This window comes from Procambarus clarkii, chromosome 60, assembly GCF_040958095.1.
Source record: "Procambarus clarkii isolate CNS0578487 chromosome 60, FALCON_Pclarkii_2.0, whole genome shotgun sequence".
In the NCBI taxonomy this organism is placed as follows: Eukaryota; Metazoa; Arthropoda; class Malacostraca; order Decapoda; family Cambaridae; genus Procambarus; species Procambarus clarkii.
In genome coordinates, this window is record NC_091209.1 from 6,184,240 (window position 1) to 6,251,739 (window position 67,500).

General features: G+C 41.2%; 3 protein-coding genes and 1 non-coding gene across 8 annotated transcripts in view; all 4 read left to right on the forward strand.

Annotated features, from left to right (window-relative positions):
* Positions 1-12,081, forward strand: part of LOC123766927 (Ig-like and fibronectin type-III domain-containing protein 1) — a 155,681-nt gene extending 143,600 nt beyond the window's left edge. For all 3 annotated transcript variants that reach the window (XM_069307413.1, XM_069307414.1, XM_069307415.1), the window contains 3 exons: positions 938-1,137; positions 3,758-3,942; positions 5,047-12,081. In XM_069307413.1, the coding sequence (XP_069163514.1) occupies positions 938-1,137; positions 3,758-3,942; positions 5,047-5,331 (670 nt within the window). In that variant the 3' untranslated portion in view covers positions 5,332-12,081. The remainder of the gene's footprint in view (positions 1-937; positions 1,138-3,757; positions 3,943-5,046) is intronic.
* Positions 12,082-17,536: 5,455 nt separating this feature from the next.
* TRNAG-UCC (transfer RNA glycine (anticodon UCC)) lies at positions 17,537-17,608 on the forward strand. Its single transcript has one exon. It is a non-coding gene; the product is annotated as a tRNA-Gly (tRNA).
* A 9,995-nt stretch (positions 17,609-27,603) lies between these two features.
* Positions 27,604-45,229, forward strand: LOC138353833 (trichohyalin-like). Its single transcript, XM_069307250.1, has 2 exons — positions 27,604-27,771; positions 43,010-45,229. The coding sequence occupies exons 1-2, from the start codon at positions 27,604-27,606 to the stop codon at positions 45,227-45,229; spliced, it is 2,388 nt and encodes a 795-aa protein (XP_069163351.1).
* Positions 45,230-62,106: 16,877 nt separating this feature from the next.
* LOC138353962 (UDP-glycosyltransferase UGT5-like) overlaps positions 62,107-67,500 on the forward strand; it is a 41,296-nt gene continuing 35,902 nt past the window's right edge. For all 3 annotated transcript variants that reach the window (XR_011223316.1, XM_069307417.1, XM_069307416.1), the window contains exons 1-3: positions 62,107-62,177; positions 62,524-62,721; positions 67,000-67,123. Coding sequence is in view for 2 of the 3 variants with exons in the window: in XM_069307417.1 (XP_069163518.1) it covers positions 62,545-62,721; positions 67,000-67,123 (301 nt within the window). In the remaining variant the exon portion in view is untranslated. The remainder of the gene's footprint in view (positions 62,178-62,523; positions 62,722-66,999; positions 67,124-67,500) is intronic.

A 67,500-nucleotide genomic window follows, 5' to 3' on the forward strand; every position in this document is an offset into this window, starting at 1 on the left:
TCGTCCTTTCACCTTCGAGAAGGAAATATTCATGTGGATTTAGAGACTTGAGTGACAAGATTATCTGTGAATCCTTGCTACTTCTTTCACCAGGGTTTTGGGTCCCCATAATTAAACCAGAGGTGGTACTCAGTGCAATATAGTCAAAATCTGTACTATTTGGATACTTTCCTCAAAGTTCAATCACGAAAACTGCACACGCGTCAGAAATGTCTTGCAGACGATGAGTCACAATTACGTGGCTGAAGATATAGTCACCAGACCACACATCGCAAGATGAATAGACGACGACGTTTCGGTCCGTCCTGGACCATTCTCAAGTCGACTTGATAACGGTCCAGGACGGACCGAAACGTCGTCGTGTCTTCACCTTCTAATGTGTGGTCTGGATATCTTAGAACTGTTTTCCTTGACTTGGTCATAAACCATGTTGTTAGTAATCTTGGAACAAGTCTGTGTACAAAATATCACCCGCTCGGCCAGGCACAAACAATATTTTTCACGCTGTGTATAACAAGTGAAAAGTTGGAGTGAATATATTATTCAGTCAGTATAAAAAAAAGGAACATAAATGAAAAATAATTCAGAGATGTGTATTTCCTGTCGCGGTTCATACCAATAATCTATTTTATTGGTAGAAAACCTCTTTACTCAGGCCAATAAAGCATGACCAATGTTTTTACTAATTGCTATGAGAGTATAATAAAAAAAAATAGATATTGAATTTGTATGAGAGCAAAACCATTATACGAAAACCTATCCACACAAAAATACTTTTAAATGATACAAGAAACAATTCGACACAGCATTTCACTATGCGGTTACCCATAGGATAATGGGAACCCCAGAAACGCAGGTTCGATCCCTTTGCATAGGCTCACTATTTCGCCATAGATGCTTCATGGTCGAGTATTAACGATTACATTTTAATCAACAGAGTATTCTGGCGTCCGATGGGCCAGCGGGCAGCCCTTAAGAACGACACGTCCATCACGGAGCTAATGATTGAGGGCCTTAAGTCCGACATCACCTACGAGATCGCTGTCAAGGCCGGCAACCACCGGGGCACGTCCATCCTCACCCCCACAGTCACCTTTACCAAACACCAAAGCTACGTCAGCTCTACCTCGACTCAAGGTATGACAGGATCTGACAGTGTCAGCACCTCGACACAAGGTATGACAGGATCTGACAGTGTCAGCTCCACCTCGACACAAGGTATGACAGGATCTGACAGTGTCAGCACCTCGACACAAGGTATGACAGGATCTGACAGTGTCAGCTCCACCTCGACACAAGGTATGACAGGATCTGACAGTGTCAGCTCCACCTCGACACAAGGTATGACAGGTTCTTACAGTGTCAGCTCCACCTCGACACAAGGTATGACAGGACCTGACAGTGTCAGCTCCACCTCGACACAAGGTATGACAGGATCTGACAGTGTCAGCTCCACCTCGACACAAGGTATGACAGGTTCTGACAGTGTCAGCTCCACCTCGGCACAAGGTATGACAGGTTCTGACAGTGTCAGCTCCACCTCGACACAAGGTATGACAGGATCTGACAGTGTCAGCTCCACCTCGACACAAGGTATGACAGGTTCTGACAGTGTCAGCTGCACCTCGACACAAGGTATGACAGGATCTGACAGTGTCAGCTGCACCTCGACACAAGGTATGACAGGATCTGACAGTGTCAGCTGCACCTCGACACACGGTATGACAGGTTCTGACAGTGTCAGCTGCACCTCGACACACGGTATGACAGGATCTGACAGTGTCAGCTCCACCTCGACACAAGGTATGACAGGTTCTGACAGTGTCAGCTGCACCTCGACACAAGGTATGACAGGATCTGACAGTGTCAGCTCCACCTCGACACAAGGTATGACAGGATCTGACAGTGTCAGCTCCACCTCGACACAAGGTATGACAGGTTCTGACAGTGTCAGCTCCACCTCGACACAAGGTATGACAGGATCTGACAGTGTCAGCTCCACCTCGACACAAGGTATGACAGGTTCTGACAGTGTCAGCTCCACCTCGACACAAGGTATGACAGGATCTGACAGTGTCAGCTGCACCTCGACACACGGTATGACAGGATCTGACAGTGTCAGCTGCACCTCGACACAAGGTATGACAGGTTCTGACAGTGTCAGCTCCACCTCGACACAAGGTATGGCAGGTTCTGACAGTGTCAGCTCCACCTCGACACAAGGTATGACAGGATCTGACAGGGTCAGCTCCACCTCGACACAAGGTATGACAGGTTCTGACAGTGTCAGCTCCACCTCGACACAAGGTATGACAGGACCTGACAGGGTCAGCTCCACCTCGACACAAGGTATGACAGGATCTGACAGTGTCAGCTCCACCTCGACACAAGGTATGACAGGACCTGACAGTGTCAGCTCCACATATATTACAAATATCGTCAACTAGTACAGGTATGTATGTGTATATTGTGTATATACATACATACATACTAGGGTGGGATTTACCCGGCGTTGTCCGGGTCTGTCTCCCATTTCTCCATGTATTTATCGATCCAACCTTCTATCCATCTATCTGTTCACTTCCCCATCCATCTATTTAACCATGTATTCATATATCCATTTGCCCATCATCTATCCTATCTATCCATCCATCTTCTCCCCCGTGACCTCATCCCTCAAGCCTTGTCCATTCCCACCACCCGTCCTCCCTTCTCACTCCCCCCCCCCCTCCCTTTCTCAGAAAATGTATGGGGTTTCAGCCCCCTTCCCCTAATCCCCCCCACCACACCCCCCTCCACCCATGCGTCTCTCTCTTATACAATATTACTAATAGCATTATATGAACAAGCGTCCTTATTCCATTATAATATTAAATAACTCCCATTCATAATATAATAGTTCCCCCCTTTCGAATTTCAGAATATAATTCATATGTTTTATGGCCTTAGTTTAAGAAGCAGGAAATTTATATTAGTATAATTGTGTATATTTATATTAGAAAAAGAAATCTGGAATTTATTTCAAAATATTTAGTTGTGTAACCGGCGGGTAGTGACAAAACTGGTCGTGGGGGTCTGAATGTGACCCCGGCACGCTGTTCTCTCTTCACTTGTGGAGACCCTCAACCAGGCTGAAGGTAACCCTGCCCAACCTATGGTCGATCCCAGACCCCCGGATCATTAGTTCTGTCAATTTGGGCTAGGCCCAAGCGTCTGGCAGCCAAATTTGAACAAGGAGAGAGAGAGAGAGAGAGAGAGAGAGAGAGAGAGAGAGAGAGAGAGAGAGAGAGAGAGAGAGAGAGGGGGGGGGGATTCTCTTTTAAATGTATTGATATAATGTACACTTTATATTTACAAAGTCAACCTTTCATTACAGAACACTTTTTTTTCTTTCAATATATCTCTGGTGAGTGTGGAGGTGGGGTTCATATCTCTGTGGTGGTGATGGCGGTCATGTCTCTGTGGTGAGTGTGGTGGTGGGGTTCATGTCTCTGTGGTGAGTGTGGTGGTGGCGGTCATGTCTCTGTGGTGAGTGTGGTGGTGGGGTTCATGTCTCTGTGGTGAGTGTGGTGGTGATGGTCATGTCTCTTTCTGTTGACTGTGATGGCTGTGGTAGTCATACCTCTGTGTTGACAGTGATCATTTTGATAGTGGCCATCTCTCTCTCTCTCTGGTGACTGCAGACGCGATCATATCTTCCTGTGAGGTGTGGCACAGTGCTGGTGTTTAACACAATATTGTATCTCTTCCCCCACAGGAGCAACAGGAGTGGCAATGGCTGTGGTCACGATAGTGGTGATCGTGTTGGTATGTGTCATAGTGGTTCTGGCTGTCTTCTGGGCCCGCAAGCGCAATCTCCTTGGAGGAAAGTCGTCAAATAATGGTGGCATTTCCTTCGAGAATCCGTCGTATATTCGCGAGCAAAATGGTGACACAGTTCAGGTGGGTCTTCGAGGGGTACTTTTTTGGGTAATTGTATGTGAATCTTTATTTTTATGTGTTTTATGGTGATTCTCGGGTGGTTTGTGTTTTGTGTATACAAGGAGATTCATTCCGTGTTTATAGATTGCTTTCACGGAGTCTTGTGGCTTCTTATGTATGCCTCGGGCTGTTGACATTCGCTCCTCGTTTCCTCTCTCTCTCACACACACACACACACACACACACACACACACACACACACACACACACACACACACACACACACACACACACACACACACACACACACACACACACAGACACACACACTCCCGCTTCCTCACACACACAGACACACACACTCCCGCTTCCTCACACACACTCCTCGCTTCTTCACACACTCAATCACTATGCCTCCTTCTTCCCGACCGTCTCCCAACCCAAAATTTGCCTTGAATACACACACCCAAATCCATTCGTTCAACATGGCCAAACCATCTCCATATGGATTTTTCAGTTTACCGACTTTTACACTCCACAACTCCGACGTTTTCATTCCTTACTCCGTAAGTTCTCCATACAGCAGACATGCTTTATTGTCTCTTATTACTTCACGTTCATGGCCCATAATTGTCTGACAACAGCAGCAGGTTCGAGTCTGCACCACAGCTCCTTCATGCAGACTTGTGATTGCATCTATTGCTATCAATATATTTCCAACTAGACACGTTCCTTCCTTGAGTAAGCCTTGACCTAATTTATTTGTATAAATTCCCCTTTTATCAGAGTTCTCAGGTATTTACACTGGTCGACCAATCAGAGTTCCCAGGTAGTTACACTGGTCGACCAATCACAGTTCCCAGGTGAACAAATCCACAAGGGCCGTGACGAGGATTCGAACCTGCGTCCGGGAGCATCCCAGACACTGCCTTAATCGACTGAGCTACGACATGGTTAAAAGGAATCCTCGTCACGGCCCTTGTGGATTTGTTCATTTGATGCATCACGTTATTGTGATCTCTGTGTGTGAGAGTTCACAGGTATTTTACAATTTACCATAATTGTGTATCTTGGGTGGAATTGTGACGAAAGTTCTAAGATTTTGTTAATGTTTTCCTCGTACAGATCGCTGAGACTCCTAATGGCAGTATGAACGGCAACATTACTTCAGGGATGAACGGTGGGATGAACGGTGGGATGAACGGCGGGATGAACGGTGGGATGAACGGCGGGATGAACGGAGGTATCAACGGAGGTATCAACGGAGGTATCAACGGAGGTATCAGCATGGGAATATCACCTATCGACGTGAACGGTGGTGTCTGGAACACCCAAAATGTGTCGCCCTCCACCCCAGGATTCGAAGAGGACCTCCCAAGTAACGGTGGCTATAAGCGGTTCAGCAGCTAGTGACACCTCGTCCTCCACCCAGTAACACCTCGTCCTCCACCCAGTGTAACACCTCACCCTCCACACAGTAACACCTCGTACTCTACCCAGTGTAACACCTCGTCCTCCACCCAGTAACACCTCGTCCTCCACACAGTGTAACACCTCACCCTCCACACAGTAACACCTCGTACTCTACCCAGTGTAACACCTCGTCCTCCACCCAGTAACACCTCGTCCTCTACACAGTGTAACACCTCACCCTCCACACAGTAACACCTCACCCTCCACACAGTAACACCTCACCCTCCACACAGTAACACCTCACCGTCCACACAATGACACCTCACCCTCCACACAGTAACACCTCACCCTCCACACAATGACACCTCACCCTCCACTCAGTAACACCTCACCCTCCACTCAGTAACACCTCACCCTCCACTCAGTAACACCTCACCCTCCACTCAGTAACACCTCACCCTCCACTCAGTAACACCTCACCCTCCACTCAGTAACACCTCACCCTCCACTCAGTAACACCTCACCCTCCACACAGTAACACCTCACCCTCCACTCAGTAACACCTCACCCTCCACTCAGTAACACCTCACCCTCCACTCAGTAACACCTCACCCTCCACTCAGTAACACCTCACCCTCCACTCAGTAACACCTCACCCTCCACTCAGTAACACCTCACCCTCCACTCAGTAACACCTCACCCTCCGCACAATGGCACCTCACCCTCCACCCAGCGACAACCCCAAGTTGGTCCATTTCTTGGGACCACAGCTTTAAATACGAATATATTTTGAGACTATTGATAGAGTAGTGTTCTGGTAATGAGATCAAGTTCTCTTACCTTCACATTCCAAACAGGAAGCCAGCGTCTTGTTATGAATCAGTGGCACTAGAATACTTCTCCCTCACTCTTGAACTGCTCACCGATTTAAAAGTAGTGCATCGCTGTGTGTTATGCACTCAGGAGGTAATCGTAGAGTGGAAGCGGAACAGTGGAGGCGTTGGTACACCATAGAAACTGGCGTGCCTAACAGGCAGAGATTGTCAACACAATCATCTCTGCCTGTGTGCATTGTAATGTGTGTGTGTGTATTACAAAACAGTAACATTAGCAAGGAACACAAAGACATATGCAATTATATGGGGGGATTGATGAGTTTATAGTCGTAACTAGTTATAATGGTGGAGGAGCCGAGAGAGTGATGACTGTGGATGGTATTAAGAGTACCACAGAGGGAGTCTCGGTCCCTATCAAGGCACTCTCACCACAGCTGTACCACCACGCTAGTGACGGATCCGTCTTCACCACGGAGGGATCCGTCTTTAACACGGGGGATCCGTCTTGACCACGGAGGGATCCATCTTGACCACGGGGGATCCGTCTTGAACACGGGGGATCCATCTTGACCACGGAGGGATCCATCTTGACCACGGGGGATCCGTCTTGACCACGGGGGATCCGTCTTGACCACGGAGGGATCCGTCTTGAACACGGGGGATCCGTCTTGACCACGGAGGGATCCATCTTGACCACGGGGGATCCGTCTTGACCACGGAGGGATCCGTCTTGAACACGGGGGATCCGTCTTGACCACGGAGGGATCCATCTTGACCACGGGGGATCCGTCTTGACCACGGAGGGATCCGTCTTGAACACGGGGGATCCGTCTTGACCACGGAGGGATCCGTCTTGACCACGGGGGATCCGTCTTGACCACGGAGGGATCCGTCTTGAACACGGGGGATCCGTCTTGACCACGGAGGGATCCGTCTTGAACACGGGGGATCCGTCTTGACCACGGAGGGATCCGTCTTGAACACGGGGGATCCGTCTTGACCACGGAGGGATCCGTCTTGAACACGGGGGATCCGTCTTGACCACGGAGGGATCCGTCTTGAACACGGGGGATCCGTCTTGACCACGGAGGATCCATCTTCACCACGGGGGGACAGTCACTTTCGTTTGTGCTTGTTTCAAGTAAAAAATATGGTCAGGATGTATTATACAGGTGTCTGCTTCACCGCGTAATGGGCACAATGCGAGTTTGAAGATACCGTCGCATAAATGTGTAATTTGAATGCTCTCTTGTGTGCCTGTGTGTGTGTGTGTGAATGTTCAGTTTCAATTTCTATTTCAATAGGCCTGGGTACTGTGTGATATTTCACCGAGAATGTAAATCCAGTTAAAAATCGACTCGACCGTGAAACAGGTAAAGCATGAAGTGCAGTCAACAGGCCCTCATAACTCAGACAGTGACAGGAACTGGAGCAAGAGGAGATGATTTTGTAGGAGATAACTACAGTATTAATATAGTTGGTCGATTTTTAACTTGTGAGTGTCTTCCGCTACCCACTGAGACGCCTCATCTTCACACTAGACCAACAATACTTGACTCTACCAAACAACTCAAATCAGAAAGAAAAAAAAAATGAACTTAGATCATCAAATCGGGAGAAAATATGATAAAAGAATATTATTCTTTGGTTTATCCATTTTATTCATACTGTCCAATCAATGACGAACTAAAATGTAAAACGGAATGTTTCGATGTAACTAATTAATCAGAGCGTTCCGAGTTATTGGTTATCTTGGATACAAGATAACTAATAATGATAACTTTATGGGGGAAATACTAGTGATTCTGCTAGAAAATTTAAGTGAACTATAATGATGAAAATATAAAAAAACTTATAAAAAATACATACAAAAATAACTGTAATAGCTCTTGTGTTTTTAACATAGATTCACGTTCTTTCTTCAAAAGAAAATGTAGTCTTTAATGGATGAAACATCATTGTTTTGTGTGAAGTTTGTGTGTCATCTGAGCTGAGGCCAGGAGGCTCACACCATGCCAGCCTCCGTAAGGCTGACACCAGAGCCAGCCTCCGTAAGGCTGACACCAGAGCCAGCCTCCGTAAGGCTGACACCAGAGCCAGCCTCCGTAAGGCTGACACCATGCCAGCCTCCGTAAGGCTGACACCACAGCCAGCCTCCGTAAGGCTGACACCATGCCAGCCTCCGTAAGGCTGACACCACAGCCAGCCTCCGTAAGGCTGACACCAGAGCCAGCCTCCGTAAGGCTGACACCATGCCAGCCTCCGTAAGGCTGACACCATGCCAGCCTCCGTAAGGCTGACACCAGAGCCAGCCTCCGTAAGGCTGACACCATGCCAGCCTCCGTAAGGCTGACACCACAGCCAGCCTCCGTAAGGCTGACACCAGAGCCAGCCTCCGTAAGGCTGACACCATGCCAGCCTCCGTAAGGCTGACACCACAGCCAGCCTCCGTAAGGCTGACACCACAGCCAGCCTCCGTAAGGCTGACACCAGAGCCAGCCTCCGTAAGGCTGACACCATGCCAGCCTCCGTAAGGCTGACACCACAGCCAGCCTCCGTAAGGCTGACACCAGAGCCAGCCTCCGTAAGGCTGACACCATGCCAGCCTCCGGAAAGCTGACACCATGCCAGCCTCCGTAAGGCTGACACCATGCCAGCCTCCGTAAGGCTGACACCAGAGCCAGCCTCCGTAAGGCTGACACCAGAGCTGACTCCAAAAGCCGTTTAGAGGAGACTAAGGAGACTAACTATAGCTAACGAGCAGTTTCACAGCATCTCTTTGCCAGTTTATTATAATCGTTCACCAATGTTAATTGTTTAGCGAGAACAAATGCTAGCGCACGTCATGCCAAGCGTTGAGTGGAAGATGCAGGGAAGCAAGATCATTTTTTTTATTAGCAATAATAACATATCATTCCATAATTGATCATATCATGATTGACACATCCATAGACGATAGTGGTACACATGTGAGCAGCAGCTCTTGTCGAGTAAAGCACATGTAATATTCCTGTTTTGCGATTGTATACGCATTGTATACATTGCGTAGGCGGCGCAATGTATACATTGCGCCGCCTACGCAATGTATACTTCTTGGTTTTGTAAAACTTGTAAGTGTTGAGGTTGAAAATGGTCCAGGGTAAAGTACCAGCATCAAGTGAGCCAAGTAGGTACGGGGGGGGGGGGGAGAATTCAGCAGATGTTAAATTGTCCAAATGATTAAAGTACCTTTCGAGTTAATTCTGCTTGGCGTAGTGTTGATAAACACAGAGATATGCAGAATAAGTTCACAAAATCAAATAATAGAATGAGTTTGGGTGGATAAAAATAGGAGCTGTCTTGTATAGGCCAATAGGAGCTGCCTGGAATGAGAGAATAGGAGCTGCCTCGTATGGACCAATAGGAGCTGCCTCGTATGGACCAATAGGAGCTGCCTCGTATGGACCAATAGGAGCTGCCTCGTATGGACCAATAGGAGCTGCCTCGTATGGACCAATAGGCCTTCTATAGTTTCCTTTACCTTCTTGTTTTTATATGAAAACAAATGATATCTTTATTTAAAACTGCGACATGAAAGCATCAGTTAAAATCAATGTAAAAACTTTGTTTAATCTTTCTTGAGAGTGCACAGGTCAACTTGTTGACAACGACTGTCATTCAGAATATTTCATAGTTTCTTAAGCCAGCTTTTGTATTACTGGAATGAATTGTATTTCTTAGAATCATTACATTTTCATCAATTCATATTTTGTATTGAACTTTGACAACGTAGTACAAGTATTTATCCAGGCTGGATAAAGTGATGAACTGATTATGTTTCCAGCAAATGTTCATCATATTGGCAAGTGTTCACAACAGTATAGGGACCAATGTTCAGGGCGCTGGAGCCTGGGTCTGAAATCATCCTACTAACTATATGACAGGAGTCTGGAGTGATTTAATTAGCCTGGTCCTAAGATAGCGTCTAGAATCATTCTACCTGTTCAAGAGGTACAACAGACGAGAGGTTTAGTGAACCATCTCACTGAGGATATAAACGGTACAACAGACGAGAGGTTTAGTGAACCATCTCCCTGAGGATATAAACGATACAACAGACGAGAGGTTTAGTGAACCATCTCCCTGAGGATATACACGGTACAACAGACGAGAGGTTTAGTGAACCATCTCCCTGAGGATATAAACGGTACAACAGACGAGAGGTTTAGTGAACCATCTCCCTAAGGACATACACGGTGACGAATGTTCTTAGCGAAGTTTAGATTGGTTGTAAAAGTATAGAAAAAATGAATAAGTTGGACAGGACGACCTGAGGAAATAGTAGGAGTGTGATAAAGGCCACGACAGTGAATTACCCCGAGAGGCAAGGTTTAGGGGGGTGACTAGGACAAGACTGCACACGAAAGGCAACAATAACCCCGTTGATCGAGGCAGGTTTGTGTTCGTTTTTATTGTGCTATGGAACTTTTTGTGGGCATTAGGGCTATTTTTCGGACATTTATAGCAGACAAAAATGAATTCGATATTTATATCCTACATTTGTGTTTCAAATGATTTAGTGAGTGTTGAGGATCCTGTATTTACTCGTGTTCAAGATAAGTCCAATTTTTTTTTGTTTAATTGGAGTTCCAATTTCCTGTTGCTGTCTATCTCAGGAATGATCTGGGACAATATCCACCAATTACCAATTATTTTTTTCGTAAAACAGATTCGCTAAATTGTGTCCATTTGAAATTATTCTTCTCAAAATATATTTTGTATAGCTTCCATTTATCACAAGGGACATATAGTATACCTTCATATATATACTATTTTGTCCTCGTTAATATACATCGTTATACCGTCACCAAAAGCAAAAGACGTGTCACTTATCTTCACTATTTTCTAACAATTGCTGCTGGTGGAGTGAATCACAATAAACAAAGAATCATCATACGGTTTACAAGGCAATCAAAGAATTATGTTCTATCAACAAAATCATTGCTTAATCATTTTGATCATTTATTGTGTTCTGCGGGTCGAGGCAGGACAGATATGGTGTTCAGGTAGGCTGGAGGAGGGAAGATATGGTGTTCACTTGGTTCAGTCTGTGTAGATATGGTAGACGTCTGAATAGTTATAGAATGAGAGGAGAAACATTGCAGAATTTGAACACAATGAATATATTCTTTTAAGTGAATCAAACGTCCAGAGGTTTCATTCATTATATATATATATATATATATATATATATATATATATATATATGTATATATATATAATATAGCAGCATTTCTTTCAAGTGGATAATCGGAGACTCGAACCCGGGCCTCAAAAGTAGGAGAACTGTTGTCGTACTAACTAGGCCATGGATGTGGGACAAGGATAACGGGGTGTAGACCCTCCAGATACTATAGTGGTGCTCCAGGGAAGGTAGTATAAGGTCTCTGTTGGGTTCCAGTTAGGTGTTTCTGAGAGCTTTCCTTAGTGTGAGCCTCCATGGTGTGGTTGGTAGGACATCAGTCTAAACCATTTTTCATGGTCGACGTTTGAGACCCAAGTGAATGAAACGTTATCACCTACGGTGTTGGGGTTTGCATTTGATATTACAATATATTGAGAAGAGTATACGGAAAATGGAACACGTACTCTAAAGACAGCAACGGTAAACTAAAATGGAGTTAACTGATAGTGAACATTGAACATGCATGGAACACCTTCACTCACAATCAAAACAGATATTATGACCCGCTTAATAACTTTTGGAGATGTATATATATATAGATAGAGGTAAATATGTGATATTTTTATAACCTCTGATAAGAGATTTGATAGCATCAAGACACTGCTATTTTAGCATAGCTGGATATGATTGCGTTATGTTTATACATAGCACTGTAAATAAATAACAAAAATACAAGTAAAAAGTACATTTTTCTCTTTTATTATCCAGCTTGCAAGCTGCCAAATGTACTCCATTCTTGCACTGCAACAAGTGTCGTCACTTACAAGATTATAAGTATTACCAATTGCTTGCACCATGGGGGCCGAGCCCCTTAAAAAGGGGGGCAATGGTGTCGACCCCGACCCCACCCATGACACGTCTATCTCTAGCATATATGTCACATAAGAACCATGACTCAACCTGGGCTCGAACTTCCGTGGCCCAAAATCACCACCTGGCTAATACATAGTACCGTAACCACTATACCAACGATCGATGGTGAAGTGGTTATGGTACTCTATATCCCGGGCTGCGAGAGTTCGAACCCTGCTCGGATCCCCAAGCCATAAGTGATTTATGGCTTGGGGACCACTCAAACTTTACATTATAATGCCCTCTTAAAATAAATCCTCAAAATCTATAATATGTAGGGGATGGTGGAAGACAATATGTGAGTGTACACGGATGCCCCCACAAGGCTGCCCCCAGATGCTACATGTTTTCTTCTTCGAGGCCGAGGGTCCCTACACATGCACCCAGAGGTGGTATCCCCTGTAAAGAGAGGAAATGCTCGCTGCATCCATGGTTCCTGTCCGCCATCTGAGGAGCAGCTGGAAGAACTCGACAACCTGTAAGTACTTTCGTATTTAATAATACATCTTCAGAAAAATGGATTTACAGTTCAGTGGGTGTGGGTATAGGCAGGAAAGAGGCGAGTGAATCCAAGTTTAGTGAGGCTAGCCTTAGACATCTGCTCTCCAACCTTAGCATTTCCTTCTCTGGACACAAATATACAGAAATTCTATCTTTTGTGATCCTTATCCAGATTTTTGGAACTCAAAAAGTTACCGAGAATCAGAGTGTCAACACAAGCGACACTCAGATAAAAAGATAAAGTAATTATCAAAAGGTCCCAAGCCAAGGAGACTATGTAGCAGATAAACAATAAATAAGATAAATACCATGCAAAACATCACATTTGTCATACAAAAGGCTGAGAAATGTTGAGCAAAAGAAGAAGAACAAAAATGGGGAAAAATGTGTGATAGGATGACAAGTGTGACACAAGTGTGACACAAGTGTGACACAAGTGTGACACAAGTGTGACACAAATGTGACACAAGTGTGACACAAATGTGACACAAATGTGATACAAGTGTGACACAGGTGTGACAGACAAATGTGACACAAGTGTGACACAAATGTGACACAAGTGTGACACAAATGTGACACAAGTGTGACACAAATGTGACACAAATGTGATACAAGTGTGACAGACAAGTGTGACACAAGTGTGACACAAGTGTGACAGACAAATGTGACACAAGTGTGACACAAATGTGACACAAGTGTGACACAAATGTGACACAAGTGTGACACAAGTGTGACAGACAAATGTGACACAAGTGTGACACAAATGTGACACAAGTGTGACACAAGCGTCAAAACCTACAAGCATTTTTACAAATAATCTGATTTTCCCAACAAAACTTGAAAACTTAAATGATGAGACATACTAATATCGCCCCTTTATTAGCACAATATATCCTTGTCTTATACTTTGGAAAATATAGTATATTACATAATTGCTTTTACAGAAGCTTGCAATCATTAATCAGCTACACAGTTTGAGTTGCATAATGCAGGGAATTAACTTGATCTCCTTTTAACTGTCTAAACAACACTAATTGTTTTATTAATACGCTATCTCACGATTTATATAACTATCCATTGATATATATCATTTTCAATATACACTTCATTATCAATTTATATATTTCACGTGAAATAATTTGTTCAAACTCGTATTTAAAAAAAAAGTGCATAGTAATCAGTCTTTTTTTTTACTGTACTTTTGTGAAATAGAAGTTAACTGCCTGGATAGCTTCCTAACTTTCTCTCATTAGAAACCCCCGGTAACTTTAACTCTCTCCCGACTTTCACTTGATGAGAGGGAAAACTTTCTTTCTTTCTAGCTTCGCTAATAACTTTTGTTACCCCTTTATATCCTATCAATTTTTAGGCTCTCAAAACAAAATTGTTTTACCGCAGTTATTAGTTGATTTTTCGTCCTCCACTAAGTATACATTGTATTTACATGCATAAATTTATATATATTCCCTCATCAAAACAACTTGAGCATCACTCAAAAACTGAAAAAAGTGGAAAAAATATATAAAATGCAATAAAAATTCTTATAATCCAGCAAATGCTGTATATTTAGAACGTAATTTAAAAAAAAAACTGTTTGTTGCTGTTCCAAAATTCAACTTTTTTTAATCCTGATTACAACAGAATATTTAGTCTTACAGGAATTTACTGTTAGACGAACAAAGATATTCTGTTTAATTACTTAATCTAAAGTATATCTGAACTAATTTGAATTTCGCACTTAGTACCTTAGGATAGATTGATGGATAAATACATGGATAGACGGGTAAATTATTATTATAATTGGTTAGATGGATAGAGAGATGCACAAATTGATAAATGGATAGATTTATAGATGGAATGACGGATAGATAGGTGACGGACCCGGGCAATCAATCCTCCCTCCCCAAATTTTTGTTTTATAAGACAGATAGACACAGTTGATGTATTGATGGATACATGGATTGAGGTGGGTGGATAGATGGAGTTACGGAAAGATGAGTAGTTTGATGGATACATAGATGGACAGACATAGATGAAGAGATCGACAAATGAATAGGATAATATATTGATAGATGATTAAATGGATGAATAGATAGTTGAATAGATGGAGGGATAGGTGGGTGGATAGATGGATGGACGGATAAGTGTACAAATTGGATACACTCATACACCCCAGCAACGCCCCGCTCCCCCTCCCCCCCCCACTATTTCGGAAATTCCCCACAACATTACTAACTTCTAAAATAATATACAGAAAAAATAATATTACTGCTGTTTAGTATTTACCTAAAATTAAAATAACATTTTAGTTATTCAAAGAAAACTGGATTTGTAGCAATTTCCTTTAGAAAACGGGAGATATATTTGCCAAAAATACAAATAATTAATCAATAAATACTTAATTCAACAATCTCAAGGACTGGAAGTAACAAATTACTATTCAATAAATTACTAGCTGTTAGTAACATTAGAATGAGCTTCTGCTGTCATTTATTAATAAACCGAAAGAGAACCATATGTAAGGCGGCGTACCCCAGGGAGGCGGCGCCAGTATGGCCTCAGCCGTCACAGAGAGCGCACGTGTGTATATTTTATCTGTGTCAGTTGAAGCACATTTTTGGTACTAAAAATACTAAATAACCTAAATTGACGGACGGATTGAACTACGACAAGAACAAGAGGTAAGTGCTTACTTACCTGTCTATATATAGATTGTATTGGCCAATATATAAGACATTATAGGTTTAGATGGATAATGGCACATGATTTCCAGCCCAAAATGAGTTTAGTTTGATAATACTAGTAAACCCAGTCATTCATTTACCATATTTTAGTGGTTCATAGCTACCTGCTTACCTGGTTGATGGGGTTCTGGGAGTTCTTCTACTCCCCAAGCCCGGCCCGAGGCCAGGCTCGACTTGTGAGAGTTTGGTCCACCAGGCTGTTGCTTGGAGCGGCCCGCAGGCCCACATACCCACCACAGCCCGGTTGGTCCGGCACTCCTTGGAGGAATAAATCTAGTTTCCTCTTGAAAATGTCCACGGTTGTTCCGGCAATATTTCTTATGCTTGCTGGGAGGACGTTGAACAACCGCGGACCTCTGATGTTTATACAGTGTTCTCTGATTGTGCCTATGGCACCTCTGCTCTTCATTGGTTCTATTCTGTATTTTCTTCCATATCGTTCACTCCAGTACGTTGTTATTTTACTGTGTAGATTTGGGACCTGGTCCTCCAGGTCCCAAATCTACCATTTTCTGGATAGAGCTCCAGAGTCTCCCTGGAGCTATTGGACTGATATTAGCTAATTTTTTTTTTTTTTTTTTTTTTTGAGATATATACAAGAGTTGTTACATTCTTGTAGAGCCACTAGTACGCGTAGCGTTTCGGGCAAGTCCTTAATCCTATGGTCCCTGGAATACGATCCCCTGCCGCGAAGAATCGTTTTTTCATCCAAGTACACATTTTACTGTTGCGTTAAACAGAGGCTACAGTTAAGGAATTGCGCCCAGTAAATCCTCCCCGGCCAGGATACGAACCCATGTATTAATATGGGGCTTCAGTCATACGGAGTTATCATGCCTCCCGGGGACCACTAACCAGAACATGATCCCCTCAGACAGGCGAAGGGGAATTAGTACTGTATTGTAGTTAGAAAAAAACATTGTATTCAGTACAAAATGCATTTGCATGCTAATATTTATACAGTGGTGTATAAGGCTGTAGCTAGAGTGTATGTGTTTGACAGGCGGCAGGCGGGGAAGACTGTAAATGAATTGTCATTATTAATATTATTACTATTGAGGTGCCTGTGACAGGCCCACTCACGTGGTCAGCACCGGGGTCATCATTAATGAGATTCACGAAGCAGTTACGCAAGCACTTACGAACGTGTCCATCTTTCCTCCGTGTTTGACGGCTTTGGTTACATTTGTTGAACAGTTTACAAGCAACAAAACTTGCCAATCAACTGTTGTTATTGTTATAAACAGCCTCCTGGTGCTTCGGAGCTCATTAACTGTTTAATAATTGTAAACAAAGCCGCCAAAGACTGAGGAAAGATGGACAGGTTCGTAAGTACTTGCGTAACTGCTTCGTGAATCTGGCCCCAGATAGATTTATAGATGGGCGTCTAAGGTTGTATCTTAGTTATGTCTAAGGCTGTAATTATTCATACTAACAATATCCATTAACCGTTTTTAAATACAGTTCAGTAAAAATAATTATGTTAACCGTTTAAATACGGCATAACAACCATATTTTAATAATTATAAATAATTAAATGTGTAGTGGAAGGTTATCAGTGATTTTAAATAAAAACCTATACAATCCGCTTGATAAAATAATTAATCAACCATTAAAATAATTACAGTCCTTTCAATAATAAATAAATTAAGTAAAATAATCACTTGTAGCGGGAGCCGGTCGGCCGAGCGGACAGCACGCTGGACTTGTGATCCTGTGGTCCCGGGTTCGATCCCGGGCGCCGGCGAGGAACAATGGGCAGAGTTTCTTTCACCCTATGCCCCTGTTACCTAGCAGTAAAATAGGTACCTGGGTGTTAGTCAGCTGTCACGGGCTGCTTCCTGGGGGGTGGAGGCCTGGTCGAGGACCGGGCCGCGGGGACACTAAAACCCCGAAATCATCTCAAGATAACCTCAAGAAGATAACCTCCCCCCCACCCCCTCAGCATCTTGTTCAATAAACAACTGAAATAAGCATTGGGAGCTGAACTTGTTTAGTGTAACAACGGCACGGATTGTAACTTACTTTCAACGAGGTGGTTGAAGGCGATGGTGGTATAGTGGTGAGCATAGCTGCCTTCCAAGCAGTTGACCCGGGTTCGATTCCCGGCCATCGCAACGGGTACTTTTACCTGATCAATCAGGCTGTGACTCATACGTCAGGCTGCGAGCAGCCAACCAACAGCCTGGTTGGCCAGTCTAGCAACCAGGAGGCCTGGTCGACGACCGGACCGTGGGGACGCTAAGCCCCGGAATCACCTCAAGGTAACCTCAAGGTAAGGTGTTTCTAATTACTTTCCTTACGAATAATCCTCCAACATTGGATGTAATCCAAGCAATATGGTACCCCTGGTTGGGTACTGGATCGGTAGGATCATCAAGCAGGCATTGATGATCCTGTTGCCTGTTGATCATCAATGAATACCAGAAAATAAAAGCCTTACCAGTTCAAGTGTATTCTCAGGTGTTATTAGGTTAAGGTATGTTGGTGTCAACTCGAGGCATCTCATACGGTCGTAATTGACATGTAAGTTATGTTGATAATCACCTTTGGGCATCACTGTGGGTTGGTGCGTTCATTACGCGGGTATTGGCCAGCTGATCGTTGATATAATTCCAGGAATAATTTATATTTCATTTAAATCAACACACTAAAGACTTATATTGGTGATGATCACATGAATAAGGAACTGAATTAAGTATATATTATACAAGAATTACGTCGATTCCTGCTATTTAAGGGGAATCCGTCCATTAGGTTATAAAAGCCTCGTATCCTCATATATTCTATTTTCTGAGCATCACTAATTACTGTTTTTCATTAACCAAGTTAGTAGCATAAATAGTTCAGTGGAAGAAATTGTCCACAACATATGTATTTGTACACACGTATTTCCACATATATGTATCATGTACATATAGAATTCCTTACTAGTCAGTATACAGTACTACTATCTAATAGCTAAGGACGTACGAATTCTGACTATTGATGATCGTCACACAATTGGTACTGTCTAATTAGGGGGATGGGTTGTATATTTGCATGTGTTTTTGTTATAATTATATCATAAAACTATTTCCATTGATACTTGTGTCATCATAAAATTTGTCAAATTAGTACAAATCCTATTTTTTTTTAATTATTTAGAAGCAAATTCTATTTTTTTATTAACTGATTGTAGATAATTATCAATTTATTAGCCAAATAGTGTACTTCAAAATTACCTTGGGACACTTACATCCTCAAAATTCCTAAAAAAATAGTATCTAAAAGAATACATGTTTCTTCAGCTAACAATACTTTTATCTAGAAGTCATTTCTTGCATATTAGCAAGAGTCTTTTCCATGATGTGCAAGTGCTCTCTCGACCAGACAAGACGCCAGTCTTTCATCCAAAAATCTCAAGTAATTCATAGGAAGGCTATTAGTCTCAAGACATCTCAAAACGTGACTGAATAACAATAAGGACTATTCTGTCATTGATAAGTTGAATCTCCTTGTTTGTCTGTGCGTGGAGTCATGTATCTTGTCTGCTTATGTGGTGTTGAAATTGGTATGGTAAGTACTCACCTAGTTGTACTCACCTAGTTGTGTTTGCGGGGGTTGAGCTCTGGCTCTTTGGTCCCGCCTCTCAACCGTCAATCAACTGGTGTGCAGGTTCCTGAGCCTACTGGGCTCTATCATATCTACACTTGAAACTGTGTATGGAGTCAGCCTCCACCACATTACTTCCTAATGCATTCCATTTGTCAACCACTCTGACACTAAAAAAGTTTCAAATATCTCTGTGGCTCACTTGGGCACTCAGTTTCCACCTGTGTCCCCTAGTGCGTGTGCCCCTTGTGTTAAATAGACTGTCTTTATCTACCCTGTCGTGTGTGTGGGGGTGTCTGGTGTTGACCTTAATTGTTAATGTTTACCAGATAAAACAAAACATATTATGCCCCGTTTGTTTGTTAGAAAACGTTGATATCCTGCAGGGAATAATTTGCATCAGAACAAGAATAATATTTTTTGGGGGAAAATACATTTTCTTTTTCTTTTTCCCCACCTTTTGATCCTCTGTTATAAAGGAAACAAAGACGGGGGACCTCAAAGCTGTCTTCCTCAGTCTCCGAGCTGATGCTAGATATCTTTCTGGGGGGAAAATCTCAGTTTCTCAACCTAAAAAAAATACAAAAATTATAATGGGATACTTTATTCATTTTTTCCGCCTTTATTTTTCTTTGAAGTAAAGAGTATCACCCGGAAAGTTAACGAGAATATGACAGCTTAAAATTTACATTTAAAGATAAATGACAGTTGGTAATTTACATTTTAAGGATGAATGCCGGTCTGAAGTGTGCATTATTAGGCTGCGTGACAGAGTAATTAAGGCCACCACACATGCACAATAACCAGCCAACCAGTATATCTTAGTGCTGGACATACTCCAGGACTAAAGTATACTCTCAGTGTATACACACACCGTAAACTGGTGTACACTACAGAACTGGAAATATTATCACATAAAATAGTTTACATAACGTTACTGTCTAGAGCACGACAATATTCTATTGCATTGAATACGTCGTAAGAACGGGGGGGAGGGGAACGTTCTTAGTTACACGTAAATTATTACTTAATGATTATAAGGCAAATCTTACCGGCAGACAATGTTGTATTAATTGTAGACAATGTTGTATTAACTGTAGATAATGTTGTATTAACGTAGCCAATATTGTATTAACTGTAGACAATGTTGTATTAACTGTAGACAATGTTGTATTAACTGTAGACAATGTTGTATTAACTGTAGACAATGTTGTATTAACGTAGTCAATATTGTATTAACTGTAGACAATGTTGTATTAACTGTAGACAATGTTGTATTAACTGTAGACAATGTTGTATTGACTGTAGACAATGTTGCATTAACTTTAGACAATGTTGTATTAACTGTAGACAATGTTGTATTAACTGTAGACAATGTTGTATTAACGTAATCAATATTGTATTAACTGTAGACAATGTTGTATTAACTGTAGACAATGTTGTATTAACTGTAGACAATGTTGTATTAACGTAGTCAATATTGTATTAACTGTAGACAATGTTGTATTAACTGTAGACAATGTTGTATTAACTGTAGACAATGTTGTATTAACTGTAGACAATGTTGTATTAACGTAGTCAATATTGTATTAACTGTAGACAATGTTGTATTAACTGTAGACAATGTTGTAATAACTGTAGACAATGTTGTATTAACTGTAGACAATATTGTATTAACTGTAGACACTGTTGTATTAACTGTAGACAATGTTGTATTAACTGTAGACAATATTGTATTAACTGTAGACAATGTTGTATTAACGTAGTCAATATTGTATTAACTGTAGACAATGTTGTATTAACTGTAGACAATGTTGTATTGACTGTAGACAATATTGTATTAACTGTAGACAATATTGTATTAACTGTAGACAATATTGTATTAACTGTAGACAATGTTGTATTAACTGTAGACAATATTGTATTAACTGTAGACAATATTGTATTAACTGTAGACAATATTGTATTAACTGTAGACAATGTTGTATTAACTGTAGACAATATTGTATTAACTGTAGACAATATTGTATTAACTGTAGACAATATTGTATTAACTGTAGACAATATTGTATTAACTGTAGACAATGTTGTATTAACGTAGTCAATATTGTATTAACTGTAGACAATATTGTATTAACTGTAGACAATATTGTATTAACTGTAGACAATATTGTATTAACTGTAGACAATATTGTATTAACTGTAGACAATATTGTATTAACTGTAGACAATATTGTATTAACTGTAAACAATGTTGTAATAACACTATTTAACTGACATAACTTCAAAGTACAAATAAAGACAATAGTAAAATACCCACCCACAATGTTTTAATAATTACAGACAATGGTTACATACCCAGACAGTATTTACTCTTAACATAGAAATCAGTTGATTATATTTTGATTAAAAAATATGATAAATATTCTTCCAGTATACGTAGAAGATTTTCAGAATTTTCCAATGTATACAAAAAATTGAGATTAGATTTTTTTAATGAGATTATTTGACAAATATGATTTTTGTATCGTATGTTAAAGGGAAACTTTTGTCATGTATTATATTCTTGCTGTTTTTTTTATTATATTCCACCCATGAGCTGGGAGCCAATTAATTTTTGCCAGGATAAAGGTGTCACCCAGGGAATGACTTTCAAACAGCGAGCAATTTTTACACATCAAATGATGCAGTCGCAGCTAGGTTGGGTGACGCTTTGCGTTACCGTCACTCAACTCTCCGTCACGTTGCGCAACATGCTGCGTCACTGAACACCGTCACGTGACGCAACATGCTGCTTCCCTGAACACCATCACGTGACGCAACTGACGTTAGTGACCGCAAAAATTAAAAGCGTCAATCACAGGTCTCACACATTTCAGACCCCGGTGAATATATTGGCGGTACATAAAGTGTGTTCTGGGGGCATATTGTAATCCCAGGATGTGGAACACCGAAGCTAGTTAATGTCCTACGGTTAAAAGTTATGAGTTCATCCCTGGTCAATGGGCACTGTATTTCGAAAACATTTTGGAATAATCCCGTGCATGAAAACTCTGATGGTCTGTATTGATTTCTGAACCCTTGTTGAAGCTCAGATAAATAGACTACGCTGTTAGGCAAACTAAGGCTGCCTTTACCCGAAGAGTTTAACTGATTAAGCAAATCCACAAGGGCCGTGACGAGGATTCGAACCTGATGCGTAGTGTAGTGTAGTTTAACTGATTACTCTGTGAGAGATTGTATCTTGTACTGCACTGTTATATGTAATGTACTCACCTAGTTGTGCTTGCGGGGGTTGAGCTCTGGCTCTTTGGTCCCGCCTGTGTTATTGTGTATGACCGAAAAGGTTAGGTTTATGACTCTAGCTCGAATCTTTTCTATCTCTCTCTCTCTTTCGTTAGTGATATATATATATATATATATATATATATGTATATATATATATATATATATGTATATATATATATATATATATATATATATATATATATATAATATGAAAAATCAGTAGGAGCCATGAGAAGGATTCGAACCCGCTCACTTGGTACTTCAAGTTCTCAAAGTATATTCTTATACAGTGTTGTATATATGTTATTGTATGATACTGTGGAATGTGTGCTGTATTTTGAATAGTGAGCTCAGTCTTCACGTAGTTATCTTGAATATTCGTATTGGCATCTCAGTATCAGTAGTCACTTCACTTCACTATTTCACTTCATCAACTTTGTTGTAAAAAGTAGTCAAGTATTGGAAAACTTCATGATAAGTTTCATTTTCATAACTGACGAGATCCACATGTTATGTCCACTACGGGCTCACCATATCCCGTGCTACTTGGAACTTTTCGTTATCAGTAGCGAATCTTAAACAACAACAACAACATTATTCACATGTATTAGTCCTCATCTCGTTTTCTAAATTCGACGGTAACTTGTCAAGGGATGTTGGTGTGAATTGGAGCCATCAATATATCTCTGGGTCTCTTTCAGCTCTTAATCACCCCATCTACTGACAAATTCGTCCATCAATGTCCTGGCAGAAACAGAATGTAGGTCTTATCTGTTTATAGCATTGATCCGATAGACCAATCAACTTGTCCGATGTTTTTTTTTTTACGAATAAATGTGCTTTACGCTATGGCGTTTTTCAGCTGTATGATTTATGATACACGAGTTGTAGTCGATATATGACATATAGGTATTTGATAGCCAGACTATAGCTACGTTTTAGTTTACCCCAAATTATTATTTTATCTGAATTTCAACACGAAAGGGTGAACAAATAACCAATAATTGTAAACTGTTCTTCACATTCAGACCATGTCAAGACCTGCTGGAGCTGATGATGTAATTAATATATGTTAATTAAGTTTAAACTTAAAGTTAATTAAGTTTAAAATATATGTGATACATTTCAGTTTCGAGAGAGATAAATTAGCTTTGATTAGTACAATACAACTTAATCGTTTTCAGAGTGATGTGATCTTTAAAATATGATTTTCTGGTTTCAATTAATTTTCCACTTTATTGAAGGTGGTAAATATAGACCATATATTTGAAGCTATTTTTTGTAGTTTTATATTGGTTGGATTGTATGATTGTATTATTAAATGTTGGTTGGATTGTATGATTGTATTATTAAATGTTGGTTGGATTGTATGATTGTATTATTAAATGTTGGTTGGATTGTATGATTGTATTATTAAATGTTGGTTGGATTGTATGATTGTATTATTAAATGTTGGTTGGATTGTATGATTGTATTATTAAATGTTGGTTGGATTGTATGATTGTATTATTAAATGTTGGTTGGATTGTATGATTGTATTATTAAATGTTGGTTGGATTGTATGATTGTATTATTAAATGTTGGTTGGATTGTATGATTGTATTATTAAATGTTGGTTGGATTGTATGATTGTATTATTAAATGTTGGTTGGATTGTATGATTGTATTATTAAATGTTGGTTGGATTGTATGATTGTATTATTAAATGTTGGTTGGATTGTATCATTGTATTATTAAATGTTGGTTGGATTGTATCATTGTATTATTAAATGTTGGTTGGATTGTATCATTGTATTATTAAATGTTGGTTGGATTGTATGATTGTATTATTAAATGTTGGTTGGATTGTATGATTGTATTATTAAATGTTGGTTGGATTGTATGATTGTATTATTAAATGTTGGTTGGATTGTATGATTGTATTATTAAATGTTGGTTGGATTGTATGATTGTATTATTAAATGTTGGTTGGATTGTATGATTGTATTATTAAATGTTGGTTGGATTGTATGATTGTATTATTAAATGTTGGTTGGATTGTATCATTGTATTATTAAATGTTGGTTGGATTGTATCATTGTATTATTAAATGTTGGTTGGATTGTATGATTGTATTATTAAATGTTGGTTGGATTGTATGATTGTATTATTAAATGTTGGTTGGATTGTATGATTGTATTATTAAATGTTGGTTGGATTGTATGATTGTATTATTAAATGTTGGTTGGATTGTATGATTGTATTATTAAATGTTGGTTGGATTGTATGATTGTATTATTAAATGTTGGTTGGATTGTATCATTGTATTATTAAATGTTGGTTGGATTGTATCATTGTATTATTAAATGTTGGTTGGATTGTATGATTGTATTATTAAATGTTGGTTGGATTGTATCATTGTATTATTAAATGTTGGTTGGATTGTATGATTGTATTATTAAATGTTGGTTGGATTGTATGATTGTATTATTAAATGTTGGTTGGATTGTATGATTGTATTATTAAATGTTGGTTGGATTGTATGATTGTATTATTAAATGTTGGTTGGATTGTATGATTGTATTATTAAATGTTGGTTGGATTGTATCATTGTATTATTAAATGTTGGTTGGATTGTATGATTGTATTATTAAATGTTGGTTGGATTGTATCATTGTATTATTAAATGTTGGTTGGATTGTATGATTGTATTATTAAATGTTGGTTGGATTGTATGATTGTATTATTAAATGTTGGTTGGATTGTATGATTGTATTATTAAATGTTGGTTGGATTGTATGATTGTATTATTAAATGTTGGTTGGATTGTATGATTGTATTATTAAATGTTGGTTGGATTGTATGATTGTATTATTAAATGTTGGTTGGATTGTATGATTGTATTATTAAATGTTGGTTGGATTGTATCATTGTATTATTAAATGTTGGTTGGATTGTATCATTGTATTATTAAATGTTGGTTGGATTGTATGATTGTATTATTAAATGTTGGTTGGATTGTATCATTGTATTATTAAATGTTGGTTGGATTGTATGATTGTATTATTAAATGTTGGTTGGATTGTATGATTGTATTATTAAATGTTGGTTGGATTGTATGATTGTATTATTAAATGTTGGTTGGATTGTATGATTGTATTATTAAATGTTGGTTGGATTGTATCATTGTATTATTAAATGTTGGTTGGATTGTATCATTGTATTATTAAATGTTGGTTGGATTGTATGATTGTATTATTAAGGGTTGGTTGGATTGTATCATTGTATTATTAAGGGTTGGTTGGATTGTATGATTGTATTATTAAGGGTTGGTTGGATTGTATCATTGTATTATTAAGGGTTGGTTGGATTGTATCATTGTATTATTAAGGGTTGGTTGGATTGTATCATTGTATTATTAAGGGTTGGTTGGATTGTATCATTGTATTATTAAGGGTTGGTTGGATTGTATCATTGTATTATTAAGGGTTGGTTGGATTGTATCATTGTATTATTAAGGGTTGGTTGGATTGTATCATTGTATTATTAAGGGTTGGTTGGATTGTATTAAGGGTTGGTTGAATTGTATTATTGTGGTCTGGTTGGTTAGCAAGATTGTATTATTATGGTTAGGTTGGATTGTATGATTGTATTGCATTGGTTTGGTTGGATATTGTGATTAATTTATCATATTTATTTGGTTCAATAGTGTGGTTGTATGATCTTCATTTGGGTGGACATTCTGGTTGTATTATGTCAAAAAAATACAATAGGTTGTTCCTTTGCATGTCCGTGAGGAATTAGATATGGATAGGTCAAGGATGGGATAAGGACTGATCCAGACAGGATATAAATAGGGTTTTTTCCCACGTGATTATGGCTGATGAAATAACTCAGGAGTTTACATCAATATATATAACGCTTGGTTATAATAATGTTTCATATAGTATACAAGAGATAATCGCTCAGCGTTCGTGTTTGCTTCAGACAAACACGACTCAAATGCGTCGTTTATCATTCATATTTGCAGTGTCTGGCAGCCTTGTCTTGCCGGGCTGCAGGATATAATCTCACTGTAAATCACTGTTGTCATGCCTTTATGTACAGTGACTGGCCATTTGCCGAGACGGAATACATGAACAACGTAATTTTGTACGGTCTAAATCCACCACTTGAGAATGTGAGGGAACAGTGAACAGTGAAACCCATGAGTGTGAAGAGGGTATAGGCTTGTGTACAGGGTGTTCACTGAAGCTAGAAGAGCATCTTTAGGTTATATTTATACAAGAGTTTTTATATTCTTGTAAAGCCTAGGTTAGGGCAGATCTTAATTTGCAGGCGATGAGTCACAATAACGTGGCTGAAGTATGTTGACCAGACCACACACTAGAAGGTGAAGGGACGACCACGTTTCGGTCCGTTCTGGACCATTCTCAAGTCGATTGTGACTAGAGAATCTTCACAATCTCCACAATCTACTTGAGAATGGTCCAGGTCGGACCGAAACGTCTTTAGATGATGGATGCAGTTGGTTCACTCTCCAGTACGGTATGAACTGTTACACACGGGCTGTTACACACGACTCCAGTTGTGAGTCGTGTGTAACAGCCCGTCCTCCAAACAAAGATCCAAAAGTGATTCCATGCACCCGCCAAACCCCCTGTTTATGAATGAAAAGCGGTTTACACACGACTCACAACTGCTGACGTTCGAACATATCCGGAACAAGTGTTTCACTGACGAATTTTGTTCGAACCACAACGCTATAAATGCTTCACCCACGTACTACAAATACAAATAATCGCCAACAGAACCTAAACACCTAACCTAACCTATCCTATGCCTATATATGCACAATATGCTAATATATTATAATATTAATTTATATTTGAGAAAATTCCGGTTTTGAATGAACTGCATGTTCATATTGATGAATGCGTCTGTGGGGTCGACCGCTGGATGGAATGGACTTGAGTCGAGGACGGGTTGTGTGTAAACCACTTTTCATTCATAAACGGGGTTGGGCGGGTGCATGGAATCACTTTTGGATCTTTGTTTGGAGGACGGGCTGCAGCGTCTGGGAAGATCTCGGACGTAGGTTCGAATCCTCGTCACGGCCCTTGTGGATTTGTTTATTTGTTTATGGTATAATGGTCAGGCTCTTACACAGCTGCCACAGCTGACCATACCAGATCTTTCAAAATTAAAAATCACAAAACATTACTGAATCTATATGTACATATTAGGGGTCATGCCGTGGGATCGAACTCTCATTGCTGGAGCCCGCAGGCACACGGACTATTCACTAAACTATGACGAGTTCATCGTGGCTCAGTCGGTAGTGCCTGCTCTTTGCAACTCCAAGGATACTAATTCAGTCCCACTCTATAACCTAAATATTGTCCCATTTTCTCCCACAGTAAGATCTCTAAATGTTATTCTAACTCATCCACTTCTACATCACACTGCTCAAGTTATTCATTATTGATATTACAAGTTAAATCTCATTCAACAGTGAATTTCTGACTTTTTAAATATCTGTCAAAGTTTGAATCTTAAAATATTATTTATAGAGACTAGAGCAAACTTTGTAATCCATTTAGGTCTTTTGGCCGGGGTTGTCCTGGAGACCAAGATCCTGTCACTTTCTACCCGACCAGAGGGCGGGGGGAGGGGGGGGGGGTACGACCACACTGAATTGAAACTGAAATAAGTTTATTAAGGTAAAATACACACAAAGGGATGAGGTAGCTCAAGCTATTCTCACCCCGTTCAGTACAACGTGTTAATACATATATAGACACACATCACAAACAATAAACATATTGCCAAACATTCTGAGAAATAAATATATACATTTCCTAGCACGACCACACTGGTGTGGTCGTGGTGAGCCTGGGTCTTTGTACGACCCTATGGGCCAGATTCACGAAGCCGTTACACAAGCACTTACGAACGTGTACATCTTTCGTCAATCTTTGACGGCTTTGGTTACATTTATTAAACAGATTACAAGCATGAAAACTTGCCAATCAACTGTTGTTATTGTTATAAACAGCCTCCTGGTGCTTCGGAGCTCGTTAACTGTCCAATAATTGTAAACAAAGCCGCCAAAGATTGAGAAAAGATGGACAGGTTCGTAAGTGCTGGCGTAACTGCTTCGTGAATCTGGCCCCCCCTGGGTCTTTGTACGACCCTGGTAAAGATTAGGGGGGGCTACGCTTCCTGCTACCCAGCTCTAGGCTACACTGACACATGAAACATGAAGTGAACTGATTCACTTTCTGAAGTGAAGTGAAGTGGGACTAGAAAGCATTCCCACTTGGATAGGTGGGTCCGTCCAATTGATTTCTTCATTATAGCGAAGAATCCCAGCTCCTATACTCTGCTCACATCCTTTCCAATTCGTATATAGTCGTACTTGCTTATTGCTTTCTCGTCGAAATTGCCTTACCTTGATCTGGTGGTCGTTCCGACCTCTTAAATTGTGAGTCGTTCGCATCCCAAATCCTTATCCTGACCCCATTCCAGGTGCTATATTGCGTTAATGTCTTGGCGCTCTCCCCTGACCATTCCCTGCCTCCCCAACGACTAGGCTAGGATGTCTTACGATTGGCGAATCACACACACACACGCGCGCGCGCGCGCGCGCGCGCACACACACACACACACACACACACACACACACACACACACACACACACACACACACACACACACACACACACACACACACACATAGCCACATTAGGAGAAAAACAACAGTAAAGGAACAGGTTATGAGATTAAGGATAGGGGCGGAAGGATTCACTACAAATGACAAGGAAGTGTGTGAGGAATTGAATAAGAAATTCCAGGAGGTCTTCACCTTAGAACAAGGAGAAATTCCAGAGGTAAGTGAGGGAATAGCTAACCAGGAACCACTGGAAGAGTTTGAGATTACCAGTGGGGAAGTAAGGAAGTGTTTACTAGAGTTGGACGTGACGAAGGCTATAGGCCCAGATGGAATCTCCCCTTGGGTTCTAAAGGAAGGAGCAAGAGAACTGAGCCTACCACTCTCCATAGTGTATAACAAATCACTGGCAACAGGGGAACTGCCAGATACTTGGAAAGCAGCTAACGTAGTCCCGATATACAAGAAAGGGGATAGACAGGAGGCACTGAACTACAGGCCAGTGTCCCTAACCTGCATACCATGCAAGCTGATGGAGAAGATTGTGCGAAAAAAACTAGTGGAGCATCTGGAGCGAAGGAACTTTGTAACACAGCATCAACATGGGTTCAGGGATGGCAGGTCCTGCCTCACAGGGTTACTTGAATTCTACGACCAGGCAACAAAAATAAGGCAAGAAAGAGAAGGGTGGGCAGACTGCATATTTTTGGATTGTCAGAAAGCCTTTGATACAGTGCCACACAAGAGGCTAGTGCGAAAGTTGGAGATGCAGGCTGGAGTGAGAGGGAAGGTACTCCGGTGGATAGAGGAATACCTAAGCAACAGGAGACAACGAGTCTGTGTGAGGGGTGAGGTCTCAGATTGGCGAGACGTCACAAGTGGAGTCCCGCAGGGGTCAGTCCTTGGACCTATACTGTTTCTGGTATATGTAAATGATCTCCCAGAGGGTATAGATTCGTTCCTCTCAATGTTTGCCGACGATGCAAAAATTATGAGGAGGATTGAAACAGAGGATGATAGTAGGAGGCTACAAGATGACCTGGATAGACTGAGTGAATGGTCCAACAAATGGCTGTTGAAGTTCAACCCGAGTAAATGCAAAGTAATGAAACTAGGCAGTGGAAACAGGAGGCCAGGCACAGGATACAGAATAGGAGATGAAGTACTTAATGAAACAGACAGAGAGAAAGATCTAGGAGTTGATATCACACCAAACCTGTCTCCTGAAGCCCACATAAAGAGAATAACGTCTGCGGCATATGCGAGGCTGGCTAACATCAGAACGGCGTTCAGGAACCTGTGTAAGGAATCATTCAGAATCTTGTACACCACATATGTAAGACCAATCCTGGAGTATGCGGCCCCAGCATGGAGCCCGTACCTTGTCAAGCACAAGACGAAGCTGGAAAAAGTCCAAAGGTATGCTACTAGACTAGTCCCAGAACTAAGAGGCATGAGTTATGAGGAAAGGCTGCGGGAAATGCACCTCACGACACTGGAAGACAGAAGAGTAAGGGGGGACATGATCACAACCTACAAAATCCTCAGGGGAATCGACCGGGTAAACAAGGACGAACTTTTCAACACTGGTGGGACGCGAACAAGGGGACACAGGTGGAAGCTGAGTACCCAAATGAGCCACAGAGACGTTAGAAAGAACTTTTTCAGTGTCAGAGTAGTTAGCAAATGGAATGCATTAGGAAGTGATGTGGTGGAGGCTGACTCCATTCACAGTTTCAAATGTAGATATGATAGAGCCCAATAGGCTCAGGAATCTGTACACCAGTTGATTGACGGTTGAGAGGCGGGACCAAAGAGCCAGAGCTCAACCCCCGCAAGCACAATTAGGTGAGCACAATTAGGTGAGCACACACACACATACACACACACACACACACATACACACACACACACACACACACACACACACACACACACACACACACACATACACACACACACACACACACACACACACACACACACACACACACGCGCGCGCGCGCACTGGAGACCAATCCTGGAGTATGCAGCTCCAGCCTGGAGTCCATACCTAGTTAAACACAAGACAAAGTTAGAGAAGATTCAGCGGTATGCCACCAGGCTCGTCCCGGAACTGAGAGGATTGAGCTACGAGGAAAGGTTAAAGGAGCTGAACCTCACATCCCTGGAAAACAGAAGAGTAAGGGGAGACATGATAACCACCTACAAAATTCTCAGGGGAATTGACAGGGTGGACAAAGACAAACTTTTCAGCACGGGTGGGACACGAACAAGGGGACACAGGTGGAAACTTAGTACCCAGATGAGCCACAGAGACGTTAGAAAGAATTTTTTTCAGTGTCAGAGTAGTTAATAAATGGAATGCACTAGGAAGTGATGTGGTGGAGGCTGACTCCATACACAGTTTCAAATGTAGATATGATAGAGCCCAGTAGGCTCAGGAATCTGTACACCAGTTGATTGACAGTTGAGAGGCGGGACCAAAGAGCCAAAGCTCAACCCCCGCAAGCACAATTAGGTGAGTACAATTAGGTGAGTACACACACACACACACACACACACACACACACACACACACACACACACACACATACTTGTATACCTGTTGATTGACGGTTGAGAGGCGGGACCAAAGAGCCAGAGCTCAACCCCGCAAACACAACTAGGTGAGTACAACTAGGTGAGTACACACACACACACACACACACACACACACACACACACACACACACACACACACACACACACACACATACTTGTATACCTGTTGATTGACGGTTGAGAGGCGGGACCAAAGAGCCAAAGCTCAACTCCCGCAAACACAAATAGGTGAGCACACACACACACACACACACACACACACACACACACACACACACACACACACACACACACACACACACACAAGGGGGCCTCGTAGCCTGGTGGATAGCGCGCAGGATTCGTAATTCTGTGGCGCGGGTTCGATTCCCGCACGAGGCAGAAACAAATGGGCAAAGTTTCTTTCACCCTGAATGCCCCTGATACCTAGCAGTAAATAGGTACCTGGGAGTTAGTCAGCTGTCACGGGCTGCTTCCTGGGGTGTGTGTGTGGTGTGGGGAAAAAAAAAAAAAAAAGTAGTTAGTAAACAGTTGATTGACAGTTGAGAGGCGGGCCGAAAGAGCAAAAGCTCAACCCATGTAAAAAAAAAAAAAAAAAAAAAAAAAAAACTAGTAAACACACACACACACAAATGGTTACACCAGTGAAGTGTATAGAGTATGTGGAGTGACAAAAGCCTTTTCAAACACCGAACTTCACGTTTGTTGCTCGAAAACGTCAACACAACTTAACATGAGGCCAGAAGAGCTCTCTAGTGCTGGTCATAAAGCTTATCAACCACGGGAGAGTAATTAAGCCTACCCCAGACGCTTGGTTTGTGATAGGAAGATAAGTATATCCCCCTTGCGTGGCATCGTTCAGTCCGTCCTCTTAAGGTTTCCCCAGCGTCAAGAAAACTGTCAATTTAAAATGGTCTCTCCTAACCCAGCAGAGGACCCACAACAGAAAACGGGACAGGACGTCACTTTCGCCAGCCGCTTCCATTTTCTAGTACGACGGTTTTTTGGCCTTATGTGACGCATACGTGCGAAAAGCGACGTTCTTTGTAAGAGAAGAGGATATAATGCTAACCAAACATAGTGTAACTCTGGTATGTTATGCGCCTCTTGATTGGTTGTGTGCCTGGCTTTCAGCCAATCACATGCCACCAAATATTAACACCGCTCGTATTGGTCAAGTCAGGTCACGTGGTGTCATGACGCCCATGATACCACAGCATAAACAAGCGCCATCTTGGTGTCAAATTTTGTAAATCAATTTTCAGAATAGCTTCACTTTCACATTCCTATTTACATTCATTCATCCTAATGCAGAATGTACAGTGTGCAGGCGATGAGTCACAATAACGGGGCTGAAGAATGTTGACCAGACCACACACTAGAAGGTGAAGGGACGACGACGTTTCGGTCCGTCCTGAACTATTCTCAAGTCGATTGTCTTGTGAATCGTCCAGGACGGACCGAAACGCCGTCGTCCCTTCACTTTCTAGTGTGTGGTCTGGTCAACAATGTACAGTGTACTTGCAGTCACTTATGGTAATATGGTGAACGCTTGCATGCGGTCATTATGGTAATGTTCAGAACTGCGAAGTGAACAAATGCGATCCAAGTGTGAACTTTGAACAAATATACTCGAGGGTATTTGTTAAAGTAGTGGAGCTGAGGAAACGCCGAACACCACTCTTCAGTCAGAGGTAAATTTGGTTACACACAGAAATCACAATAGCCTGATGCATCAGACGAACAAATCCACAAGGGCTGGGATGCTCTCGGACGTAGGTTCGAACCCTCGTCACGACCTTTGTGGATTTGTTAAACTTGGTGTCGTTGGTGGAGTGAATACCGAACACTCGAGTGCAATAATTCAGTGTTATGTAAAGTAAACATTAAGTTTATGAGTTACTAGAAGAGATTAATATAGATACATTATATTATTGTATTTCTCTGTTGTATTATACAACAGAGAAAATACCAAAATGATGTCAAACTAAATTAGAAAAATTAGATAGAATGGAAATTAAGTGTTCACAACCATGAACACGCCTAGTTAATCCTCCCCGGCCAGGATACGAACCCAGGCCAAATCGCTGGCGAAGCGCAGGGCGAGTATGTTACCACTGCGCCACGAGGACTGCTCTTACTGCTCTGTTCTTGGCTCTGTATTACAATATTCACCTAGTTGTATTCACCTAGTTGTGCTTGCGGGGGTTGAGCTCTGCTCTTTCTGCCCGCCTCTCAACTGTCAATCAACTGTTACTAACTACTATTTTTATTTTTTTCCACACACACACATCCCCAGGAAGCAGCCCGTGACAGCTGACTAACTCCCAGGTACCTATTTACTGCTAGGTAACAGGGGCATCAAAGAAAGAAAGAAACGAAAAGAAAGTCTGTAGAGCTTAGGGATCTCCATATTTCAGTGTTCTCCACTGGATATTACCGTTTCATATTTATGTTTCGGGGGAAATTTTTCAGCTGTGAGTTCTGAATTGCAGCGTCAACAGCAACATGCATTAAATTGGACTTTCATTTAACCCCGAACATGTCATCCATAAAGTCTCTCGGCTCAAATAATCTAGTCCCCAACCATCAATTTCCAGCTGCGTAACCACATCAAATTGAAGCAGGTCCAATGATTGGAAAAATCGGGATATATATATATATATATATATATATATATATATATATATATATATATATATATATATATATATATATATATATATATATAATAAATGCAACTACATGAAGAGGTTATGATAACCGCACATTGCTACGTTTCTGCAACAAAAGTGACCATTCACTTATTCAGTGCTAACCAGCAAATACTCATTTTCTTCTGTCCTCCGTGGTCAGGGCTAGAGATCTATTATTCAACACATTATGTAGTGAGCTTTTGGGCACTCAGCCAGAGAATGTGTTTGTGTTGGGCTACTGACAGAATATGTAAACAGACAGGAGGTGCAGATAGACAATATCTGTAGACAGACTTAGATATATGTAAATCTTGACATGCAGACAGACACAACATGAATAAGAATAGGACATATACACAGGATATGTAAATACAGTACATATGCTAGCAGACCGAAAATGTAGTCGAGAAATACAGAACATACAATCACAGGCTATACAGTTACAGGAAATACAGTCACAGGACATACAGAGAGAGACATGCTAAGCAAAAATTAAATACATGTGATAATACACCTACAATGAAAACATTTGCCCTGAAAAATACTTCTCCCCCGTTGAACTGTCCATAAATTTCTAAACACAAGCCTGGGCTCGTCCACTGACGAACGGAATTGTGTATCCTCCCATGTTTGGTGCATCACGTTTGAGTCCTCATTCTTTTTTGTCTATAATAGAAACCCTTCATGTTAGAGAAACAATCTTTTATTTCAATACGTGATATCTTTTTTCCAGTTTGTAATGAAAATTGTTCATGCATTGTAATTGCTCTAATTGTTCTTTCTGACACAAATAGTGGGTCGTAATTGTTGTATTGTGTCAATTGAGGTTTTCACTGACGTGTGTTATATAGAGTTGAATTTGGCTACATTATGATGTAGCCTCGAGGAGGCAGGCTTTGTGTGGACACTGTTGCACGCGAATGATTGTTGCAGAGTTTCCTGCACAATAAATGTGATTAGCGTGTGTTTGTTGCATAGATAATGACTGGTGACACCAGCGCGCTCTCACCCCACTGAATATATTTGCTCATGCATTAATAAACAAGTCATTAGTGATAATCGTTATGCTTGCACTCACACTGGCAATAGAGTGGATCCAATTCAGTTACCTGAGGGCAACCGTCTCTCTATCTAGGGCTGGGACAGGATGCCGGCGGCTTGTCAAAGATGTCCTCTTCCCTCATGTATATTAGCATATGCTGCAGCTGGAGTTGTAGCGTGAGGCCTGCGCCGACAACGTCAAGGGATGATAGCTGAGCTTGAAGCTTAAGCCTGACTCTCTGACTCTCTCTCTCTCAGCTTCCTTAATAAAGGCTCATTAGTGAACCCAGTGAGCCAGTCTCGTCTTACTGCGTGAACCTGCTCAGCTCCTCTTGTCTCAGCCTTAAACTCTGTAATAATCTCGACCCCCCCCCTCCCCCTTGGACCAGCAGTCTTTAATGAGGTAAACTTGAATAAGTGTTTACAGCCACATATCCTTCAGGAATGAGCTGTTGCCTATACATAACCCATTGAGACATTGTTGACACTAACGAGGGGGGGGGGGGGGGTCATGATGGTGAGTGAGCCTAAGCACTACAACCAGAGGCTGAAGACCTTGTGTCTGCACTAAGGGTTATTTAGTAAAATAATCCCCAGGATTTTCTATCTTAATTGGAACACTCGCCTCGCTTCTTGCAAGGTCGGCGTTCGATTCCCGATAGTCTATGCTGGTGGGCACCGTCCTCATGTTTCAGCACCGTGTCCTCATATCCATGTGCTGTATAGTCATACTGACTTAGAGCTTCCTTCTCATAATTACCTGACTAATTCCACAATGGAACCACAACAGAATATGACGTATCTATGAGAAAATATTGAGGTAATTGAATGGGATCGAATATGCGTTCCTGGAGTGCCTTAAGTGTGAATTGAAGCGCCCAGAGACGCTGTTCTAACTCACTAACATTGACGCTGTTTTTCCCACTTTCTTATATTCAAAAGATTATATGAAATAATTTCAGTGTATTTTTCCGAACTGACACAAAATACGGATTATTACGGGTCAACAAATTTAAGAGGAACTTTTGTGGGGTTTTAGCTTAGTATTTCTAATGTTTAAAAAAATGGAGAAATGAAAATGCAGCGTCATGGGGACCTTCAGGGGGATGGAAGAGTTGTGCGTATTGAAAGGTCTCTCTTAGACCTGACTTGTGTACCAAACCAAGGTCTATACTAGTTTAATAATAATGATTCAAAAAAAGCATCGAAAGCGCACATATTGAAATGTAAAAAAGTGTCCTTTTTACTTACACACACACACACACACACACACACACACACACACACACACACACACACACACACACACACACACACACACACACACACACACACACACACACACACACACACACACAGGGGCCTCGTAGCCTGGTGGATAGCGCGCAGGATTCGTAATTCTGTGGCGCGGGTTCGATTCCCGCACGAGGCAGAAACAAATGGGCAAAGTTTCTTTCACCCTAAGTGCCCCTGTTACCTAGCAGTAAATAGGTACCTGGGAGTTAGTCAGCTGTCACGGGCTGCTTCCTGGGGTGTGTGTGGTGTGTGGCGAAAAAAAAAAAAAAAAAAAAAAGTAGTTAGTAAACAGTTGATTGACAGTTGAGAGGCGGGCCGAAAGAGCAAAGCTCAACCCCCGCAAAAACACAACTAGTAAACACAACTAGTAAACACACACACACACACACGCCAATATTGTGTGTGTGTACTTACCTAATTGTGCTTGCGGGGGTTGAGCTCTGGCTCTTTGGTCTATGTGGTAATGGAATGTGTCTGTCTGTCTGTCTGTCTGTCTTCACCCCCCCTCCCCCCTCCCAGGCTAGGCCAACTACTGCCCTTGCTCAGGATGCAGACCACAATAGTCTACTAACTCCCCGGCACCTATTTTTCTGCACGGTAAAGAGAGGCATCAGGGATAAGGACATTTGCCCAGTTGTTTCTATCCTCGGAGTTTGAAGCCGGTTCGCTCGGTTGTGAACCCAGAACGTAGACTACTGCGCAAAGCTCATGGATGTCAAGATATCGTATGATACTCTTTTGAAGATATGTAGTTGTCTCTCCTTTTTTTAAAGGTATAGGCAGGTATACACAGTATACAAAGGTATACACTGTATACAAAGGTATACACAGCTATATACAGTATACACAGCATATTCAGTATTACTTTGAATAGCTTGATAAGCCGTTCCATTTATTACACAACGGAAAACTTAATATTGTTTGGTTGGAATAAAATGGTTTACCTGTAATTGTAAAGCCGTTGGCCAGAGTTACGTTCATGCAATATTGTTTTTCTCTGTGTCAAAGATTGTTATGCTCTATGATTGTCTTCAGTTGAGTGGTCTGTGATTGTTTGGTGCGGGCCTCGCATCCGTCAGACTTAACAGCCTCATCCTCTTGTTTATGTTACTTGTGAAGGAGGAAATGTATATGTTTATCTCTCAGAATGTTCGGTAATATGTGTATTGTTTGTGATGTGTGTATATGTATGTATTAACACCATGTAATTGGGTAAATACTGGTTCAGTAACAGGGTTGTTGATTTGTGGAACCAATTACCGCGTAATGTGGTGGAGGTGGGGTCCCTCGATTGTTTCAAGCGCGGGTTGGACATGTATATGAGTGGGATTGGGTGGTTATAGATAGGAGCTGCCTCGTATGGGCCAATAGGCCTTCTGCAGTTACCTTGTTCTTATGTTCTTATGTACTGAACGGGGTGAGAATAGCTTGAGCTACCTCATCCCTTTGTGTGTATTTTACCTCAATAAACTTATTTCAATTTCAATTTCAATTTCAATTTCTTGTTTTGGTAGTACTTATAGGAGCGCTGAGGACCATAGTAGTAATACCGACGTACGACGCAATTAGAAAGTAGAAATCGGTACTATGGAATTTGGACAAGCTGAAAAAGATGTTTTACTTGTGTTGCAAAGACACACTAAACTAACCTGACCTCTTAGGCCTAATGCACACTACCTGAGGCGTAATATAGTACATATGTGTGTGCTATATTAGGCCTAAGAATGTTTAAGTTTGTTAGTTTCATTTTTTCGGACCTGTATAAAGTGAATAGTACAAAATTCTACTATCTAATTGCTTAGTACGTCAATGTTTGTACTATGGTCGGGAGCCGGTCGGCCAAGCGGCCAGCACGCTGCACTTGTGATCCTGTGGCCCCGGGTTCGATCCCGGGCGCCGGCGAGAAACAGTGGGCAGAGTTTCTTTCACCCTATGCCCCTGTTACCAAGCAGTAAAATAGGTACCTGGGTGTTAGTCAGCTGTCACGGGCTGCTTCCTGGGGGGGTGGAGGCCTGGTCGAGGACCGGGCCGCGGGGACACTAAAGCCCCGAAATCATCTCAAGATAACCTCAAGATGGCGCACATGGTTACAAAAAGTAGCATGTAAACAAGAGGATGGGGTGGAGCTACCGTTGCTGGCCTGAAGAAGCTGTTAAGTAGCATTATTGCACGCAGATATTGCAGTAGTAATGTTGTACCATGAATAACAATGTTCCGATCTTCCTGGTTTCTTGAGTTGGAAGACAAGAATGGCAGAGAGTCTACTAGCATATATATTTATCCTGCTGTCAAGACATCATTACTAAATTCCTTAAGTCTGTTGGATAATTACTTGGATAATTACTATGTTAACGAGGGGGGAAGTATGCACCAATCTTATTATCGAAGTTTGCCTTAAAGAGATATATTAGAAGGCAAATATTATACAGTATATTCATATTTCAAAATGAAACTCTACCGGGTATAATTATATATTTATACATTCTAAGAGGGTTTACAACCATTTTAAACTACGGTTAAACTTCCCCAAACTGCGTCTCAGGAGGGAACGACGCGGTTGAAGGATAATATCTGAGATTGGATGTGGTGTTGGGCTTAAGGCGATCAACTTTAGCAGGTTTATAAAGGTCACCACAACAACTCGAGCCAACCTGCAGGTATACTTTAATACTAAACACATCCATAAGAAGGCGAGGAGTCACAATAACGTGGCTAAAGTATGTTGACCAGACCACACACCAGAAGGTGAAGGGACGACGATGTTTCGGTCCGTCCTGGACCATTCACAATCGACTTGAGAATGATCCAGGACGGACCGAAACGTCGTCGTCCCTTCACCTTCTAGTGTGTGGTCTGGTCAACATTCATAAGAACATAAGAACAAAGGTAACTGCAGAAGGCCTATTGGCCCATACGAGGCAGCTCCTATTTATAACCACCTAATCCCACTCATATACATGTCCAACCCGCGCTTGAAACAATCCAGTCAAATAAACTCATTTTATATACACAGAGAGAAGTACACCCAGTTTATTGATTTTGATTACTTACGCATCTGGATACGAACCTTATTAGCTGTTTTTCAGAAATTTCTACATTATTTTATTGACTTTAGACCTCATTATGACTTATACAGTTGTTGTTGTTTAAGATTCAGCTACTAGGAACAAAAGTTGCAAGTAGCACGGGCTATGGTGAGCCCGTAGTGGACTTGAATATAACTTCCAGTCTTTTTCAGAATCAAGAGTCAACCATTACGGTGTTGTTTGGCTAATATCAGCTTGCGGGGACACTAAGCCCCGAAATCATCTCAAGATAACCTCAAGATCTATTGCCTAGATCTATGAGATCTACTGCCTTCGTTTCCTAGTACCCACGCTCATCAACACTGAACTGCATCAGTCTGCGTCAGTTATGTCTGTCAAGTCTGTCAAGTCTGTCTGTCAAGATGTCAAGATGTTTTTTCATGTCTGATTTTGTGACTGATATTATTACTCATACTCCATTAGTTGTATCGTCAAATACATTAATGTTGGTACATTTTACTTTTTTGTCTGAGAAATAATTCGCCAAGATCTGAGGATTTATTTGGATTTAGGGTTGTGGGGGTCTGCTAGTGGGTCTCTCTAGCCATAGACAGCTTTACGGTCTAGAAAAGACCCTGATTAAATGCTTTTTGAAAACCGCGTGTTTCTTCATTATCTATTTGAAACCTGGTTGTGTTTATATTGTTCTCTGTCGCCCCCCTTTCTCTTTCTATTCCTGTTGGAACTGGCTCCTGTCCTCTCAACTCCTGTTGGAACTGGCTCCTGTCCTCTCTACTCCTGTTGGAACTGGCTCCTGTCCACTCTACTCCTGTTGGAACTGGGTCCTGTCCTCTCTACTCCTGTTGGAACTGGGTCCTGTCCTCTCTACTCCTGTTGGAACTGGGTCCTGTCCTCTCTACTCCTGTTGGAACTGGCTCCTGTCCTCTCTACTCCTGTTGGAACTGGCTCCTGTCCTCTCTACTCCTGTTGGAACTGGCTCCTGTCTTCTCTACTCCTGTTGGAACTGGCTCCTGTCCTCTCTACTCCTGTTGGAACTGGCTCCTGTCCTCTCTACTGTTGGAACTGGCTCCTGTCCTCTCTACTCCTGTTGGAACTGGCTCCTGTCCTCTCTACTCCTGTTGGAACTGGGTCCTGTCCTCTCTACTCCTGTTGGAACTGGGTCCTGTCCTCTCTACTCCTGTTGGAACTGGGTCCTGTCCTCTCTACTCCTGTTGGAACTGGCTCCTGTCCTCTCTACTCCTGTTGGAACTGGCTCCTGTCCTCTCTACTCCTGTTGGAACTGGCTCCTGTCTTCTCTACTCCTGTTGGAACTGGCTCCTGTCCTCTCTACTCCTGTTGGAACTGGCTCCTGTCCTCTCTACTCCTGTTGGAACTGGCTCCTGTCCTCTCTACTCCTGTTGGAACTGGCTCCTGTCCTCTCTACTCCTGTTGGAACTGGGTCCTGTCCTCTCTACTCCTGTTGGAACTGGCTCCTGTCCTCTCTACTCCTGTTGGAACTGGCTCCTGTCCTCTCTACTCCTGTTGGAACTGGCTCCTGTCCTCTCTACTCCTGTTGGAACTGGCTCCTGTCTTCTCTACTCCTGTTGGAACTGGCTCCTGTCCTCTCTACTCCTGTTGGAACTGGCTCCTGTCCTCTCTACTCCTGTTGGAACTGGCTCCTGTCCTCTCTACTCCTGTTTGTGCTGAATTCTGTCCTCTTTTAACTCATTTCTGAGACATCAAGAAGAAATCTGTTGTATTTCACCTCCCATTCCTTACCGTCTTTCAATTTTAAGTACTTTTTGCACTTTTTGCCTTTTATTACTTGTTTTTAAATTCTTTTAAAAATTATATGATAGCCATTTCTATCATTTATTTGCTCCTGTATGTCCTTTTTTTTTCCTCTTGAGAGCCGCTGATTTCGTGTTCATCAGTTTGGGAATATTCTGTTGCTGAGCTCAAGCACGTCTTTAAAAAATATTGCAGTATTCATCACTGTATCATGCAGTATGAAGAGTCATGTTATCTTCACGGGAGATTCTTCACAGTCACATCTTCACTGGTGATGTCCAATGTGATCCTTCCTACGAGCATGACGTCGAGTCTTCACAATTCATCATTGACGTCATTAAAATCAAGGATTCTGACCAATGTTTTCGAACGCTGTTTTCCACTATTTTCCTTTTGATAACTCCCTCCCCCCCCCTCCCCCTCCCCCCTCCCCCCTCCCCCCTCCCCCCCCTCCCCCCTCCCCCCTCCCCCCTCCCCCCTCCCCCCCCTCCCCCCGAGCTCACTATTTTTATGCCCTTTTTGGATACATTAAGTCGAATATATATATCATTTGTGTATTTGTTTCTGTGATATATTGCCTGAGGCAGCACCTATGGGCTGCTTCCTAGGATTCTTCTGTTATTTACAAGGTTACATTTACTGCTCATTTACAGTTATACTTCTTTAGTTTTTTTTGTGGTAAATAAAGGATGGCACAAGGCATGAGTCATTACTGATGAGTGCCGACCGGTCCATCTGCTGGGCCCAGGCAGGTACAAGGGGAGCCTCGCCTCTTGCTTGGTCTTAGTTCGAGCCCCGATGGTCCAGGTAACTCGGGCACCGTTCCTCCACTTACTTCCCTGATCACTTGTGCTGCTAAGTCTCATCATCCTCACTATACATGCTGTGTGTGTATAGGCAATAAAGAATTGCTATACACATCGTGATCAATTGCTATACATACCTTGAATAACTGCTATACACGCCATTAGAAATATAATTCAATTACAACCTATAAACAGAAAAGGTAAATGATTTACACTAGAGATAACATAATTCCAGTTATCGTGAGATCAGATCACTAGAATGCACCGGCAGAGCGCTCCCCCTTCTCGTAGAAATCAATGCTAGATAAAAAAATTGTTTTGAGGGCTTGATAAACACAAGTTTAGCGGATTCACAGGCAACGCATTGATGAGTAAGCTTTACTGAACACAAGTTTGATGTATCCCGAGCCATGGTAATGATCGCTAAACTTCACTGAACAAACTCAAACAAGCAATCTCTATAACTGGGAGATAATTACACGGGCCATATATATATATATAGCCTCTGAAAAAGAGACGCAAGCCAGCTAATCAGTGCTTTCAAAGCAGAGTCAATATTTTTGGATCTCTTCATGAAAAATACAAGGCTGTTTTGGGAAGCTTTTCATGGGAGATATTAGGCTTTATTGGACGCGCTTCACGAGAGATATAAAACTTTTTTTTGTGATGAGAATTTAAATTAGTTGATATTTATCTAAACAATCTACTCGCATAAATACAACAGACCAACAGAAGAGACACAACAGACCAACAGAAGAGACACAACAGACCAACAGAAGAGACACAACAGACCAACAGAAGAGACGCAACAGACCAACAGAAGAGACACAACAGACCAACAGAAGAGACACAACAGACCAACAGAAGAGACACAACAGACCAACAGAAGAGACACAACAGACCAACAGAAGAGACACAACAGACCAACAGAAGAGACGCAACAGACCAACAGAAGAGACGCAACAGACCAACAGAAGAGACGCAACAGGCCAACAGAAGAGACACAACAGACCAACAGAAGAGACACAACAGACCAACAGAAGAGACACAACAGAAGAGACACAACAGACCAACAGAAGAGACACAACAGAACAGACATAACAAACCAACACAACAGACCAACAGAAGAGACACAACAGACCAACAGAAGACACAACAGACCAACAGAAGAGACACAACAGACCAACAGAAGACACAACAGACCAACAGAAGAGACACAACAGACCAACAGAAGAGACACAACAGAGCAACAGAAGAGACACAACAGAGCAACAGAAGAGACACAACAGACCAACAGAAGAGACACAACAGACCAACAGAACAGACACACACAACAGACCAACAGAAGAGACACAACAGACCAACAGAAGAGACACAACAGACCAACAGAAGAGACACAACAGACCAACAGAAGAGACACAACAGACCAACAGAAGAGACACAACAGACCAACAGAAGAGACACAACAGACCAACAGAAGAGACACAACAGACCAACAGAAGAGACACAACAGACCAACAGAAGAGACACAACAGACCAACAGAAGAGACACAACAGAGCAACAGAAGAGACACAACAGAGCAACAGAAGAGACACAACAGAGCAACAGAAGAGACACAACAGAGCAACAGAAGAGACACAACAGAGCAACAGAAGAGACAACAGAGCAACAGAAGAGACACAGCAGACCAACAGAAGAGACACAGCAGACCAACAGAAGAGACACAGCAGACCAACAGAAGAGACACAGCAGACCAACAGAAGAGACAGCAGACCAACAGAAGAGACACAACAGAAGAGACACAACAGAGCAACAGAAGAGACACAACAGACCAACAGAAGAGACACAACAGAGCAACAGAAGAGACACAACAGACCAACAGAAGAGACACAACAGAGCAACAGAAGAGACACAACAGACCAACAGAAGAGACACAACAGAGCAACAGAAGAGACACAACAGAGCAACAGAAGAGACACAACAGACCAACAGAAGAGACACAACAGAGCAACAGAAGAGACACAACAGAGCAACAGAAGAGACACAACAGACCAACAGAAGAGACACAGCAGACCAACAGAAGAGACACAACAGACCAACAGAAGAGACACAACAGACCAACAGAAGAGACACAACAGACCAACAGAAGAGACACAACAGACCAACAGAAGAGACACAACAGACCAACAGAAGAGACACAACAGACCAACAGAAGAGACACAACAGACCAACAGAAGAGACACAACAGACCAACAGAAGAGACACAACAGACCAACAGAAGAGACGCAACAGACCAACAGAAGAGACGCAACAGACCAACAGAAGAGACGCAACAGACCAACAGAAGAAACACAACAGACCAACAGAAGAAACACAACAGGCCAACGGAAGAGACACAACAGACCAACAGAAGAGACACAACAGACCAACAGAAGAGACACAACAGACCAACAGATAAGACACAACAGACCAACAGAAGAGACACAACAGACGAAACACAACAGACCAACAGAACAGACACAACAGACCAACAAAAGAGACACAACAGACCAACACAACGAAGACAACAGATCTCCCCAACAGAGCAACAGAAGAGACACAACAGAGCAACAGAAGAGACACAACAGAGCAACAGAAGAGACACAACAGAGCAACAGAAGAGACACAACAGAGCAACAGAAGAGACACAACAGAGCAACAGAAGAGACACAACAGAGCAACAGAAGAGACACAACAGACCAACAGAAGAGACACAACAGACCAACAGAAGAGACACAACAGACCAACAGAAGAGACACAACAGACCAACAGAAGAGACACAACAGACCAACAGAAGAGACACAACAGACCAACACAACGAAGACAACAGATCGCCCCAACAGACCTACACATAGGCTTCCACTACTGACTCCACTACGTGACTACTACTCCTCCCACTGCTGACTACTGCTGACTCCGCTACGTGACTACTACTCCTCCCACTGCTGACTACTGCTTACTCCACTACGTGACTACTACTCCTCCCACTGCTGACTACTGCTGACTCCGCTACGTGACTACTACTCCTCCCACTGCTGACTACTGCTGACTCCACTACGTGACTACTACTCCTCCCACTGCTGACTACTGCTGACTCCACTACGTGACTACTTCTCCTCCCACTGCTGACTACTGCTGACTCCGCTACGTGACTACTTCTCCTCCCACTGCTGACTACTGCTGACTCCACTACGTGACTACTTCTCCTCCCACTGCTGACTACTGCTGACTCCGCTACGTGACTACTACTCCTCCCACTGCTGACTACTGCTCCTCCCACTGCTGACTCCGCTACGTGACTACTACTCCTCCCACTGCTGACTACTGCTTACTCCACTACGTGACTACTACTCCTCCCACTGCTGACTACTGCTGACTCCGCTACGTGACTACTACTCCTCCCACTGCTGACTACTGCTGCCTCCACTACGTGACTACTACTCCTCCCACTGCTGACTACTGCTGACTCCACTACGTGACTACTACTCCTCCCACTGCTGACTACTGCTGACTCCACAACGTGACTACTACTCCTCCCACTGCTGACTCCACTACGTGACTACTACTCCTCCCACTGCTGACTACTGCTGACTCCACTACGTGACTACTACTCCTCCCACTGCTGACTACTGCTTACTCCACTACGTGACTACTTCTCCTCCCACTGCTGACTACTGCTGACTCCACTACGTGACTACTACTCCTCCCACTGCTGACTACTGCTTACTCCGCTACGTGACTACTCCTCCTCCCACTGCTGACTACTGCTTACTCCACTACGTGACTACTACTCCTCCCACTGCTGACTACTGCTGACTCCACTACGTGACTACTACTCCTCCCACTGCTGACTACGTCTGGCTCCCACTGCTGATTGGCCCTCCAAGCCGCCTTCCTAATTACAACCTTGAACAAGTTACAGGGGCAGATTAGGTGGATGATGCCGGGGGAACTTTTCCGAAAACTCTGAAAGCAATTTTTTAGCATTTTATTCCTCCATGTTTCCAAAGGTATCAAAATAATTTGACATCCTTTGATCACTGGGAATAATTTGTAGTGATGTAATATCTCGTTTTCTAGGAAAATACCTTTGCAGGAATAACTATTATATTATTACTTATGGAATACATGGAGGGATGGCAATGTATGGATTTCTGACATTTGTAGAGAATTTATAAAATTAGGCTATAATTTTTGTCTGAGAATTTGTTTAATTCCATTTGATATCCATCGGTAGCCGATGTTATTTGACCTCATTTATCTTCTAGTGATATAATTTTCCTACAGTGCTTTATGTATAAATTCTGTACATTGTTCATTTACTGAATGATGGACCGTCAGGTTCAATCCCTTCATGGGGGCTCGATGTAACTACCACGGAAGAGGATACTCACATTTGAGTATCCTCAAATTGAGTATACATTTGAGGGATACTCACGATACCCTTTTGAGTTCCGGTTTTAGCTGCTCATAATCTTCATTGACAAAAATGACTGATACTGTTATCATTTTTGCCCTGCTCTCTTAGGTGATATCAAATCTATTTTTATCGCTATCATTATTACTCCAGTTCGCTGCCTATTTCCCAACGACTTGGGGTGGATGGTAGAGCGACGGTCTCGCTTCATGCAGGTCGGCGTTCAATCCCCGACCGTCCAAGTGGTTGGGGCACCATTCCTTTCCACCTGGTCCCATCCCAAATCCTTATCCTGACCCCTTCCCAGTGCTATATAGTCGTAATGGCTTGGTGCTTTCTCCCTGATAGTTCCCCTTCCCTTCGCTGCCTATTTCTATGTTCTTAATCATTGTATTTATCTTTGCCAGGACCAGATCCAGAATATTATTATTTCTGGTAGGCTTGGTAACTAATTGTATCATAAATGATCTTCCTTTCAGTATCCTGTGTTTAATGTCCACCCCCCCGAGGCTCAATTCTCCAACCACACAGTTCACAGCATCTTGATGCATTTATTTATCCCAAATTGGTTTACTGTCCGGCCCATTTAGACCAAGAGGGTCTGTATGTTACTGTAATTGGGAGTTTTTCGTTTCCCCTCATTCACTGCTATCCAGAAAGATATAAAGAAACTCAAATCTATCAGTAAGGAGAACACAAACATAGAACGTGTATTGAATACAAAAGAAGACTTGAACGAACTCTTTAAAGATACTTAAACTGCAGTTCATGGCGTCAAAGTGACAAATGCAGTTTAGCGTTGATATTCCTTACTCTAGGGGGAAAGAAAACGATGTTTAATCCCCCGTCAATAAGTTATGCGTTGATGTAGTTGACTAAGTTGTGTGAGAGAGAGAGACTTGGGTGTGGACATAAGCAGTGCCCTGAGGCGGTGACAACAAAGCATCACTTTAAGAAATATGGTAAACAGGGCAGCTGGGATTCACAAATCCCAGAAAACGCTGGGAAAACAGAAACACAATTCTATACTGGGGGACATACAGATGCTCAACGGGAACTCACAGGACACAAATGATCAAACTGTTTTTTTCCATGTCAAGTGACGTTTATTGGAAGCTCTTCCCCCGCTTCTTGCTGCTGTGCTATCTCCATTAACTACTACTGGATAAGTTTAGATTTAGGAAAGACTTGGGTAAATACTGGTTCAGAAACAGGGTTGTTGATTTGTGGAACCAATTGCCGCGTAACGTGGTGGAGGTGGGGTCCCTCGATTGTTTCAAGCGCGGGTTGGACCTGTATATGAGTGGGATTGGGTGGTTATAGATAGGAGCTGCCTCGTATGGGCCAATAGGCCTTCTGCAGTTACCTTTGTTCTTATGTACTTGTTTTCCGCTCCTACTTCCTTGTCCACATCGTCCCACCGCCATCCCTCCTTCCCTCTTTGTCCTCGTATGACTTCCTCCTCCATATTCTTCGTCATTATTCATCCTCCATGTTATTCATCACTGCACTCTCTTTACCACAGTTTTCTGTCTCCTCTCTTCTATCAATTCCTGTTTATATTACTCATCAGTGGCTTGAATATTAATATAATATGAGTTCTTTCATCCGCAATTGTCATACCCTCAAGCACTGACGATCTAGTTTTTTTGGAACAAAAATGATTTATCTAGCTATGTTAAAACAATAATTGTAATTAGCTGTCAGTTGCTTCTTTATAACATCCAAATTATTCTGATTCACATATCAGAATGTCGAAGTAAATTTCAACAACATATTTTATTCCTATAATTGTGTTTAACTTTTGTTTTCTCGTATTGTAATCTACTCTCTCACACCTGTATTTAATAGCCAATTTGTCAACAAATTAATCACTCACAAATTTGATCTGCCACATATCTTTCCATTATAAAACGCGACCTCAAAGAAAAGGTTCAGTCACAGCCAACACATATTATGTGTCGGCTGTAAGCTCCTTTTTTTTCGTCCACAGTCGTGAGACTATTCATTTTATTTAGCAATGTGATCCGTATTTACCAGAGGAATAAGATGCAATTTTGTCTCAATCCCCAACGAAAAGTACATTGCATTTATATGAGCAAATTTATAAATATCAGCCTACAAAACACCTGAAAATAATTTACAGTAAATATTTATATGATGAAACATACAACAAAAACACACAATATCCTTGTAAATACAAAATTCTGTTCGTTAAGGTTTCATTCAGGTGTTTAATCATAGTTAAAGGAGTTTAACAATGTGTATACCATAATATCGAGTCATCAGTTGATGATTAATGGTTCCGGGTCTAATAAGGCGGCCAGGGGAAACGGGTAAACTATATTACCATAAACAGGTGAATTACGAAAACCTAACATGAGTAAATTCCGAGAACGCGAAGAATGATAAACAGGTAAACTATAGTAACTGGGGATACTATGAAGAGATAAATTTCAAGAAACGGTAGAACCATCATCAGGTAAACTCAGAACCCCCCCCCCGGTATACCATGAACAGATTTATAATATAATGGTGACACAAAGCTGTCGTGCGAATGATATATAGAAGGCCATATTTTCTACTCTCCAGGTGATATACGGGTCTTGCCAAACTCCACCGGATAAATTATACCTGGATTTACTTCTCATGTTTATTTTAAAACGCCAAGCATTATTCCTTAACCTCTCTACGTGACGCACCGTGACTGAACCTTTTCTTTGAGGTCGCGTTTTATAATGGGAGGACATTGAGCGTTGTTAATGAGGAGGTAAACACCGTTCTTTTCACAGTGGGCTTCGATCTGAGGGCCAGCAGTTAAGGATTGACGGACAGACATTCTCCCTGGTGGTTTAGCTTGTTATGCTCCGCCTGCTGGCCTTGTTGTGTCGTTTGGTGTGATTATAGCATAGCATGGTCTTCTGCTTGCTTACTAGTGTGGTGTATACAAGTATATATCCTTCGTGTATACACTCAACACAGAAGTAACAAAGAATAACAAATTCTAGCATTTGTATACTAGAATAGTGTATATTAGCTTTGTGTATACTAACATGGAATATACTAGCTTGGTGTATAGTTGCTTGGTGTATACTAGCATGTCTGACGTGTAACTCCTGGTCCCTATTATTTTCGTCTCCCATTTAAAAGCTATTTGCTGATGCGGACCTTCTTTGTGCTCAACGCAAGCACCAACCATCTGTATTATCATAAACAGTTAGATTGATCAGGAATGAAGCGTTCAATGGGTTTAGGGCAATTATTGATATAAAGTAGTACATTATTTTCGTTTTCGTTGCCCAAGATGGCGGACTGACTATAAAGATGTGTTCTGATTGGCTGAGACTCGTCAGAGATCCGTGACGTCACGGTTCCAAAGTTGTATACACCAATCAGCAGAGGCTTGAAGGCTGTTAGCTCGTCAGATAAATGAATAACAATGACATCATGAAGTGATTCAGTAGCTCAGTGGAGTGGTTCTGATCCTGCCGCCAGGAATCGATGCCGTCCACAGCGTTTGGAGCCTGGCCACGATATCACGTTGGAGATATCCTGGTGAGAAGGCAGGAAGAGAATTATGAATTAGCGGTACATCAGTATGGCTATATAGCACACGGAAGGAACACGATGACAGGCTTGGAGCAGGGATAGGGTGACGGAGGGATTGAACGATGCCGTACCCCTCGGAACATTGGGTATCGAGCGCCGACATGCTAGAAGCGAAGTCGTCGCCGTACCGAGCAGTTGAAGTGGATGAGCGCGTTCCTCCAGTCGCCCCGCGGTAGGTACATGGCACTCTGCTCACCAGACCAGAGGACGTCACTGGCGTCGGAAATTTCAGCGACTAAAAACTGTGAACGCCGAAGAAGATGTCTTGGCACAGCCTCATATTCAACAATGTGTCGATTCGAAGGCTTCTAAGACACCTGGTCTATGATGAAGCTGGACTGTGTGAGCTTCAGTGAACTTGAGGAGCTCAGGGGGACGGTAGGAACCCTGAATATTTTGTTAACTAATTAGTGTAGAGACTATGGGGAAAATCCCAGAGTAACTGATGATTCTTAGTGAAGGTAGGAGCAGCATGACGAGCCTAGTACAGTTGTTGGTGGATATGGTGCACTGTGAGACACAGAGGAGAAATTAATTAACGTGGTGCAGATTCCTTTGCTTAATTAAGAGTAACGAGAAACAGTCAACGGCGGAAAAATTAGTTTACGTACTGAGGATTATTTTCCTTAATAGTGATAAATGAGACCACGGTGCCAGCGGTGATGAAGTCAATTACCGCAATTAATTATTCTAATTAATTTCGGTACACCATGAACAATTCAAAAGAGTATGAACAGAGTTTTGAGTTGATTGAATGTCCAGGCATTAGACCCTTTACACCTGCCGGTATGAGATACCTGGATACCTGCAATTACCTTATTCACTCTCATGTTCTTGAGGACCTAAGTGTAATGAGTATTTATGTGTAATGTGGTTGGCACATCATCCGGAGTTACACTTCGGATGATGATCCTCAAGACTCTATAGTTGTTAAGTGGGTCTGAAGTGCTGAAGCTGTGTTATCCCGCACACTAACGCCATCACACTAGAAGTAGATGCCTGCCTCCTGTCAGCCGGCTTAGAGAGCTTTTTCTTTCCATAGATCATGTTTAACCTTTCGTTATAGCCTACTGTTTAGGAACATACCTATTCCATTTTCGTTCTCATTCCAATATATTGATTTTTTATATCGCACTTCCATTCTTCATTATCACTCCCTCTAACCTTTGTCACACGTAAACAAAGCATTACAAATTGTCAGCATAAGAGAACAAATTTAAACATTCCTCTTTTGTTTGTCATTTATCACCCAACACCCTCCTTCACTACCCACCCACCCAGCTGTAGAAGCCTGACCTTGATGTTTTGGGTGCAGAACCTGGATGTTTTGGCTGCAGAACCTTGATGTTTTGGGTGCAGAACCTTGAAGTTTTGCGTGCAGAACCTTGATGTTTGGGGTGCAGAACCTGGATGTTTTGGGTGCAGAACCTTGATGTTTTGGGTGCAGAACCTTGATGTTTTGGGTGCAGAACCTTGATGTTTTGGGTGCAGAACCTTGATGTTTTGGGTGCAGAACCTGGATGTTTTGGGTGCAGAACCTTGATGTTTTGGGTGCAGAACCTTGATGTTTTGGGTGCAGAACCTGGATGTTTTGGGTGCAGAACCTTGATGTTTTGGGTGCAGAACCTTGATGTTTTGGGTGCAGAACCTTGATGTTTTGGGTGCAGAACCTGGATGTTTTGGGTGCAGAACCTTGATGTTTTGGGTGAAGAACCTTGATGTTTTGCGTGCAGAACCTGGATGTTTTGGGTGCAGAACCTTGATGTTTTGGGTGCAGAACCTTGATGTTTTGGGTGCAGAACCTGGATGTTTTGGGTGCAGAACCTTGATGTTTTGGGTGAAGAACCTTGATGTTTTGGGTGCAGAACCTTGATGTTTTGGGTGCAGAACCTGGATGTTTTGGGTGAAGAACCTTGATGTTTTGGGTGCAGAACCTTGATGTTTTGGGTCCAAAACCTTGATGTTTTGGGTGCAAAACCTTGATGTTTTGGGTGCAGAACCTTGATATTTTGGGTGAAGAACCTTGATGTTTTGGGTGCAGAACCTTGATGTTTTGGGTGCAGAACCTTGATGTTTTGGGTGCAGAACCTTGATGTTTTGGGTGCAGAACCTGGATGTTTTGGGTGCAGAACCTTGATGTTTTGGGTGCAGAACCTTGATGTTTTGGGTGCAGAACCTGGATGTTTTGGGTGCAGAACCTGGATGTTTTGGGTGAAGAACCTTGATGTTTTGCGTGCAGAACCTGGATGTTTTGGGTGCAGAACCTTGATGTTTTGGGTGCAGAACCTGGATGTTTTGGGTGCAGAACCTTGATGTTTTGGGTGCAGAACCTTGATGTTTTGGGTGCAGAACCTTGATGTTTTGGGTGCAGAACCTTGATGTTTTGGGTGCAGAACCTGGATGTTTTGGGTGCAGAACCTTGATGTTTTGGGTGCAGAACCTTGATGTTTTGGGTGCAGAACCTTGATGTTTTGGGTGCAGAACCTGGATGTTTTGGGTGCAGAACCTTGACGTTTTGGGTGCAGAACCTTGATGTTTTGGGTGCAGAACCTTGATGTTTTGCGTGCAGAACCTGGATGTTTTGGGTGCAGAACCTTGATGTTTTGGGTGAAGAACCTGGATGTTTTGGGTGCAGAACCTGGATGTTTTGGGTGAAGAACCTTGATGTTTTGCGTGCAGAACCTGGATGTTTTGCGTGCAGAACCTTGATGTTTTGGGTGCAGAACCTGGATGTTTTGGGTGCAGAACCTTGATGTTTTGGGTGCAGAACCTTGATGTTTTGGGTGAAGAACCTTGATGTTTTGGGTGCAGAACCTTGATGTTTTGGGTGCAGAACCTTGATGTTTTGGGTGCAGAACCTGGATGTTTTGGGTGCAGAACCTTGATGTTTTGGGTGCAGAACCTTGATGTTTTGGGTGCAGAACCTTGATGTTTTGCGTGCAGAACCTGGATGTTTTGGGTGCAGAACCTTGATGTTTTGGGTGAAGAACCTGGATGTTTTGGGTGCAGAACCTGGATGTTTTGGGTGAAGAACCTTGATGTTTTGCGTGCAGAACCTGGATGTTTTGCGTGCAGAACCTTGATGTTTTGGGTGCAGAACCTGGATGTTTTGGGTGCAGAACCTTGATGTTTTGGGTGCAGAACCTTGATGTTTTGGGTGAAGAACCTTGATGTTTTGGGTGCAGAACCTTGATGTTTTGGGTGCAGAACCTTGATGTTTTGGGTGCAGAACCTTGATGTTTTGGGTGCAGAACCTTGATGTTTTGGGTGCAGAACCTTGATGTTTTGGGTGCAGAACCTTGATGTTTTGGGTGCAGAACCTGGATGTTTTGGGTGCAGAACCTTGATGTTTTGGGTGAAGAACCTTGATGTTTTGCGTGCAGAACCTGGATGTTTTGGGTGCAGAACCTTGATGTTTTGCGTGCAGAACCTGGATGTTTTGGATGCAGAACCTTGATGTTTTGCGTGCAGAACCTGGATGTTTTGGGTGCAGAACCTTGATGTTTTGGGTGCAGAACCTGGATGTTTTGGGTGCAGAACCTTGATGTTTTGGGTGCAGAACCTTGATGTTTTGGGTGCAGAACCTTGATGTTTTGGGTGCAGAACCTGGATGTTTTGGGTGCAGAACCTTGATGTTTTGGGTGAAGAACCTTGATGTTTTGCTTGCAGAACCTGGATGTTTTGGGTGCAGAACCTTGATGTTTTGCGTGCAGAACCTGGATGTTTTGGGTGCAGAACCTTGATATTTTGGGTGAAGAACCTTGATGTTTTGGGTGCAGAACCTTGATGTTTTGGGTGCAGAGCCTGGATGTTTTGGGTGCAGAACCTTGATGTTTTGGGTGCAGAACCTTGATGTTTTGGGTGTAGAACCTTGATGTTTTGGGTGCAGAACCTTGATGTTTTGGGTGCAGAACCTTGATGTTTTGGGTGCAGAACCTGGATGTTTTGGGTGCAGAACCTTGATGTTTTGGGTGAAGAACCTTGATGTTTTGCGTGCAGAACCTGGATGTTTTGGGTGCAGAACCTTGATGTTTTGCGTGCAGAACCTGGATGTTTTGGGTGCAGAACCTTGATATTTTGGGTGAAGAACCTTGATGTTTTGGGTGCAGAACCTTGATGTTTTGGGTGCAGAGCCTGGATGTTTTGGGTGCAGAACCTGGATGTTTTGGGTGCAGAACCTTGATGTTTTGGGTGAAGAACCTTGATGTTTTGCGTGCAGAACCTGGATGTTTTGGGTGCAGAACCTTGATGTTTTGCGTGCAGAACCTGGATGTTTTGGGTGCAGAACCTTGATATTTTGGGTGAAGAACCTTGATGTTTTGGGTGCAGAACCTTGATGTTTTGGGTGCAGAGCCTGGATGTTTTGGGTGCAGAACCTTGATGTTTTGGGTGCAGAACCTTGATGTTTTGGACCCGGAAAAGAACGTCCTTTATCACAGGGCGATTTTGATCTTCGTTTATAGGAATTTTTGATAATTGAATCAAATCTTCTTATCCCTTTATTGGCAAAATATAAAATTGTCTGTATCCAACAGAAGTGAATGCAAACGATACATGCTCTAAAATGTCTAAAAGTAGAGTGATGTGGCACTAAATTCAATATAATAAATGCATTATTCAACACTTAAAAATAGTTTATAAATGTCCAAATGCACGTCAGGTCAAGTATAATCATTTTAAGTACCCATTACCGTTTAATGAAAATAGGAAGAGGAATAAAACATTTCAGAACCCCAATTTAAAATAGGAATGCACGTCCATATGAACCAACCGGAGAGACACTAGGCTAGTGATTAATTGGGGCCAATTTTGACTTACTATTCCCTCCCTTCCCTATTCCTTCAATTATTGGTAATTGAGAATTATCGCATTATAATTCCTTCCTTGGTGTTACACTATGTTCTTTAATCCAAAAAATAAAAAATTAATATACAAAATTGCATTCCTTTCTAGCATTCAATAAAGCATTGGATTTGAGATATCAATAAACTTTCATTTCCTATCCACAAAAAATCAACAAAATCGGTGGTACATGCACACAGAGGCGACCTCGCAGTTTGATTGTTATTTTGAAGCAGTCGTAAATAAAGAGACAGATGTTGGAAAAGTAATGACCTCGTAAATTCTGTTTCCCCAAAATGAAATGTTTCCTGTCTGTCTGTGTAGTGAGGATTACAGGAATATTTTCCCATGCTGGAGTAACTATAGCGGCTTGGCAGTGGGTTGTGAGGAGAGTGTTCTACTGATTTTTTCATCTTATTAATAAAATCACTTGCAACTATAACATTAAGATATTTCAACAATATATTTTATTAAGATATTTAAGATTAAGATATTTCTAATTGTTATAAAACTGAAACAATCACACTATCATCTATTTATTTGAAAAAGCCTGAATACTCGAGTATCATAGTATAATTAAGGCATTTGAAAGAGGGATTAAGAGTTGGAGCTTCAGCTTTATGGAGAAACAATAACCTTCAAAATCTAGGTCAACATGGAACTGGAAAACCCCTTGTGTTTCACAAGTACTGATCCACTATGACAAAATTACAGAATAATTGGAAGAAAAACAATATGCATATGTGGTATATTCACTGAAGTTGCAAAGGCATTTGATAAATGCGACCATGGAATGATTGCCGATAAATTGATATCAATCGGAATAACAGGTAAAGTTGGGTGATGGGTATTCAGTTTCCCTTCAAACGCAATGGAAAGATTATCAGTCATTTAAACAAATTCAAGTCCAAGGACAATGAAATGCACTTTACGTCAGAACAGTTCTTGAACCTTCACCTTTTTCTTTCTCTTATCAGATATAGACAAAAATATAAGTCGCACCTAAGTGTCATCCTTTGCAGACGATATAATAATCAGCATGAAAATGTCTTTTGTAGAAGACTTTGAAAACTCCAAGCTGATATTAAAAATCTTTGATTGGACAACTGAAAATAACATGATTTTTAACAGTAATAAGTTTCAGATACTTAGGAATGGTAAAAGCAAATTATAACTTAAACGATAAAGAAAATACCGGACACACTCAGACCTCATAGAAAGAAAGTAACATGCAAAGGATCTGGGAATAATGTCAGATGACCAAACGTTTAGTGATCATAACCAAGCAAAATAAAATCAGCCAGGAAAATGATAGGATAGATTATGAAAATCCTCAAATCCAGGGATTTGAATACAGTGCTCCTGCTGTTGAATTCAATTATGCTTTTCAGCTTGAGTACTGATCGGTACTCACTTCCCCTATCAAGCAGAAGAGATTTTTGAAATAAGAGGGAATACAGAGAACATACACGGCTCGCATAGACACGATAAAGCACCTTCATCAAAGACTCAATCTACAGACAAGAAATGGCTGAATATGGCTCTTCGTTTATATATTCCCTTTGTAATGGTCACTATGGTTTGATCAAAGCCAGACATAACAAATACAACCAAAGGCTCCACTATGGCCCAACTGGCTAGAAGTAGACCTAGTCTACACAGCCGAGGTCATGAGTTGTCGCGCCGAGTTGGGAAAACCTAGCCAGTCCATCATATGGCATCATTATAGCCCCTTTTGCTTGGATAGCTCTAGCCTATTTAGCCAAGATCGTCAGTAAAGTCACGGGGTTGGGTGGACCTGACTAAGTGAGCTAGGCTTGGCTAACCTAGGCTAGGCTAGGCTAGGCTAATGCCTCACGTCAAGATTAATGCAACCCATTTTCTCGTGGTTTTCCTCTGGCTCATTACTTCTCCACGTGTATAAATATACAAATAATATAATTAGAATTATAATATACATTATACATGAGAGAACACGGCACACATAATAAAGGAAATAACTCAAATATATTAAGTTCAGATAAGTTAAAAAAAAGAAGCGTTTAGTGTCTATTTAGCTTTCTTTAGTTAAAGATAATATAAATTTTTTATTTTTCGGTGGAAACGGTTTGCTAGGTGAGTCTGGAACAATATTGGAGCATTCTCAAGGTCAGCCTAGAGCGTTAGCTCCAAATATGTAATATACACAACTTGCAAACATTTTTGTCAACTATTTTGCAGGGCGACGAGAAATTATGGGATGGCTTGTCGAATATTTTCCGCGCGAGGCGTAATTTAAATTTTTTTTGTTTTTTTTTACATTTTTGTCAGTTTGGAAAGCCTTTTTTTGGGGGGGGGGGAATAGAAATATGAATTTTGTGACAAAAAATGTGCAAATTAATTCTCTTAGAGTATAGATACCGCATGAATGAGCCCGCGTGATGTGGCTGCATAGTTAAGCCAGCATTTCTTTATGGCATGAGTAAGCCAGCTTGACGGGGCCACATGGGTGAATGGGTTGCATTTTCAAAAGTCACCCATACTCATCACACACTCTGCCCATCAAGTTCAGTGGAGCATCAATGACCATGTCAACGTTATTAATGTGACAAAGTTGAGGCTATCATTTCCGACTTACACAGAAGCCTCCATGGGCGAATATATATTGCGAATCAGTCTAAAACTCCACGTGAAGATAATTTGTGTAAATATTATTGGTTATTGAATGTGGCATATTTAGATTGGCAACCGCGATAGTGTGATTTTAGGTAACTTGATTTTTGACCTCTTGTCACCAGTCATTATATACATATATATATATATTTATATATATATATATATATATATATATATATATATATATATATATATATATATATATATATATATATATATATATATATATATATATATGACAATGTCAGACCACGGAGGAAAATGAAACAGGAATTTCCTTAAGTACTTTTGTATATTAAATACATCTTCAGAAGGATTCATTCATTCCTTCTGAAGATGTATTTAATATACGAAAGTACTTAAGGAAATTCCTGTTTCATTTTCCTCCGTGGTCTGACATTGTCACATTCTTAATCACGTGTTTATTTTCGTGATATACACACACACATATATATATATATATATATATATATATATATATATATATATATATATATATATATATATATATATATATATATATATATATATAATATATATATATAATATATATATATAATATATATATATATATTTATATGTGTAACCCGGCCAGTAGACTGTCTCGTTGAATGTCATCTTGTACGTGTTGACACATTTTAAAACCTCAGAGTGTCTTCTAGTTTTATTTTACACATTCAAGGTCTCATAGAGTGTGTTTATGGGGGAGGTCTGAGACAGACAGAGACAGAGAGGCCTAGGACAGACAGACAGACTGAGGAAGATCTGAGGTAAACATAAATAATCTGACCCCTGGAAAAAATGTGCCTTTTCACATAGTTGTAATATATTTTAATACGTTAAGTTCATTTTTTATGGAGGCCTAATGATTCTTTCTCAATTATTTTACCACTTAATGAATATTCCTCCTTGAATAGATCATTAGGGAGTGATGTTATCAAGCTTTATAATTAATTCTCTTCCCCCCCCCCCGGGTATTGGTACTATTAATTATCCAGGTTATCGTAGTTTTATGTAATAAATTAAGACTGATTTTAGTGTATAATTAAGACCCGTAATTTTCAATGAACTATCCGTATTCCGTATTTTCCAGCATGTAAGATACGCCTAATTTATAAGGTTATTTTGTGATTAAAATAACAAACACTAGGCTTGGAAGTGCAGTACCAAGTGTGCTGGTTCGAATCCTGCCCAAACATGCTACTGATTTTCTAAAAGAAAAAAGTTAAATATTTTTCATTATAATTTTTTTTAAAATGATCGAAATGTGGTTTTACATGTTAATACGATATGTATTGAGTTGATGGCGAACAAAAAGCTTGTGCTCTATTCTCAAATATGGTAATTAAGGAAAACCAATACAATAGTTAATTTTACTGTTTGAATATATATGCCTATGTAACAGTGGTCGACATTCCGGGAAGTAACAGCCTGAGCAATCATAAACTATCTCAGTTAATTTATCATAAAAAATATCATTGATAGAATGTATGATAGAAAAATATGATAGAATGATGGATAAAAATATGATAGAATGATAGATAAAAAATATGATGATAGCAATATGTGAAAGATTTAGTGATGAATACAAATTGATGCTGACAGGTTTGCTCTGGCTGCATCCGTCGACATATGTTTTATTAGTAGCGACAGCCATTAACAGGTGTTTTATTAGTAGCGACAGCCATTAACAGGTGTTTTATTAGTAGCAACAGCCATTAACAGGTGTTTTATTAGTAGCAACAGTCATTAACAGGTGTTTTATTAGTAGCAACAGCCATTAACAGGTGTTTTATTAGTAGCGACAGCCATTAACAGGTGTTTTATTAGTAGCAACAGTCATTAACAGGTGTTTTCTTAGTAGCAACAGCCATTAACAGGTGTTTTATTAGTAGCAACAGCCATCAACAGGTGTTTTATTAGTAGCAACAGCCATTAACAGGTGTTTTCTTAGTAGCAACAGCCATTAACAGGTGTTTTATTAGTAGCAACAGCCATCAACAGGTGTTTTATTAGTAGCAACAGCCATTAACAGGTGTTTTATTAGTAGCAACAGCCATTAACAGGTGTTTTATTAGTAGCAACAGCCATCAACAGGCTCATGATATATGTTAGTAGGTGTTTGACCTTACTGTTATTAATACCTGTGAGAAGTAACAGTTAAACTACTGATAAAGAGTGATGTATGTGTGTGTGTGTATTTACTATTTACGCCTGCAGGATTGAGCTGTTAGTTCTTGGACCCCGCCTTTCTGACCATCGGCTGTCTAATATTATGACTCCCTACCTATTTTTCCTCTCATATCTACTATCACATATATGTATCTCTCACCCCCAGGCTGTAGCCCGTAGCATCAGTCTAATTCCCAGGTTTCTATATCTTAGGTGAACAAGACATGAGGTGAAAAGCTCTTCCAATTTGTTTGTCTCGGTCGGGAATCGAACCCAGTTTCGTGGTCTGTGTGTGTGCTTGGTTAGAGGTATAGAGTCTTGCGCCAGCTCCACGACCACGCCTCCATCGTCAGAAATTCAATAGAATGACCATATTAGCTCGGGTTATCTTATGATAACTATAGATATTTGCGACCTAAGACTCTTTCATCTAAATCTGTGCCTCATTTGTCTCAAGTTTGCTCTCGTGACCCGTCGTTGAGATGTTCTTTACCTTGAATAATGCTTATTTGACTGTTTAATTTATTACTCAAGAATTGGTTTGGTGCCTAGGGCCGCTCTCCATCAGTTTCGGGAATAGCACCACCCAATATCAGTTTAGGACCAATTACACCCACTCCACCCAGACTAACAGTTTCCTGTCTAGTCCCACTCACCACCAGTTTCAAAGGTCATGAAGAGATAATGATATTAATGAGCTTTAATAGAGTGATGTAGTCACTGATATATATATATATATATATATATATATATATATATATATGTCGTACCTAGTAGCCAGAACGCACTTCTCAGCCTACTATGCAAGGCCCGATTTGCCTAATAAGCCAAGTTTTCCTGAATTAACATATTTTCTCTAATTTTTTTCTTATGAAATGATAAAGCTACCCATTTCATTATGTATGAGGTCAATTGTTTTTTATTGGAGTTAAAATTAACGTAGATATATGACCGAACCTAACCAACCCTACCTAAGCTAACCTAACCTATCTTTACAGGTTAGGTTAGGTTAGGTAGCCGAAAAAGTTAGGTTAGGTTAGGTTAGGTAGGTTAGGTAGTCGAAAAACAATTAATTCATGAAAACTTGGCTTATTAGGCAAATTGGGCCTTGCATAGTAGGCTGAGAAGTGCGTTCTGGCTACTAGGTACGACATATATATATATATATATATATATATATATATATATATATATATATATATATATATATATATATATATATATATATAATATATATAATAATATAATATATATAATATAATATAATAAATATAATATATATAATATATATAATATATATATATATATTATATATATATATATATATATATATATATATATATATATATATATATATATATATATATATATATAATATATCGTTTGCAGAATCCCGTAAACAATAATGGAAATAAGTTTTAAGATGATAGAAATAATGATAGAATAATAATAGATACTTATATATAATGATAAATAGTTCGAAATAATGATAGTTCTGAATGATGACAGATAGTTTTAAATAATGATATATAGTTCTAAATAATGATATATAGTTCTAAATAATGATATATAGTTCTAAATAATGATATATAGTTCTAAATAATGATATATAGTTCTAAATAATGATATATAGTTCTAAATAATGATAGAAAATTAGTCAGATAAAAAGTCAGCCAAAAAATACTGATTTATTGGTCAAATTTAGTATTGTTGACCACCTGGTAGTCAGGTAACAGACTTTCGTACTGAATGGCTATTAAGTAAATGATTAAAGAAGTATTATGATGACTGATGAAAACACACAACTCACGATGATTAGTCAACACCCTTGAAAAAAAAAAACCAGACTGTAAGTGTTGCCATCACGAGCTCATTATTCTCGAGAAATTATATCTGAAATGAATGAATTTTACTAAATATGCTAGTTGAAAGTATTGTTACATATGCGACTCAATATATAAAGAGATATATAATATGAATATCTTACATTAGTTATTAAAGGTCGGTCATGTGATGAAATTAATGATGAAATGAGACCTGGCAACTGAGATGGCGCCAAAAATAGGATTCGGGTTCAGCATTGTTTACGTTCAGTGGTCGTCCAGCCTTCACGGGGTGGGTGCCGCGCTCGGCCCAGGAACACTCTCTTCTATAGAGGTACAAATACACTGAGGTGTACTACGTTTCCCTCTATATACATACATATATATATACACACTGGAAATCTACTTTAAATTAGAAATGCCCAGTTAGATTTGGTACAAGTGAGTCTCAACAACCACGTGGAGGCTGTTTCTCTTCCTGCAATGGTTGCAAGCCTCGTTCAGGACCTGATTAACCCTCAACTGAATGGCTGTGAAGACGATTCAATTGATGGTTAATCAGGTCATTAACGAACCAATATAGTTAAAACTTTTTGACCTTAGGCTATGTATATTGTTCTCGGTAGTGCTAATTAATCAGATATTAACACAGCACTAACATCAAGTTTCTAATTTGACAGGTGTGATTGACACGTGACAGGATGCGTGTGCAGGTGATGATGATGGTGGTGGTCATGGTGATGGCTGGGGGCGTCTTAGCGACGCTGAAGCCACCGGAGAGGTCTTACAAGATCCTGATGCTGTTGATGGCATCTTCGCCCAGCCATCGCAACGTCTTCGTGCCCATAGCCGAGGCTCTGGCGGACCGGGGTCACCAGGTGGGGTCACTTGGGGTCATGGTGGTGGTGCACGTTGGGGCGTACTAACACGTGCCGGTTGCACGGGGTACGAACCAAGACATACACACACTATGACACACGTATGACAGTTTAAAAGCAGCAGCTTAATGGATGAAGAGCTTTTCAAGGAATATTTATCACAGTGAGTCTGTATATTCTAAGATGGGGATTTAATGTTCACAATTTCATTAAACTTGTATTGTCCAGAATCAGTACTGGTGTGTGTGTGTGTGTACTCACCTAGTTGCACTCACCTAGTTGTGCTAGCGGGGGTTGAGCTCTGGCTCTTTGGTCCCGCCTCTCAACCGTCAATCAACAGGTGTACAGGTTCCTGAGCCTATTGGGCTCTATCATATCTACACTTGAAACTGTGTATGGAGTCAGCCTCCACCACATTGCTTCCTAATGCATTCCATTTGTCAACCACTCTGACACTAAAAAAGTTCTTTCTAATATCTCTGTGGCTCATTTGGGCACTCAGTTTCCACCTGTGTCCCCTAGTGCGTGTGCCCCTTGTGTTAAATAGCCTATCTTTATCAACCCTGTCGATTCCCTTGAGAATCTTGAATGTGGTGATCATGTCCCCCCTAACTCTTCTGTCTTCCAACGAAGTGAGGTTCAATTCCCGTAGTCTCTCCTCGTAGCTCATACCTCTCAGCTCGGGTACTAGTCTGGTGGCAAACCTTTGAACCTTTTCCAGTTTAGTCTTATGCTTGACTAGATATGGACTCCATGCTGGAGCCGCATACTGCAGGATTGGTCTGACATATGTGGTATATAATGTTCTGAAAGATTCCTTACACAAGTTTCTAAAGGCCGTTCTTATGTTAGCCAACCTGGCATATGCTGCTGATGTTATCCTCTTGATATGAGCTTCAGGGGACAGGTCTGGCGTGATATCAACCCCCAGGTCTTTCTCTCTCTCTGACTCTTGAAGTATTTCATCTCCCAAGTGATACCTTGTATCTGGTCTCCTGCTTCCTACTCCTATCTTCATTACATTACATTTGCTTGGGTTAAACTCTAACATCCATTTGTTCGACCATTCCTGCAGCTTGTCCAGGTCTTGTTGAAGCCTCAAGCTGTCCTCCTCTGTCTTAATCCTTCTCATAATTTTGGCGTCGTCAGCAAACATTGAGAGGAATGAGTCTATACCCTCTGGGAGATCATTTACGTATATCAGAAACAGGATAGGTCCAAGCACAGAGCCCTGTGGGACTCCACTTGTGACTTCCCGCCATTCTGAGGTCTCACCCCTCACTCTAACTCTCTGCTTCCTATTGCTTAGGTACTCCCTTATCCACTGGAGCGCCCTACCAGTTACTCCTGCCTGTTTCTCCAGCTTATACATCAACCTTTTATGGGGTACTGTGTCAAAGGCTTTCCGACAGTCCAAAAAAATGCAGTCCGCCCATCCTTCTCTTTCTTGCTTAATCTTTGTCACCTGATCATAGAATTCTATCAAGCCTGTAAGGCAAGATTTACCCTCCCTGAACCCATGTTGATGGGTTGTCACGAAGTCTCTTCTCTCCAGATGTGTTACTAGGTTTTTTCTCACAATCTTCTCCATCACCTTGCATGGTATACAAGTTATGGACACTGGCCTGTAGTTCAGTGCCTCTTGTCTGTCACCCTTTTTAAATATTGGTACTACATTAGCAGTCTTCCATACTTCTGGTAGGTCTCCCGTTTCCAGTGACCTACTATACACTATGGAGAGTGGCAAGCAAAGTGCTCCTGCACACTCTTTCAATACCCATGGTGAGATTCCATCCGGCCCAACAGCTTTTCTCACATCCAGCTCCAATAGGGGCTTCTTGACCTCATCTCTTGTAATTTCGAACCTTTCCAAGGTCACCTGGTTTGCTGCCACCTCTCCTAGCACCGTGACTTCTCCCTGTTCTATTGTAAAGACCTCCTGGAACCTTTTGTTGAGTTCTTCACACACCTCTTTGTCATTCTCTGTGTACCTGTCCTCGCCCACCCTAAGTTTCATCACCTGTTCCTTCACTATTGTCTTCCTCCTGATGTGACTGTGTAGTAGCTTTGGTTCGGTCTTGGCTTTATTAGCTATATCATTTTCATACCTTTTCTCAGCTGCTCTTCTCACACTAACATACTCGTTCCTGGTTCTCTGGTATCTCTCTCTACTTTCTGGTGTTCTGTTATTACGAAAGTTCCTCCATGCCCTTTTGTTCAGCTCCTTTGCTTTCATACATTCCCTATTAAACCACGGATTCTTCCTTTGCTTCTCTGTTTTTTCCTGTTGGGCTGGGACAAACCTGCTTACAGCCTCCTGACATTTTTGGGTGACATAGTCCATCATGTCTTGTACAGACTTGGTTCCGAGTTCTGTGTCCCAATGTATATCCCATAGAAATTTATTCATCTCCTCATAGTTTCCCTTTCGGTACGCCAGCCCTTTGTTTCCCAGTTCTTTATTGTGGGTGATAATTCCTAGCTCAACCAGGTACTCAAAGCTCAGTACACTATGATCACTCATTCCCAAGGGGGCTTCCAACTTAACTTCCCTTATATCCGACTCATTTAGGGTAAATATCAGATCAAGCAAGGCTGGTTCATCCCCTCCTCTCGTTCTTGTCGGTCCCTTGACGTGTTGACTTAGAAAGTTTCTTGTTGTCACATCCAGCAGCTTAGCTCTCCATGTGTCTGGGCCTCCATGTGGGTCTCTATTCCCCCAATCTATCTTTCCATGGTTGAAGTCTCCTATGATTAGTAGCCTGGATCCGTTCCTGCTAGCCACAGAAGCTGCTCTCTCTATTATATTGATGGTGGCCAAGTTGTTTCTATCATATTCCTGTCTGGGTCTTCTGACATTCGGTGGGGGGTTATATATGACTACTACTATAATTTTCTGTCCTCCAGTTGCTATGGTGCCTGATATGTAGTCACTGAAACCTTCACAGTTCTGAATTACCATCTCTTCGAAACTCCAACCTTCTCTTAGTAGCAAAGCTACACCACCTCCTCCTCTCCCTTCTCTATCTTTCTATCTATCTTTCTCTATCTCACACACACACACACACACACACTGTGTGTGTGTGTGTGTGTGTGTTTGTGAGGGTCTGGGTATGTGTGTGTGTTTAGGTGTGTGTGTGTGTGTGTGTGTGTGTTTAGGGGGGGGGGAGGGGGAGTACCGCCCTCTGAATACATCTATCTGCGTTATCCCAGCGGTTTTGTGTCAATGAAAGTGAGCTACAGTGACTCAGGTTAGCTAATATCATTCCTGTGAAACTGACCTTGAAAATATTTCTATCAGTATGGAATGCAGTTGCGTTATCATTCCTCAGATATGCTATATATCAAAGAGCGCTCTCGCCCCTGTTGTGTAGGGTCAGATATTGTTTCCTATCTCCTGCTTGTGATGAGATATATTGATAAGAATGATTAGATTTTGATAAGATATACTTACTGTGTAACCCTCTCAGTGCTGAAATAGTTATTTGCTCTTTTTTCTCTCTCTTGATTTGTTAATTATTTATAGATATACCCTGGAAACACAAACCGAAACTGTCTCTATTTTCCGCTTGTTACAACTTGTAATAAAGTTGTTACATCTTGGCTTAACGTGTTTATGACGTATTAGAACGTTGTTACAACTTGCTATATTGGTTGTTATAACTGGTTAGGAGGTGTTAAAACTTGTTCGAACGTTGTACCAACGTCGTAGTTTCGGTGTGTGTTTGGCGGGTATACACTTCGATTTAGTGCTTTGAAATTTTACAGTTTAGGGGTTAATGGTGAAATTATATCTTAAGAGCTTAACGTTACTGTTAAACTGATGTTTAATTCACATAGAGAACATCAGCAACCCTCATACGTATTCCTGATGACACAGGAACAAATTAATAGTGTACTATAGTCCTTAAAGACATTATTCACCACAAAAGTTAGACATAACCTGTGAGGTAAGTGATAGACAGAACCTGTGAGCTGAACGATAGACACGAGAAGAGTGAGTGACAGAACCTGTGAGGTAAGTGATAGACAGAACCTGTGAGCTGAACGATAGACACGAGAAGAGTGAGTGACAGAACCTGTGAGGTAAGTGATAGACAGAACCTGTGAGTTGAACGATAGACACGAGAAGAGTGAGTGACAGAACCTGTGAGATGAGTGATAGACAGAAGCTTTGAGTGATAGACATAAAATATTAGTTGAGTGACATAACTCACCACAACACGAGAGATGTCGAAGCACTAATTCACTTTCTCCTTTGTGGTCTCTCTACCTCAGGTCGAGATTCTCTCCAGTCTCCCGGACTTCTCTACGTCAAGAAGAATTATTCAACATTTTTCAGGAATCAATTTCATGGACATTGAACATATTAACATGTTTAAAGTCCTACAAAACGAAATTGGTGAGTGCGCTTCACGTCAAGGCGCGTCGATGGTTTAACTGAGGCTGAACAGAATGACCTGGTGTGGGACTGATAGGATAGCTTCTACCTACTATATGTACTCTATGAGCTTTTCCTTACTCTTGCCTGTGTGCTAATGTGGGAATTCCTGCGGATGTTGAGCTTTGAATCGATGGTTCCCCATCTCAACTTTCAATCAACTACAAATCCTATAAGATTCATATCTACCTTTAAAACAGTGCAGGGAATCAGCCTAAACCATTTTACTTCTAAGGGCGTTCCATTTGTTCAATATTCAGACAGTAAAACAATTATTTCTAATGTCTCTATGGTTAAGTTAAATACTCAGCTTCCACCTGTGTTCCCTTGTTCGAGAC

Excerpts from the sequence above, each read along its gene's own strand:
- LOC138353833 (XM_069307250.1), top strand. The coding sequence starts at position 27,604 with ATGCCGTGGGATCGAACTCTCATTGCTGGAGCCCGCAGGCACACGGAC. Across the intron at positions 27,772-43,009 it reads TTGTCCCATTTTCTCCCACA|ACCAACAGAAGAGACACAAC; the intron begins GTAAGATCTCTA and ends TAAATACAACAG.